The 72,089-nt window shown below is 37.8% G+C and overlaps 2 protein-coding genes and 2 pseudogenes across 2 annotated transcripts in view; 2 read left to right on the top strand and 2 right to left on the bottom strand.

Moving 5' to 3' along the window:
* Window positions 1-10,703, top strand: part of LOC132183102 (Cysteine proteinases superfamily protein) — a 15,829-nt gene extending 5,126 nt beyond the window's left edge. The window contains exons 3-10 of the mRNA XM_059596499.2: window positions 3,894-3,967; window positions 5,474-5,528; window positions 5,645-5,719; window positions 8,279-8,352; window positions 8,469-8,517; window positions 10,079-10,163; window positions 10,254-10,310; window positions 10,405-10,703. Coding sequence (XP_059452482.2) covers window positions 3,894-3,967; window positions 5,474-5,528; window positions 5,645-5,719; window positions 8,279-8,352; window positions 8,469-8,517; window positions 10,079-10,163; window positions 10,254-10,310; window positions 10,405-10,448 — 513 coding nt within the window. The 3' untranslated portion in view covers window positions 10,449-10,703. The remainder of the gene's footprint in view (window positions 1-3,893; window positions 3,968-5,473; window positions 5,529-5,644; window positions 5,720-8,278; window positions 8,353-8,468; window positions 8,518-10,078; window positions 10,164-10,253; window positions 10,311-10,404) is intronic.
* Window positions 10,704-14,270: 3,567 nt separating this feature from the next.
* Window positions 14,271-52,541, bottom strand: LOC132181926 (receptor-like protein EIX2; annotated as a pseudogene).
* Window positions 45,347-45,913, bottom strand: LOC148585854 (uncharacterized). The gene has a single exon (XM_088516334.1). It carries the CDS (start codon window positions 45,911-45,913, stop codon window positions 45,347-45,349), a length of 567 nt encoding a protein of 188 aa, XP_088372460.1.
* On the top strand, window positions 46,612-48,766 carry LOC132181925 (extracellular ribonuclease LE-like; annotated as a pseudogene).
* Window positions 52,542-72,089: the final 19,548 nt, after the last annotated feature.

Below are 72,089 nucleotides of genomic sequence, written 5' to 3'. Positions count from 1 at the left end.
AAGGTCCACTTGGTTGTTTGGAGCCCTCGGGACTTGCTCGATTCGAAACTTTCTGAAATGGACCTTTAATTCCCATCCTGTAGCAAGGTATTCCTTCATTTGGTCTTCTATTGCCTCGTATTATCATAGCACCTGCTCAACCACTAGCCATGAGTTGCTACATACAGTTACCACTTTTGCTATGAGCTCCTTAGCTATTATTTCTAGTGCGACTATGAGGCCTGTACTCAACTTCATTATTTGTGGGTTTAAATTGGAATCGTATGGCATACTCTAATTCTATTTGACGAGGCAAGTACGAGGCCTGCTTCATTAGTTTCCTTGCTAGAGGAACCATCGACATCCGCTACCCATGCTTGGGCTTCAGGGAATTATGGCTCATTCTCTTGTTCAGCGCTCTCAAACGTAAACTTGTCTAGGAAGTCAACAACTGCTTTCCCTTTAATCGCTGCTCTTGGGTGATATTCAATGTCGAATTCACTCAGTTTAACTAACCACTGCATGAGGCGCCCAGATGTGTCGAGCTTATGCAGTCCCTTCCTTAGGGGTTGGTCGGTCAAGATCCTTATTGTGTGCACTTGAAAGTAGGAACAAAGTCTTCTTGCTGAGGTGACTATGGAGAATGCTAAATTCTCTATCTTTGAATATATCTCCTTCCTCGTTTTATGTGTGTCATACTTTGGAAGCCTAGCCACACCAACTGTGGAAGCTGAGGGTTCCTTGAGTGGGATGGGTGAGTCCGGCATGGATCCATTGGAGTTGCACTAGATCCGTTCCTCTGCTGAGCATCAAGTTCCCCTTAGGACTTATGTTCTGGATACCTCGGAGCCCGAGGAGGTGCAAGGAATTTTTGTGGAACCTTCGTGGGTTTCGATTGTTGATCCTTCAAAAATTTTACTGCTTCAGTTGAGCCTCGAGGTAGCTGGGCCGCCGAGGGGTATTGAGGTGATCGATCGCCATTGCCAATTAGGATGCCAAATGTCCCGTCCTGCCAAAATCGCCATTGCACCACCAATATATCTCTTTCTATTGGAATACACTTGTTTGAAACCCTACATCTTCATCTGCCTTGGGTAAAAAATGACCAAATAACTTACTCTTAAGTTGAGTGGGAGTTACAATCCTTTCCAGGAAAAAATATTTTGATAGCAACGTGATATTTTTATTTTGTGACCATCATTGTATGGGTTATGATCTCTATCATCAAAATATTTTTATTTGGTGAACATCATATTATGATGAGCTTTAATATCAATTATCAAGGATTTTCCGATCTTTGTTATTGAGAATTTTTAGACTCTAGTTTCTATTATCGAGGATTTTTAGGCTTTGACTTTTGTTATCAAGGATTTTTGGTCGAATTATGGAGTTACTTGGTGAATATTATCTTACAAGCTCCAATTTCTATTGTTGAGGATTTTGTTTGAATTATGAAGTCATTCAATGCTAGGCTTTTAATTTTGGGAAAGTTCTCCACTCCTTGGTATTGAGCGTGTAGTTTTAGTTCTTAGTTGTTAAGCCAAACTCAGGACACCAAAGACTCATCTTGGACCCATGCATCTGAAGACATGGCCATGCGCCAAGCCTTGGTCTCACCCTAGGCACTGAAGACCGATGCTATATGCTTGGTGTTGAAGGCTGAAGCTACACTCGGTCTTGAAGACCGATGCTACATGCTCGGTATTGAAAGCCCTAGTCATGCGCAAGGACAAAAACCCTCAGCTCGGCTAGGCACTTGATGGCTGACGCTTTGCCCTTAGTATTGAAGGACAAAGACAACCTCGATTGCGAGAAAGACAAGATTGTTAATGTTTGACCAGTTGGATAGGTTGGCCATAAGAATGGGGGGCAACTGATGTGGAAACAAATAAGTCTAGGGCCCAAAGCCTAAGTCTCATTTTACAAAAAGGCTTGTTCACACAGAGTGTTTGGTACTAAGGTTCCTTTGATGGCGGCCTTTTTTGCTTGGTCGGTGGCCCTAAGTAAGATCCTTACTATGGACAACCTTAAGAAACATGTCATTGTGGTTGATAAATGTTGTATATGCAAGAGGAACGGGGAGTCCGTTGACCATCTTCTTCTCCGTTGTGAGATTGTTTGCGCCTTATAGAATGCCATTTTCAATTGTTCTAGGCTGTCTTGAGTTATGCTTAGTAGAGTAGTTGACTTGTTGGTTGTTGGTGGACTGGTGGTAGCACTCAGAGTGTTGCTGCGTGAAAGAAGGTGCATGTGGACTAGTGGTAGCACTCAGAGTGCTGCTATGTGAAAGAGGGTGCCTTTTTGCCTCTTGTGGTGCTTTTAGAGGGAAAGAAATGACAAAAGTTTTAAGAACCACGAGAAGACATTGGCGGAGCTCGAATTCTTTTTTTTTTTGGTTTTTTTTTTTACTCTTTATACTTGCACAATTGCGTTGGTAGCGTCCTAGGTGCTTAGTTTCATAATTTTCTTCTTTTATTTATTTATTTTTTTTAGCTAGGTGTTTCTTTTGTATACTCTCTATGCACCTGAGTAACTCTTTTCACTTTTAATGATATTTTGATTTCTTCTTTTTTTCTTCAAAAAAGAACCATTTGGGAACCGTAGTTGTACTTTAGGCTAGATCTTCACTATGACCAAATACATATTTCCCTTGGCCAACTACAACATTTCCTTTCTATGTAGAAGCACAATAATGTGCCGACTGTGTAACACCCCGGTCTCATATTGGAAAGATGAGAAGAAGCCCTATAGAGTTGGTGGTTTATAAAGATAGTTATGGGTGGTAAGTCCCACATTACCTAGTTATTAGGTGAAACTAGGCTTTATAATGAATTCTAGGGATGCTCTAAATTGACAAGTCCTTTTGAGGTAATAGCGCAGATGTGGCTAGCGCTTTCTCCTGGGTCGTTACAAAGAGTATCAGAACAACCTGGTACAAATGGTACTAGAGCACTGCATGACGTGACCTTGGCGAGGACGTTAGGAATTTAAGAAGGGGAATTTGTAATACCTCGGTCCCATAATGGGAAGATGAGAAGAAGCCCACATAGAATGGGTGGTTTATAAAGATAGTTATGAGTGCTAAGTTCCACATTGCCTAGTTACTAGGTGAAACTGGGCTTTATAATGAATTATAGGGAAGCTCCAAATTGACCAGTCTTTTTGGGGTAATAGTGCAAATATGGCTAGCTCTTTTCCCTAAGTCGTTACAGACTGAGATTCTTTCGCTTAGACATCTGGTTGAATTTGGGGCTGCTTTATATGCATCTATGTTCTTTAATTGTAATAAGTAGAAAGCCAGTCAGATCCCACAAATTTGTCATGTATGTGAACAGAGCATGAGTATAGAAATTACTTTTGCCAACATGGTCTTGCTGCCTCATCCATTCGACATTTGAATTCCTCCACTTAATCTTGAATCCTCGGCTTGTTTTCATACAAAATCCTCTTTTTATGAACTGCTGTAAACAAATAGGGGAGGGGAGGTGTCGGATGTAGGATGATTATGTAGAAATTATTCTATATTGGTTCATGGTACTCGCAGTACAGGATTTTCATGATAAGTTGGAATTTTTAATTAATTGAGTATATAGTTCTACGCTTCCCTTTGTCTGTGTTATCGTATATAGAAGTATGATTTCTTTGCTATTGTTTCCATGATATGAGCTAACGGTACAAAAAAGTTGGAGAGCCTGTTGATGGTGACTTTGAATGTTTTTCCCTCTCCAGTATTAACAGTACTTTAGTCTTGGTATGTTTGTTGTTTGTTTGTTTGGTATTAGGTCACTCTGTTTACGATATTAAGTGTGTCAATCTTCCTTAAAATTCTTTATGAACTTTGAGAGGCACAAAAATGATCCTGTCATTTGTCTTACTGGATAACTTTGTTACTTATGGATGGACTATGTTGGCAGCATACTCCGCGGGTTAATGGGGAGATTCCTGATGTAAATGATGCAACCTTAGACCATGAGCGGCTGTTTGAAAGGTTCTGATTCTGTCTTCAGCTCTATATGCAATTCCTTATTATTGTTTTTATTGGTAATGTGTGTTACTTGTACTTAAAAAGAAATGGTGCATTTACTTGCCATAACTTGCTATGTGAGAGTTTTTTTTTTTTTTTTTGTTCTTTTCATAAAAAAAAGTTAAGTGCTTCATTGTAAAGTTAACTAAATTAACGTGTTATATGCATGATAAATGTCAGTTGATGGCAGCACTCCATCTTAGTTTTTGGATTTTTCAGACTCTTGACACTTAAATTTGCAATCTTAGGCGAGTTAATGCACTGTCTCTTTACTTATCTGTCCCTTTCCTTTCGCTCTCTCTCTCTCTCTCTCTCTCTCTCTCTTTTCTTCTTCTTCTTTTTTTCCTCCATGAATAAATATTACTTATCAAAAGTGATGCTTGGGCAATATGAGCCACTAGATAGTGCCTTAAGGCCGTTGACCTGAGGCAAGCGCAATACGGCACTGGCTTTCTATTCCTATTCAACAACTCAACTAAGATGAGAGGTGCTCAATGCTAGTACCCCATTAAACTTATGGTTCAACACTCTGGTAACCTTTAGACAATTCGTAAGTAATTTATATAGTGCATTCTTGTCAAGTGATTTTATGTCTGTTGCTTGGGCAATATGAGCCACTAGATAGTGCCTTAAGGCCGTTGACCTGAGGCAAGTGCAATACGGCACTGGCTTTCTATTCCTATTCAACAACTCAACTAAGATGAGAGGTGCTCAATGCTAGTACCCCATTAAACTTATCGTTCAACACTCTGGTAACCTTTAGACAATTCGTAAGTAATTTATATAGTGCATTCTTGTCAAGTGATTTTATGTCTGTTGCTTTCTCATATCTGTTTAGTCTCTAACTGTACCATTTCATAAAGCTGAACAAGTAATGTTATTTTGTTCTTTGCAATAAATACACTACAGGGTGAAGTCCTTGTACTGAAAATTGATGATAATGTCGATGACTGTGATTGTATTATTGAAATTCAAAAGACACCATCAACGACAATCACATGTCAGCATCTTGCTTCACTTGGGCTTGCTCTTTTTGGTGCCTACTGCCTTGGGCAATCCAAGTACCTAGCACCTTGAGGGTGGATTTTGGTTTTTATTACCTTTTTTTTTTTCTTAAAGAAAAAATTCTTTGAACCGACTTTTGATGCAAATTTCTTGTCTTTGTGCATATTTAGCGACATTTCTTTATTGTTTTTTCTTCCCTTAATTCCTTTTGGTTAGCTTCTTATGAGATTACTATGTTGGCAAATAATACAAAATGAAGCTCATAGAGCATCTTAGCAATGTCTTAAGAAATGTGATTCAATGATTGTTGAGTTTAAATGCTGGCAAAAAGAAATGCCTACAGGCATGATTGTTGAAGAGTTGACATTAATAATTCATCATCTGGACTTCTATACTCAGTAACCTACATGTGCATGTAATGTGGTTTGTCTTTGCTGGGTGATAATGAATTTTTTTTTTTCATAGGTTGGTCACGTATGGGTTAGCTGAACTGCAAATGGAGGGTGATGGGAATTGTCAGGTTGAATGAGTCACTGTTGATTTCTTTTTCTATCAACTCATGCTTGCACCTTTCTTTGGTTATAGTTTTTGCATCTTGATGTATTTAGTAAAATATTTGTTCAAAATATTGGACAGTTTCGAGCTTTAGCAGATCAGTTGTTTCGCAATCCAGACTATCACAAGCATGTAAGAAAGCAGGTCATCAAGCAGGTATAGGTGATAAACTTCACTAATACATCACTTCTTTAGCAAATATTATGTGGACACTGTACATTATTAGTTAAGATTTGATGGATGCTCAGAAGATTGTTTTCGTGGAGCAAATATTCTTATCTATTAATGGTTCCTGTGCTTATTCTTGAGATGGTGTTGCCTATCATTGATATTGGGGGCTCTATGTTCTTATTTTGAATATATAGTGGTATTAGAGCAGATTATCAATTTGGAGGTGGGTGATGTTTTTTTTCTTTTTCTTTTTTTTGATAATTAAGAAAATTTTTATAAAATGCGTAAGGCACCCCAAGTACTTAGAGAGTATACATAGGAAAGCCAAAGCTAGCCCACCAAAGTTCCCGAACTGAGAATCCTTTTTGATAATAACGCCCAAAAGAGAACCCTCAAACCCAAAGAAACCCTAAAACCCAACTAGAGCCCAAGCCTCTAGTTCCCCAAAGAAGCCGTAGACCCGCATCATAGTCCTATCTAAACCTCGACTAGAGTCCCTGCTTCTAGCATCAAAATTAATGGAGCATTCCAAATTTTTGATATGATACAGTCATCATCAGGTTTGCAAAGGTGAGAAATGGGGGAGATTGATGCAGGAGCATCTAAGCAGCCTTCAAAGACAAGCAAGACCACTAGATAAATAGGATTAACCCACAATCTAGCGTGAGTCCTGTCCTTACTTTTGTCTTTCTTAGTCTTTGCTTTGTCTTCTTTTATGTTACTTCTAGCATATTTATGTACCTAGCCTTTTAAGAAAGTCTTGTGCCTAGTGCGTAACTTTATTGAGTTTTGATTGCTAAGATTAGAAAGATTTATGTGCAGTCGTCGGCTGAGAGTGTATGGTTGTTAGAGACATAGTATAAGTGGTATATTTTTAAGTCTTTCCAAGGATGTTTTGCTTACTTATCATAAAAAAATAAAAAAATAAAAAAATAAAAAAGAAAAAAAGATGTGGTATCTTTATTGTGGTCTCTTGAACCTGAATTTTACATTCTCGTTCAAGTCTTTTGCTATCTTTTTGCTATAACCTGATGCTATATTTTTTAATGCTTTTTAAGTTTGAAATTTGTTCTTGGCTAGAAGATCTGTTGATAATATCAAAAACCATTTGGTATTCTCTTGCATTTGACAGTGACCTTTTCAATTCATGAGGGAAGAGTTTTACTAGAGGAGATAGAAATATGGATTGGAAACTCTTTTGCGATGGGGAGGCTGGGGAATCTTGGAGTACTAGGTTAAGTTAAGGAGCTAGACTATGTTTAGGGATACCCCTTTCAAGGGTGAGATGGATGACAGGTATAGTTCTGCAACAACTGTATAGATCAGCGGGCAAGATAACTCAGCTTATAGTGCAGTAACAAAAGACTAAAAATATGAAATTCACTAATTAACTTGGGATAGATACATGCATATACACATACATACAATATATAATAGCATATACATACTGTATTGCGTGCTCATTATGATCCATGTCTTACATTATATCTTGTTTGGACTGGGATTGCCAATAGGATTTAGTCCATCCAAAGTCTTGACCCTTTTGGCTCAAGGTTGTATGCGCTTACTGTGAATTGAATTTTGACTGGGATTGAGCTTGGCCAGAGATTTTAGTGATAGTGGGTTTGTTTGGTAAAAGATATTAGAGCGTGCTTTTTGCTTTTTGGTTGTGATATGATATAAAGGTGAAATTAGTTTTGAGTGTTTTGTGTGTTAAGTTGTTTGTTAATATGCCTTTACTTTTCTTGTAAAAAGCAAAAAGCTGTCCTAAAAAGCATTGCCAAATGAGCCCCTTCTTTCTTTTTCTCAAGAGTTTCCCTACCACATTCCAATGCCGGCTTCTTAGCAAAGCTCCTTTAATCACCAAGGGTTGCGCTTGGGCTGGAAAGACTCGAGAAATATTTGGCTGGCTAGGCCTGCTAAAAACTTTGTCCATCCTGCTGAGCTCAGATGACCTCAGTGTGGCTCAGCCAGGCCTATTTTTTGGACCTCGCCTGGAGAATACTTTACATTGAATGCCTTCTTTCTGTTGATAATTCATAACTACTTTGAGAGATGCAATTCTAGCTGTTGATATGGGATGGTTAGATTCTTTCACAGGCAGTTTTACTTGTGGTATTTCATAGTTGTTGACTGTTCGATGTTTATGGAGTTTTGTCTCATGAATGTTGTTGATATGGGATGAAGACTAGATTCATAATATCAAGAAAAGTGACACCATGCCTACGTAGTCAGTTTCCATAGTGACATTTTTGGAAACCTTTTTTTGTTTGTTTATTTCGTGTGGTTTCTTGTTTCAACTTTCACTTAGTCTGTATCCTCGTTTGAGCAATCTTAATCCATGGCCAATCAAAATTTGGTTATTTTCACTATTCTTTTCAGAATAATGCAAATGTATCTGTTTTGGTAAGTAAACAATGCAATTTGTAAACAATATAGAGTAGAAATAGGCCTATCTATGTCTGTGCTTCTACACTTGTGCCAATTTGAATATTGTGCGAGGGAAGTAAACTCTGATTTAATCTGATCTAATTTCTTCTCCAGCTAAAGCATTTCAGAAAATTATATGAAAGTTATGTCCCAATGAAGTACAAAATCTACCTAAAGCAGATGAAGAAGTAAGACATCTGCACTGTGATTCCTGTTGATTTTGTTGCAGAATTATTGAGGATGCTGTCATTACCTATGAGTAAACAGTAATTCAATTTTTGTATAAATATTTGTATTCTATTAGATTAGGTGAGTGGGGAGATCATCTTACTCTACAAGCGGCTGCTGACCGAGTAAGTTCAATCTTTATCTTTGGACTACCCTGTTCTGTTGTCTTTCAGCACTATTTTTTACATCACAAATTTCTTGTTAAATTATTTCTTGTATTATGTTATAAATGAAACAAGTGTGAGTTTTGTTTCCCTTCAGGGGAAAAACAAAATGTCAATATGCTCGTCTCATTCAAAGAGCAGAAAGGAAATAGTAGGGAAAAAAAAAAAAAATTATTCTATATGATATGGACGGTAGGTTGTGCCAATAAGCCATGTGTTATCATGCAGTTGACAAAAAGTTGGTAAAAAATCCATCAACTTATGCCCTCTAAGATGATGAGAGAAAATGAAACTAGGGATTTTTATAATTAGATGTGTAGTAACTTCACCAATGAGGTATTATGTTCTCACTAATGACAACCAAACTTGGAGGAGCTGATTCGAACTGCATGTCTATAGCCTACTGTGTGCATCAATAACCACAACAACTGCAATTGTTGATGATTACAGAAGTATTGAAGCTTATTGATGTCTGTAGAACTATAGAGAATTGTGTCTCACTTGTACATATAAAGAGTCATTATTATTAAACATGGAAAGTATTGACAACTTAATTTTATAGGTGACCGTCACATGCCAAATTGGTTAGGGATACGGAGTGCGTGTGCGCGTTTGCATGTGTAGCATGGTTTTAGTCTTTAAGAGAGCTGAGGCTTAACCCAAAGTTTCAAATAAGTCCACATTGGTAAGATAGAAAATAGTGATTATGAAATTATTGAACCCAAAAGAGGTCTTAGTCAGCACTTATGCTAGTTGTGATTTCATGGCATGGTTTTAGAGAGCTGAGGTTTAACCAGTATGTCGTTATTGGCAAGATAGAAAATAGCGATTATTAAATTATTGAATACAGTGTGAATCCTGCAACTCCCAGCATCAGATTAGAGAAATTAGGGTTAAGTTAGGAAGTTTAGGCAATAGAGTTTAGGATTTTATAAGACTTATAGGGATGGTTGTGGATCTGATTTAATCTTAGTCTTCTTAAAGAGAAGGAAAAAGAGCAATAGAGAGAGAGATGTAGGAACTCAAAACAAGCTCTAAGCTGTCAATTCTGAGTAATCTGCCCAATTGTCAAACATAAAAATAACAACCCTTTTATAATGCTAAACGAAACCCAAAATGAAAACAAACCCTATGGTTAAATAAGTCTTAATTAAAATGGTTTTAATGACTATTAGGGAATTTAGAAGAGAAAAATGTAGAAAAAAGAGAGAGGCTAGTTAGATAATGATCATAGCCCTCTCCACATCCATTTACAATGTTGGCCATTGCCTTGTACTTAGCTTCTGCATTCAAACATGCACAACTGCCTGCTTCTTACTTTTCCAACTAATCAATTTTTCTTCTACAAATGTACAATCAAATTTTCATGTCATGCTTTCTTTTTCTTCTTGTGTTTCATTATTGTATTGTTTGGTCTTTATTTTCACGGATTTATTGATTTCTTAGTGGTTTTGTTCCATTCCACTTAATATTTAACACTTTCTGATGATTGATTTCTGACTTATAATGACATTCTCTCTAGTTTGGAGCCAAAATTTGTTTAGTCACCTCTTTTCGTGACACTTGTTATATTGAGATCCTTCCCAAAGACAACAATCCGACCAGAGGTAAATTTTGTGTAACCAGATTTATTTTGAACTCCTGGTGGTCTACATCTAAATTTGCCTACTTTGATGTAATTTCTTGTGTGTTTCCAGAGCTGTGGCTGAGCTTTTGGAGTGAAGTACATTATAATTCATTGTATGGAAGTGGAGGTGATGAACCCAACTATCATTTACTAGCAACTTAATATCTGCATAGATCTTTGACAAATAAGCCTGATTATTCTTTTGCTGGATCTCTTTACAGATGTTCCCACCAGGGTTGCCAGAAAAAAGCATTGGCTTTTCTAGAGTTAAAACTGTTCGTTTACTCCCCAATACTGGCCAGCGTTTACTTGATGACATTGCGCTTTTTTGTATATGAAAATGCATTATAGTTTGATCCTGCAGCTTCAGTTGTAACTCTTACTTGATAAAGAGGATGGTGGAGCCTAGTCTACCATGAAACTTTTTACATTCTTTTTATCTTTCTCTTCATTTCCTAAATAACAACTATATTAGAATTGTTATCAGCCTTGTATTTCAAGAAGCAGACACTTTTTATTATTTTTATTATTTATTTTTTATTCTCTCTCTCTCTCTCTCTCTCTCTCTCTCTATAGGGTTTTCAGAGACTAGGGGCGACGAAATGAGGGGCATGGGATATTAGGATGAATTTATAATTGTCTCAAATGAGTACAAAATGTTGAGATGTCCAATTATCATTCGCATGTAACTGTCATTGATTGATCGGTCCTAGCATCGATCGTTTGTTTGCTAGGGTTTCATAGATTGATTGATGGTCATCATCAAACAATCGGTGCACCCTAAAATCTACTAAAGTCCAAAAAATATCTCACTTTCTCCACTTAGTACTAGCCCTAATATCCTTAGATTATAATTAGAGCATACTTAATTATTGATTGGGGTACTACAGAGATAGCCACTAATCACAACGACAATAAATAAATACCAGAGCAATTTCAAAACATCATATGAAAAATAATATCACAGGTTTCGGTCCAGGATCGATCATCAAGTTGTATATAAAAATATTAAGACCAAGTTTTAAAAGGCACTAAAGCATCAAATATAAAAGATAATTGTTACTCCTCAAGATAAGTCCTCAAGTTCTCGAATGATAAATGCAATACCAATACCACACAAGCATAAGGAAGGTGAAGCCTTCCTTTCGCTCATAAGCCTGCCAGTGACTGAGCTACCAACTCAGGGTTCTCCACAAAGATTATCTTAATTACTCTAAGCTACAAATAACAATAAAACAAATGATGTTTTACAGATGAAAAAGATACAAGCGTAAATCAATGACTTACTGAGTAAGAATACACAAGGTGAACATGTTATCTTAAGGTGAGCTCAGCTGTTTAGCAAAATGTTTATAAATTACATGCAGTAATATAAAATGAAGACCTACGTTAAATGACAAGAATATCATGATGATGCATTATAGATGTAATATATGATATTTAAAGTGAACATGCCATAGTTTAACTCCATATTGTAATTCCCATGAAAATTAGATGGAAGAACGGTTCATCTGAATTTGGCTAAGTATGAAAAATGAATTTCCCTTTTACTAATATTTTCAAAACAATTTCACCGGCTTTTGTTCCTTATACATTGAATAGCCAAATGTGATTTTATGGGATTTTATTATAAAATGTACATTGATGAATCACTTGTTAATAAACTGTTATAAATCGAATTTTGTACTAAAACTGGATTTTGATATTTTGATTTAGTGGGAATTAATTTTTCTGTATTTTTATTGAATCCAAAGAGGGTGTATTTTCTTATTTACAATGTAAACTTAAAGCAAATGGACATTTAAATATTGTAAAGACATTTATTTAAATGTTTTCAATGGAAATAAGTGCTGCTGAATTGGACAGCTGCTAAACTAGGTTTATGTCTTGTTGTCCAAACAGTAGTTCTTCCATCCAAACGAGCCTCTTCCAGAGAGCCTCGTCTGCTATCTTTCCGAACGAACCTCGGACGAGGTGACAAAACGTCTCATCTACAGTCTCGTCCGAACACATTGCGGATAAAATGTCCCAGTGTTTCACAGAACGTCTTGTCTGCAACCTCGTTCGAATGAGTTACTGCTGAGCTCACTTATCCCATTCAAACGAGGGTCCCCTCGTCTAGACGAGCTGTGCTGGTATAAATACCCTGGACGCGTGAGAAAGCTCATTTCTCACTTTTTCTCCTTTTTCTTCGATTTTCTCTCTTCTCTCTTCTAGGGTTTGTACCCAAACCTTAGGTGTTGATTTGTAGGGGTTTTCCAAAGCCAAATCTAACCCCAGGAACACATTTCTTGGTGTTAGATAAACGTTTTGACCGATTAGTTTGAGGTCAATCCATAAACCCTAAGTTTTGCTTAATTTGTGTTAGATTTTTTGGGGGTTTTGTTTAATCTCTCAAATTTCTTTAGGGTTTTGTGTTTAGAGGACTTCTAAACCATTCAAGAGCAACGGGTTGCAATCTTGTGGTTCGAGCAGGTTATTAGAGAAATTCAATGCCATTGAATCAAAATTTAGTTGTGGCAGCTGACCATTGAAGCAATTATAACTCAAATTTGTTGTAGAAGAACCAATAAATCTTGACGAAAGCCATTGAAGAGGTATGGTACCACTGATTTGGTTGCGTGAAAGATACATGAAATTTATGTTGAAAGAAAGGTCCCAAAACTAGCTGGGGATGGTGTCTGAGATTCTTGCATCAGATATATCAAGCCATGAAAATTTCTTTTGTGTTTGAAGCCATTGAGGAAAAGCTGGCTCCAACTTACAAGACCTTAATTTGATGGTATCCAGATGAAATGGTGGAATCCTTCTGGTCTAAACTTTAATGAAACCGAATTGGAAAACAAGTCCAATTTGTGTAAGTTTGAAAGATTTGGCAAATGTGCTTCAGTGATGTCACCTTTTAAAGAATTTGAAGCTCAGAAAGTATTCACATACATTTGGTTAAACACTTAAACTCCAATTTAACATATTTTTGGATAGATACAACTCTCTCAACAAAGGGAATTTTGAAAGATCAGTTACCTCTCCACTTATGTTATTGTTTGACAAGTCTAATACTTGTAAATTGTGAAGATTCTCCAAAGTGTGTGGTATTGTCCCCTCGAAGTTGTTCGAAGAGAGGTCAAGAAAAATTAAAAAAAAAAAAAAAAAAAACCAGGAAAGAAAAAATAAACGGTTACATAACAATATAACAACATAATTTGCTACGGGGAAAAAAAAATAAAAATCAACCTCATGAATGGGACTTGCAATTTGCTTTCACTTCATCATATGCATACAGGCATACAGCAAAGCAATAAAGCATCCAGGCAACCTAGTAATTTAGTAAGTTTTTATTATGTCAATGTAGACATGACTTGTGTAAGAGCTTTAACTTTACCTATAACTCACCAAAAATAACACAATGCATACAATGATAACGCTCAAGCATTAACATAATTCAAAGTACACCTGATCTCTCTTTAAATTTTGTGTAATAGAAGACATTCCTAATAATGATGTTTCTGAAAGCGCAATAGAACAAAGCATATAGACCAGACCCACACGGATGTTACAAACAGGTCCTCTAGAGAATAGTAGACACTCTGTTTCCTCTTGCAGCAGCAACAACTCTTGATATTAGCACCCAAGTAAAAAGAAAACCTTTCGCCGAGAGAGACACTTGATAGAAGTACTTCTTTATTCCAAGCAAAATTTGCCATCCAGGTTGAGAGTTTTAGCCCTGTTGCCTTCGGTGGCAATCTGCTAAGTGACATGTGATTTGAAGTACTAAAAGCATCAGTACTGCTTCTTAAGCATGTGCAGCACATCAAGAAATAGTACATATTAGAGAAAATTAAAAATAAAAGCAGCATCAAGATGCCAATAAATCTGTAGGTCTATCAAATTGATGAAAGATACCAAATACATCTCATTCGTATCTAGTTTTCTTTAGTAGAGGAGAAAGATAATAGCTTCAACAAAACCCAACATTTATATTACCATTACAATTTAGAGAGTAGAATGAAACTACAAACATGAGTTATTTGAAAGAAAGGGAAATTATTGAGAACAATTCAACGTACCTTGACTAAAGGATTTCTTGTTAGCATTGAGTCTTAAAGTTTCTCATAAATTTGGCCATGCGGATAGCTATTGCTACATAGAGCCTATCTCCTATTCTATCTAAGAACTGGAAATAGGCATGCCTCCAAGAACTCTTCAATAACAATGATCCACAAACACCCCAAAATCCAAAAATAAATCTGAGTGCAATGCTAGTATAAAGCCACATATATGTTCGAGGGAGCCATGCTTACTACCAGTTTGAGGATCTCGAGTTGCTTCATCTCCTAGACACTTTTTCGGAAGAGCCAAGCCACAAAGATCTCGGTTACCAGCATATGCAGAGGCATTGTAGGTCTGGAGCTGGGTACCTGATGGGATTTTACTTGACAAGTTGTTGTTTGACAAATTCAAGTAGCTTAGGAGGCTCAAAGTAGTTAGGCTCGGGGGAATTATGCCTGAAATGTGATTTCTCGACGAGTCCATAGACTCCAATCTCTCCATGTCACCAATATTCTGAGGGATGATGCCAGTCAATAAGTTTTTAGATAGGTTCAACCCAATCAATCATGAGAGACTTGTTATTTGGAATTTCTCCTCTTAGTTTGTTGCTAGAAAGTTCGATGAGTTTTACTAGTACAAGAGTTGTACTATACTCGAGATCTTTTTCTTTGGAAGTCACCAATAAGTTGTCAATGTAGTCGTCATAGTAAAAAATGGAGCTCCCAGGAGAATCTTTATATGGATGGAAATTCTTACTTCTGAACTTTGTGGTTGAGCCGTGACAGTGAAATTATTGAGGCATTTTGGTATAGTCCCTGTAATATTGATGAGAGAGAGGTCCAAGATTTGAAGAGATATTAGATGACATAATTGCATTGGCATGCAACCCCTGAACAAGTTTGATCGGAGGCGAAGAATCATCAAATGTGGTAGGTTTGTGCCTATCCATGTTAGTATCTTTCCAGAGAGTTTGTTTTCGCCAAGATCTAGTAGCTTCAATGAAAAGCAGTTTATCAATGCTTTGGGCAGTTCTCCAGTGAAATTGTTATTCTACAAATGCAACGTTTGACGTCGATCGCTCGTAAAGCCACAAATAGAACCAGGGATTCTCTCAGAAAAATTATTGTTTCCCAAATTAAGCATGGTAAGAGTCATCTTTTCCCAACAGTTAGGGAGTTCTCAGGATAACAAGTTATTTGAAAAATCAAGGTAATTCAAAGACTCATCATCAAAATTCACGAGCCCATTTATCTCGCATATGGATGTAATTGATTCTTGGAACATATTATTGGAGAGATTTAACACGCTCCACGAAAAAGTAAGTTGTGGCAACAAACCACCGAAGTTGTTATAACTCAAATATATTTTAGAAAGAAAAAAAGTTCCTGACGAAAACATTGAAGAGGTATGGTGCCTGCAATCTGGTTGTAGGAGAGATTTAACAATCATATACGAGAAGAGAGGTCCCAAAACCAGTTAGGGATGGTGTCTGAAATTCCTACATTAGACATATCGAGCGATGTAAAATCCTTTTGTGTTTGAAGCCATTGAGGAAAAGTTGGCCCCAATTTGCAAGAACTCAATCCTATGATATTTAGACGAAATGGTGGAACCCAACCTGTACTAAACTTTAAAGATAAAGAATTACAAGAGAAGTCTAATTGAATTAAGTTGGAAAGATTAGAAAAATGTCAGTGATGTCACCTTCTAATAAATTTGAATAAAATAGTAGAATTTGGAGTGGAAAGTTTTCCCATACCTTTGGTTAAACTCCCACTAAACCTATTGTTGAATAGATACAACTCTCTCAACAAAGGGAATTTTGAAAGATTTGGTACCTCTCTACTTGTATTATTGTTTGATAAGTACAATACTTGTAAATTGTGAAGATTTTCCAAAGTTTGTGGTATTGCCCGATCAAGGTAGTTGTAAGAGAGGTCAAGATGAACAAGGGCTACCATATTCCCAAAAGCTTTTGGAATAGAACCTTCTAAATTGTCATGATTGAGGTCAGGATGAATAAGGCCATTGGTATATTTGAACAGCCAAGGGAATAGTGAGGAGTTGAGATAATTGAAGGATAGATCCAGGAATGAGAGTGGTGAAGAAGAATTAGCATTGGAAATGTTAGAGACATTTCCTCATCAACCTCTTCTCAAGATAATGATGTTGAAGATCACAACAATTCAAATGATAGATAGTTCAAATAAGAAGATAACTCTTATTATCTAGTATAGCATTTATCCTTATAACTCATAGATATAGACTAGTTTCAAATTGTATTTTGCTTCTATCTCTTTGTAACAAACTCAATTATATATACAAAGCCTTAGCCTACATTAAAGGCAAGGCAGGAAGCAATCATATTATCAGCTATTATATGGTATCAGAGCTCTAATGACTCACGTCCAATTTTTTTTTTTTTTTCCAGCTTTAGATTTGTTTTTTTTTTCCCCTTCTCTTCAATGACAGCCATACCACCCACCATAACCTCAATGACAACCACACTACCCATCACAACCCACCAAACACCACCCATACCACCCTTGGTGACCTTCACCAACTTTAGTCCAATCAAGCTCACTCAGAATGCATATCCTATATGGCTGACCCAGGTTGTTCCTCATCTCAAAGGAGGCAATCTCTATGGCTATGTTAATGGCACACACGTCTGCCCTCCATAAACAATTACTACCACAACAGATGGAGTTTCCACCACATCCTCCAATCCTGCCTCCTTGCGTTGGTATATGCATGATCAACTTATTCTTGGTGCTATAACATCTGCCCTTTCCAACAAGATGATTTCCCATGTCACATGGTGAACCACCTCCATGGAAGCATGGACCACTCTCAAGAATTTATTTTCTTCTCAGTCTAAGGCGCGGTCAATGCAAGTGCATTATCAACTGAATACTCTCAAGAAAGGCAACTTATCCATTGCAGATTATTACCAGAAATTTCAAGCTCTCACTGATACATTATCTAGTATCGGACAACAACTCACTAACGTTCAAATGCAATCCTTTCTCCTTAGGGGTCTAGGATTTGAATATGATCCCTTCGTTACCTCCGTTACTGCACGGATGGAGCCTCTATCAGTTGAAGACATTTACGGCCATCTTCTTTCACATGAAATGTGCCTAAAACAACACCACAATTCAATTGATTTATCGATTGCTGGAGCTAATGTTGTTGATCATAGCTATCACTTACGTGGTGGTCGTGGAGGACGCCACAACTGCCGTGGTTTCCAATCTGGTTCTTCATCTCGTCCGTTTCGAGGCAGGGGGTGTGGATCCTCTTACGGTGCATCTTCAAGCTGTGGTACCTCGAATAATCACTCCAAGTCACAGTCTCACCGACCAATCTGTCAAGTATGTAATAAAGTGTGTCATATTGCCTTCGACTGTTATAATCGATTCAATCAGGCATATCCAAGAGATCAGCCAAATTCCTTACATGCATACTACACTGCTCCTTCCGGTGGAATGGATCCTGCTTGGCACCCAGACTCAGGTGCTACCCACCACCTCACTTCAGAGATTGACAATCTAAATCTTACGGCTGATGAATACAAGGGGTCGGATCAAATCCAAGTCGGAAATGGTAAGGCGTTTTCAATCAAAAACATTGGAAACACCCTCATTTTCACTCCATCTCAAAATTTTGATCTTTTCAATGTTTTACATGTCCCTGCTATCACCAAAAACTTAATCCCTATTCATAAATTCACAAAAGACACTAATACGTTCTTTGAATTCCATCCTCATTACTTTTTTTTTTGAAGGATCGTAAATCCGGGAAAATCTTGCTACACAGCCCGAATAAGCTGGCCTCTATCAATTTTCCAATTCTTCAAATAAGCTCCCTGCACCTGTCCACATAGGTGAGCGAGTCTCTACTTCTCAATGGCACTGCCGGCTAGGTCCTCCTGCCTTACGTGTGGTCCGTCGTGTGCTCTCTAATTTTCATCTTCCAGTCCCCAAGAGGTAGCTCAATCGGCTGGGACCACGCCTAATGAAGCGAAGGTCACTAGTTCGAATCCCCCTCCCCCTCTTGTGCGGACATGTCAAAAATTTTCATCTTCCAGTTGCGTCAAATAAAACGATGTCTCCTTATCCCGCTTGTCTAAGCTCCAAAAGCAAGCAGCTCATCTTTCACTCTTCACAATCCATAGCCACGTGTCCTCTAGAATTAATATACACTGATGTATGTGGTCCAGCTCCAGTTCTTTCTAGATTTGGCTCCAAATATTATGTATCCTTTTTAGATGCCTTTAGCAAATATACTTGGCTTTATCCAATGTCGTGTAAGAGTGATGTTCACTCTATTCTTTTGAAATTCAAATCCAATGTGGAATGTTATTTTAACTTTACTATCAAATATGTTCAATCTGATTGGGGTGGAGAATGTCGTCCATTAAATAAAATTTTCGTTCAATTTGGCATCTCTCATCGTATTTCTTGCCCACACATACACCAAAAAAAAGGTGCAATCGAACACAAACACCAACACATTGTTGAAACTGGCCTTGCCTTTTTATCTCACGCAAAAATGCCCTCACAATTTTGGGATGATGCTTTCTCCACTGCATGCTACCTCATAAATCGCATGCCAACACCCACTCTTAAAAATTCTTCTCCATTTGAAATTCTTTTTAAATGCACTCCCGATCACACATTTCTTCGCACTTTCGGGTGTGCATGTTGGCCAAACCTTCGTCCATATAACTCTAACAAATTTCAAGCTCGCTCTATTCAATGTCTTTTTAAGGTTATAGTCCTTTACACAAAGGATACAAATGCCTAAATTTATCCACTGGCATAATTTATATTTCTAGAATCTGTCCGCTTTAATGAATCAAATTTTCCTTGTGCAATTGAATCTCCTTCAAAATTACCCACACAAAATCAAAAGGATTGGCCCTTCTCCCTAACCAAATTCCTTTCCAGTTGGCCCATCTTATCCTCCCACAAATCCATCCTTAGAATCCAACCAAAACTCTACCTCAACCACGTCAGCAAGTAACCCATCTTCACCCACTGCATCACCTTCACCCACGTTACCCACCTACTCACAATCCCCTCCAGATTCTTCCGCATCCATTGACTCACCTTTTTTCCTCTCACAATCTGCTATACCCATCGAATCACCCTCACCCACCTCTACCCAATCCAACTCTTTCCATCCAATGATCACTCGTCCCAAACACATCTCCAAACCAAAAACAATTTACCGATTGAACTGTTTGGTATCCTCTTCCTCGAGCTCTTATTGCCGAATCCACTCCTCTTTTGGTTGAACCCACTTGCTACTCATCAGTTGTCAAAGACGAAAATTGGAGGAAATCTATGAATGTGGAGTTTGATGCACTTCTCAGGAACCAAACGTGGGTACTCGTTCCGCCGTTGACAGCCAAAAACATTATTGGGTGCAAATGGGTCTTCCGATTGAAAAGGAGGCGGATGGCTCAATTGATCGCTATAAATCAAGGCTTATAGCAAAAGGTTTTCATCAGCAGCCTAGAATCGATTATGGAGAAACTTACTGTGCAGTAATTAAACCCACAACAGTACATATTGTGCTCTCTGTTGCTATTTCTGCTGGCTAGCCAATAAACCAGATTGATATTCAAAATGCATTTTTACATGGAAATTTATCTGAGGAAGTCTATATGTCCTAGCCACCTGGGTTCGTACACCCTCAATTTCCATCTCATTTGTACAAGTTACAAAGAGCATTATATGGTTTAAAACAAGCCCTCAGGGCTTGGTTCTCCAGACTTAGCGACAAATTGCTCAGTCTCGGCTTCTATGGGTCAAAATCAGACACATCTTTGTTTATTTTCAAGTGTAAAATGTATACCATGTTTGTGCTTAAATACAAAGATGATATTCTGATTACTTCTTCTAAACCTGCTGCTATATCTGAGCTACTTGAAAATCTTCACACTGAATTTGCTGCCAAAGATTTGGGAAAATTAAATTTTTTCCTAGGCATTGAAGTAATTCCCTGTTCTCGTGGTGTTTTGTTATCCCAACATCATTACATTTTAGACATTCTGAAGAGGACAAAAATGTTTAAGGCAAAACCAACAACTTCTCCCATGGCCACATCCACGCATCTCTCAGCCTTTGAAGGTAGTTTGTTTTCAAATCCAACACTATATCATAGCACAGTTGGAGCTCTCCAATATTTATGTGAACAAACTATCTCAGTTTATGTACAAACCTACAGACATCCATCGACAATGGGTCAAGCGGCTGCTTCGGTACCTCAAATACACAATTCAATTTGGTCTCCAGTTGCACAGCTCACCCTCAAATTCAATTCAGGGCTACTCAGATGCTGATTGGGCTGGCAATTGGGATGATCGTCGCTCCACCGGTGGTTGCTGTGTATTTCTTGGAAAAACTCTGGTCTCATAAAGTTGTAGAAAACAATAGACAGTTGCACAGTCTAGCACAGAGGCCGAGTACAAAGCACTCTCAAACACAACAGTTGAACTCCTATGGATACTCTCTTTATGTTCTGAACTTGGTCTGAGATTCACACAAGCCCCTACCTTGTGATGTGATGACATAGGAGCCACATATTTATCTTCGAATCGGGTTTTTCATGCACGCACTAAACACATTGAGATCGATTTTCATTTTGTACGTGACATGGTCGCTCGCAAGACACTCGCCATCAGTTTTTTGTCCAGCAAAGACTAGCTAGCAGCCATTTTCACAAAACCACTGTCCTCAATTAGATTCAGATTTCTTCATGACAAGCTCAACTTCACTCTGTTACCGCTGAGCTTGAGGGGCGTGTTAGAGACATCTCCTCATCAACCTCTTCTCAAGATAATGATGTTGAAGATCACAACAATTCAAATGATAGATAGTTCAAATAATAAGATAAGTCTTGTTATCTTGTATAGCATTTATACTTATAACTCATAAATATAGACTAGTTTCAAATTGTATTTTGCTTCTATCTCTTTGTAACAAACTCAATTATATATGCAAAGCCTTAGCCTACGTTAGAGGCAAGGCAGCAAGCAATCATATTATCAGCTAGTATAGGAAAGCACAAGAGAAATCAACATGGAGAGATGACGATAACTTAAATGTAACTCTAATAAAGAAGGGTGCATATTAAGAGAGTGAAACAATTCAACATAAGGGCCTCTCATTCGATGAAGCTGAGATAAAAACAAGTTATAATAGATGCCAATGCTGGTTTTGATGTCCCAAGTTGTACCCTGTCTACTTTAACAATGTAACAAAAGCAAAGATATAATGGTTCGCTTTCCGGTGATTTCTTAGAAGCTCCCATGCATTGCCCCAACTCCCATATCAAGTTCATCGTAGCTAGCTAAAGCCTAAAATTCAATAATTAACGTGTCTTTTTTCAAACAATAATGCATGAGAGTGAAATAGAGGGATAGAAAAAAACTTGACAATTGAGTGAAACTTGAGCGAAGATTCACAAGATGTCGTGATTGACTTGTACTTCACAAGTCATTATTGGATGCTGTTTTGTCTCTTTAAATGTAACTTCATGGACAAGTTTTTTCCTTGACCGACTATCACTTATTGGAAGCCTTAGCCTATGTATTGAAGACTTAACCATTCGGTCATTTTGATAGAGAAAGAGGGCAGCAGCTTCGTGGTGTAAAGAAAAATAAGATCAGAGGCAGTAACTTCATGTGTGAAAAGGAGTGCGGCAAGCTATTAGAGAATTAAGGGAAAATTTCTCTTTTATATTTAATTCTCTTTTATTTGAGAATGAGCTTGGGTGTATTGGGCTTTTGAGTTTGAGTGGTTTATTTGTACAATTTTTTGTACTCTACCTTTTGTTAGTGAATTTCTCCTGAATCGTCTTCGCCAGTGGATAAAGGCTTGTTAAGTCAAACCACTTAAATCTTGGTGTCTTGTGTACTAATTATTATTTTCTATTCTACTATTTTTTTTTTTTTTTGCTTTATTGGTGATCCTATAATTATTTTATCACAAGGCTTGACAATCAACTCAGGCTCTTGAAAACTACAATCGATGAGTTTGTGGAAAAATTGAACACTACACAGTTTTAGTCCATGAATGGCCCTTTTCCAACCATTTTTTTTTCTCTTTCTGGAAACAAACTATTGAACACTACAAAGTTTCTTGGGAATTATTTTAAGAAATTGTGTCAAATTAGTGAAACCAATTGTAGTTCTGGTATATAGTGTTAAAGTAATGATTAAGTTATTAAATTTACTTCTTCCTATTATCTTAAGTTTTTGGAATAACTTGTAATGTAACAATGTATCATAGCCAAAGGTCCTAGGATAGAATCTTACCTCCAATTTCAATTAAATATTCCACGTGTTAAGTCAAACCAGATGTCTACAATCAAATTGAAGCTCGAGAGACAGAAGTTGGCGAGAGAGAAGGTAGTAAAACTAAATGAGAACCATCATGCAAAGTGAAACTTAGCATCCAAAATAAGTGTTTTGCCCTGTTGCCTTAAGTGACAATCTGCTTCTTAACATGTGTGCAGCAAATAAAATAAAAATGGCGAATGTTAAAGAAAAGTGAAAATAAAAACAGCCTCGTGGTGCCAATTGCTTATAATTCATATTTAATCAGTGATTAGGATAAGTGAAGTGAACATGTCTAGCAAATTAGTGAAAGATACCAAAGGTAATCTCATTGAACATTTGTAAAAAAGATACTATGATTTTACAAACCGAAGAAATCATTTGTAAAAATATATATATGAAAGCCAAAACCCCTCCCAGAAGTGTCTTAAATTGTGACATGTGATATGAACCCATTTTGTTTAAAGGCTAAACCGATTTTTTAAGGCATAATTTTTAAACCGGTTTTTTAAGAGTGAACCGATTTTTTTCTTAAAAAACTAGTCATTAATTATATTTCAAGAGTTTTCCATATATAAATTATTTAATAAATTAAGTATTATTAATGTCCGAATCAAATAAGGAAACAAATAATATAAATCAAATTATTATGTATTAATATGTTTAGTAAATTTAATATGTATATTAATACGTTTAGGATTCTCAAAGTTTTTTTAAGAAAAAACCGGTCATTAATTAGCATAATTAATTGCGTTAATTATATTTCAATATAATCTACATGTCATTAATTAGCGTTATTAATTGCGTTAACTATATTATAATCCATGTATTATTCTTGCTAATTTTTTTTCTTTATACTATTCATTTTAAATAATATATACTTATAGGAACAAATGATTAGCATATACTATTCATTTTAAATCATATACTATTCATTTTCTTTATACTATTAATTGCGTTAACTACATACATATGATTAGCATCTTACGAGCAATTATATATTCGATGTCAAATGCTCATCTGATGAAGTGAAATTGTTTGTTGGGCTAGCCAGGAGGATTTGGATGAGGAGGAATGAAGTAGTGCACGGGGGAGTTTTTACGCACCCATCAGTGTTGCTGCGCCTGACCAAAAATGCCATCACTGACTATCAACTTGCTACTGTCACGGAAGACCCAGCCCCGATAAGCATTGTTGAACAACCCTCACGGACCGAACAACCATCACGCTGGATGGCTCCACTTGTTGGGTGGCTGAAGATGAATTGGGACGCAGCTCTCAATAACTCATGGGGCTACACGGGATTTGGGTTAGTTCTTCGGGATAGTTGGGGACATTTGGTTGCTGCAAAATGTGTCTCAAGACCGGGCGTGCTTTCTCCTTTGGGAGCAGAATTAACGGGGGCACTCATGTCTGTCCACTTCTGCAAATCCCTAGGGTTGTCGAGGGTACATTTTGAAGGGGATGCACGAGTGGCTGTGGACGCCATTAATTCAACGAACAGGGATATGAGCAGTCTGGGTCATGTGGTGGATGATATATGTGCTGAATTACATGGCATCTCTAATTGGAAGTTCACTTTTATTAGCAGGGACGGGAATAGAGCAGCTCACCTCTTATCCCGGTTTGCGGCTTTGTATGCGGTTGATAAAATATGGCGTGATGCACCGCCTGATTGGTTGAGGGAAGTTATTAGTTTGGAGCAAATTGATCTAGAAGAATAAGTGTATTAGTTTATTCTGTGTATCTGTCCCGGCTCTAATTTCGCAGAAACTAATGAGGATAATAGGGGGGTGTAGCCTTTGTGGTGGTGCTACCTATTGTCTGTCAAGGCCATTAGGGAGAAATTGGAGTAGGGGTGCAAAGGCGGTTAGTAGATTTCACTAACCGCAACCGCTAACCGCCTAACGGTTAGCGGTTAGCGGTTAACCGCTGGTTAGCGGTTAGCGAAATAGATAACCGTCCGCTAATCGCTTTTTTAAAATTGGGCTTTTTTTTTTAGCTTTTTGAGCTTTCTTTAAGGCTTTTTGGGCTTTTTTTTACCCTCATTTTTTTTTTCTTGTATTTTTAATATCTTCTAAATCCTAAATTCCTAAAGTATCTAATAATGCTTTAATTAAATTGTAGACTTGTAGTTATAAGTAATATATTGTTTAATTCAATTGAATCAATTGTGATTATCATTGTACATGAATCATATGATTAACTTGTAGACTTATGACTTATGAGTTATGTCATATTATATATGCATTATTTATTATTATATAATCATATGATTTAATGATCAAGTCATCATGTGATATAATCATATCAATTATAGTGATAATATATAAATTACTAAAATTATAATGATAATACATTAATACTTAAATTGTGTTTATAAGTAATACATTGGTCATTGTTTAATCCAATATCAATTACTTAATTTGATATTATACGAATCATATCATCATTGTACATTAATAATATGATTCACTTGAAGTCTTGAATAAAATATTTGAATTGTCATTGAATCATATGATTAAGTATTGATATTATACATTTATATTATTCATATACATATGTAGACTTATATAGACTTATAACATATATAGACTTATAAGTTTATAACATACATTGGAAATAAGTCTCTAGATATTTAATTGATGTATTAGTATGAATTGATATACTTATGAGTTATGTCATATTATATATGTATAATTTGTTATTATATAATCAAATGATTTAATGATCAATCTCATGTGATATAATCATATAGATTATAGTGATAATATATTAATACTTAAATTGTGATTTAATTATTTTTTTTTAAAAAAATTGTAATTTAATGATCAAGTGATTATATGATATAATCATATAAATTATAGTGATAATATATTAATACTCAAATTGTGATTTAATTATTTTTTAAAAAAATTGCGATTTAATGATCAAGTGATTATGTTATATGTATAAATATTTTTATAATTATAATTATAAAAATATATTATATAAAAAGGCGGTTAGCGGTTAGTAGACCCAATAACCGCTAACCGCTAGGCGGTTATAGCGGTTAGGCGGTTAGCGGTTAATGCGGTTAGGCAGTTAAGCGGTTGGCGGTTATAGCGGTTAGCGGTTAGCGGGCGGTTTTTAACCGCCCGCCTTTGCACCCCTAAATTGGAGTTTGTTGGATGGATGGCTATACCAGCATTGTACTCATTCTATGATGATTGATTAATATAAGAGCCTCTTTTTATCAACAAAAAAAAAAAATTCGATGTCCAAACCAAAGTGTAAAATCACAACGATTATCTTGGGGCTTATTTTTGCTTAGTGTCCTTTAGTTTATAAAATCATTAATTGTTCGATATAACATGCTTATTTGATATTTATCCGAGGCCTTTTCGCTTACAATATTTTTTGTTTATTTGTATGATTTACCCGAATTTTCAGATATTTTCTTAAAGTACTTTTTTATGCTTTTTTTATTTATTAATTTTTATTAATTTTTTTATGCTTTTGAAAGAAAAAGAAGGCAAAAATTTATTTGATTATTATACAAAAAATGAACTTCGAAACACCTAAGAGATAATTAAGATTGAATATAATATAGGATGATTATTTGATTGCATTGTTGACTGAAATATTTTTTATTATTTTGCTATGTACTTTTTTTAAGGCTCATAATTATATTTGTTTATAATTTGTATGAAATATAATAAGTATAACACTAATAATATTAATGATTCTTACTAACTTTCTATTAATACTTCGATAATCGCAATCTAAGTTTTCTTTTCGCTATTTTTTTTCTTTATATTTTCATTTTAAACTATACATATGGGAACAAAGATTTTAACATGTTTTAATTTATATGGATTAAACAAATTAAAGTTAAAGGCCTTATGATATATAGTAAAATTTTATGAGACTTATACATCTATACAATGTTCTCTGTATGATTGTGTGTCATTATGTTGAGTAATATATTGGTGTATAACCATTAATTAGTATGTTTTTTTTATTTAAGAGGGCATGATAGTTTTTTTTTTTTTTTTTTTTTTTTTTTACAACCTATAATGAAAAGTTCGATAGAGATGTGTTTAAATTTTGAAATTAAACTATAACAAAGAATCTCGCGCATATTTTTTTCTACACCAAAGTACTTTTTCGAATGTTCATAATTTTGAGTTTTATTTGTATTGAAATATAATTAAGTATTACACCAACAATATTAGAGATTTTTTCTAATTTTAGATTAATGTTTTGATTAAGCAAAATTCAAGTTTTCATCTTGCAATTATGAATAGTAAATTTGATAATACTTATGAAAAGTATGATTATAATATTTTTAAATTTTATAATTAAATTGTAATGAAAAATCCCGCGTATTGCGCGGGTTATATAAATACAAATCAACGTGTCCCTTAAAAAAAATGGCGAATGTTAGAGAAAAGTAAAAGTAAAAACAGCCTCATGGTGCCAATTGCTTATAATCCATATTTAATCAGTGATTAGGATAGGTGAAGTGAACATGTCTATAATTAGCAAATTCGTGAAAGATACCAAAGGTAATCTCATTGAACATTTGTAAAAAGATGCTATGATTCTACAAACAGAAGAAATATATTTAATTGTTGCAAGATCTGTGGGGAATGTAATTTAAGTTTATTAAACGGCTTTTAGGACATGATAAACAAATAATAGTTTATAATTTGTTTATGCAAACTATGACACTTTGGGCAATGGCAAATTAGTGAAAGGTGACCCATGGCGTGGTCGTGGGCCAGGTGGGTTAGGTTTTTTTTTTTTCTTTTTTGTCTTTTGTCTTTTTGAGAACTTTTAAGGATTTTCTCTTTTTAAAATCTTTTTGAAGGACAAAATTGAGAACATTGCTATCCTTTTAATAGATCGTTAAGGTGCATTAATCAAATTTAAGATTGAAAGCATTCACGGCCAGCAACTACTCTAAAACTGTTTCCCTTCTCTATATATAGGAAAAATCTAAAAAAAATCACAAAAACTCATCTACTGCAGCTTCCTTGTACCTTCCTTAATGCATTCACAATGAAAGAGCTAAATGTTATTTTTATCTAAAATAGTTCTTCGAATTTGTAAAAAAAAAACCCTTACATTGGATTAGAGAAAAAAAAAAAAAAAAAAAAGCTAGCTAAATGTAGCAGCACTTTTTAATCAAGCAATTTTACTTTTTATTGTTTGATTCACCTGTTTTTTCTTTTTCCCAAATCTTTTCCCACTTTTTAAGGGGTGATTGGTTGTTTTTGGTGTTTTTTCTGATGAAAATGGTTTTTTGAATTAAAATTAATAAAATAAAAATAAAATATTATTTTGGTAGAATAGATAGAAATATAGTTAATCGGATGTAGAGGCATTTAAAAATTCATTAGCTAAACTAGATAATAGTGAGCTTTGAGGAGCCATTTTGCATAAAAATTTGGCTCATCTATTGTGAATGCTCTTATACATTATGATTGTTACAGTTGAACTTGGGTTCAACAGTAGTAACTCACATGATTTATTATAATCATAAAAATACATTTTCTGTCCTCTCTAGGGGTGGGCAGATTAACCGATTACCGACTTTAACCGAATCGATATTAACCGTAACCGATAGTTCGGTAATCGGTTAAAAATTTTATACCGATAAGCTTATCGGTCGGTTAAAATTTTTTTATCGAAAAACCGATATGACCGATAAGCTATTTTAATTTTTAATTTTTTAGAATTTTATATTTATTATTGTAGTGGATCAATATAAAAAAAAAGCTTCAATAAGGTATTTTAGCCAAAAATATACTCTAAAATAACTAATTTTTAATAAGTTATTTTAGGCTTTAGCCCAACAAAATGTATTTGGACCTACAAAACAATTAATTTTTGGTCCAATTAACAACCAGTAAAAGTCCAATAAAAAGCCCACAAAAGCCCAAACCGATTTAACCGACCGGTTAACCGATTATCGATAATTTTCGGTTAACACTTCTTATCGGTCGGTAATCGGTTAGGATTTGGTTAACCGATAGCTTATCGGTTAACCGACCGATAAGGCTATTAACCGGTCCTAACCGATAGCTTATCGGTTAACCGACCGATAAGGCTATTAACCGGTCCTAACCGACCGATACCCAGCCCTAGTCCTCTCACACATTCCTATGCAAAATAAATGAATATAAAAGTTTTTTTTTAAAAAAATACTATTTTAATGTTATAGGGAAATATAAAGGGAAGCTATTGTGGAGTGTATTTGAATAAGGAAGCAAAAAATAGTTTTATTCTCTAAATTTAGGAAAAATGAGAAGGAAGCTGCCGTGAATGCTTTAAGCATATTGGAATGTGATGTAGTCCGACTTGGTGGGTTGCAGCGAAGAACAATAATAAGAGAACGGATAGGTAATTCTAAATCTTGAGTCTATTAATGATCTAAGAATTCTTCTTGAAAAGCTAGATACTCTCTAAGTTTTGAAAAAAATGGGAATAAACTCAACTTTGAGTATTCTCATTAATCAAAATCAATAATAAACAATAATTGATTTTCTAGAGGCTATAAGCATGTATTTATAGCCCCCAAGACTCTTAAACCTAATAAAACACGAAATATAGACTCTTAAAATCCTAACCCTAATATAATAACAAAATAAAGTCGGTTTAAGGCAATAAAATGTAAAAATAACATAACGTCTCCTGTGTGCGCTCGAGTGCAGTCACAGGGAGGATCGAGCGTAGTACTAGACACGGGTGCGCTCAATTGCAGTCACAGGGGTAACGAGCGCAGTACCAGACACGGGTGCGCTCAGTCGTGCACTTGATCGCAGAATGGGGGCTACTGTTTGGCTATCTGATCTGCATCATTCTCCCCACGTTGGAGAGAATTCATCCTCGAATTCGGCCAGTTCTTTCCACAGTCCTTGGGATGCCCAATTAACTCATTCTACTCGTTGTTCCTCAAGATCAAGATAAGACGACACCCCACAATAGATGAGATACTCTTCATCATCGACATACCTCGATGTTTGTTTGGAAAGCCCCACACACCACTTGACAATTCTTCGGATTTGCCGTACTTCTCTCGTTCCTTTGCCCTTCCACGTGCCATGAAAATATTCAAAAATGGGTCAGCCATTGTTTCCCTTGTGAACATATAATTTTTCTCGTCCGCATAAAACTCACCTTAATCATTGTTAGGAGAATTTAAAATATCTTCAACACCAAGGAAATCAACATAATCACCCTCTTCACCATTAGAATTAGGCACTTCACCTGAAAAGTCTTCATCAACCTCTTCATAATCGGCGATGTCATCCATGGGCTCTTCCTCTTCTAATTGGTCATCTTTTTCGGGGTAGATGCCGTCAAACATAGGAGAATACCCTTCTTCTTTGTACTCTCCCTCTAGGTTAGATGACAAAGGTCTTTTAATGGGATCTTCCTCATCGACATCGTCATCATAGGTTGGTGGAGAATCCCAATCCACGAACCGTTGTGAAGGATCTTCAACACCATCATACTTGAACTCTTCATTAAGGATCTCAGATTTTAGGAACTCCTCATCAACGAACTCACCTTGCCTCTCCACATATAGATTGGATAGACAGATTTGAGGTTGGTGAGTAATGGTCAAATTGGCCTGTCGTGGACTCTCCGCCTCATCCCATGTTTCCCTAAACACCTTTTTTTTTTTTTTTTTTCTTTTTTTGTAGGAATTATCTATTTTTCTTGTCATAGCCATAGACCCTTGTCTCTAATTCTGTGAATTTTGGCCCATGGTATACTTATGGGGCAAGAAGGCGACTTACATATATTTCAATAGTTTCTCCAAACTATTGATCTTTAATTTTCCTTGCCGCATCCTATTTTGCTTCAGTTATTGCCACCACACAACAACACTTCCCTGGAATGTGCGTACCACCAAAGAGACTCGTCGTTCATCGAGCATCCCTTTGAAGTTAAGAACCTCTTCAACGGCCAACACCTAATCTAGAAAATTCTTCGGGTTGTAGATCCCCGTAGAATTTCGGAATATTGTGTTCGAACTCGTTCACCCACCTATTGGCATGAGCTTGCGCATGGTGCTGACGTCCGTGCGTTTGGCTCTCCAGAAAAGGGTTTTCGGATTCATTCCCATATTGACCACACCAGTAGGATACTTGGGTAATGAGGTCTTCAATTTGACCCCTCATAGCCCTGAGTCGATCCTCCGTGTGTTGCCATTGTTTAGTGATAGATTTGCCTTCAGCCTTCGCGAATCGTGGTCTTGGTTGGCGACGACAACCGTTCGGCCCATCACTCATGTGCCGCAAGCGAATTGCCGGTTGCTCCTTACATGCTATCTCCGTGCGCACGTGCACCATGTACATGTCTGCACAACGGTCACTCCTCCCCATTCATGGAAAGTAATTGAGCTCGAATACCAACTGATGGAGCCCGACTTGTGGGTTGCAGCAAAGAATAACAATAAGAGAACGGATAGGTAAATCTAGATCTTGAGTCTATCAATGATCTAAGAATTCTTCTTGAAAAGCTAGATACTCTCTAAGTTTTGAAGGAAAAGGAGAATAAACTCAACTCTTAGTATTCTCATTAATCAAAATCAATAATAAACAATAACTGATTTTCTAGAGGCTACAAGCATTTATTTATAGTGCCCAAGACTCCTAAACCTAATAAAACATGAAATATAGACTCCCAAAATCCTAACCCTAATATAATAACACAATAAAGTCGGTTTAAGCCAATAAAATGCGAAAATAACATAACATTTCTCGTGTGCACTCAATGTGCGCTCGAGCGCAGTCACAGGGAGGATCGAGTGCAGTCCTAGACACAGGTGCGCTCGATCGCAGTCACAAGGGTAACGAGCGCAGTACCAGACACATGTGCGCTCAGTCGTGCAGTCGATCGTAGAACGGGGGCTACTGTTTGGCTATCCAATTTGCATCAGAGTGGATTATCACTTTTCCCAAATAAATCTCTACAGTTGCTCAAGTTGCGGGTGTGTTCACAAAGGGACTTTCTGCTATTCATTTCTAACAATTGTGCACCAAACTTCATGTTTATCCTATTCCCCTTCGTTTGAGGGGGCTGTTATCAAGTGTATATATTATATTTTATATATTGGAATTTTGTATTCAGTTTTGTAGATAGAACTAACTCCATGTATTAAGGAGTTCAGTTTTGACTATATTCTATTTAGGAAAATGTTAAAGGTCACAACATGAATCCAACTTATAACCAACTTCTCTCCTACGTGTCATTAAAAAAAAAAAAAAAAATTGATAGAGAGGATTTTGGGATTCTAAAAATTTGGGAAAAAAGACAATTTGTTTGGTTTAAAATTCAAAATTTTTTTACACGTAGGAGAGAAGTTGGCCATGAGTTGGGTTTGTGTTGTGTCTGTATCAAACCTCTTCTACTTATACTCAGCAAATGTCACTCAATATATACTTTCCGAGGAATGCTAGGCTTACAAACAAATTTTACTTTTACAACATCATTGGAAATGAGATAAATTCAACTTTTGAGAAACCCAATCATATTATACCACATCATATTGTAAGAGATTTTTTGTAAAATCTGTTTGTAAGCCTATCATTTTTCATATTTTCCTGATTTATAGGTCACTCAATATATATTTTCCTGATTTATTGAAGTCTTTCAGGTATGATGGACAACGAGTGAGTAGTAGTAGAAAGCTGCACGACTAATTTGAGGACTCCCAACCAACTGAAAATTGCAGGTGTCTGCTTCTCCTCCTTTTCTATATGAACCAAAAGTTTCGGTATGTATTGGCCAACAAAAGATGGAAGGCCTAAAAGCAGAGGGAATGGAGAGCCAGAACCAGCTTCCACAATCAGAGCATCAAGCAAGTTTTAAGGAACACTACCAAAAAAAAGAGGTTTGGTGATGGTTTTTTTGTGATGGTTTAGGGCTAAAACTGCAGAGATATCTCAGCCTCTTGGCAAGTATGCTTTAGATACCATAGGCCAACTTAGAGAAAGGTAGGCATATTTTTCTGCCGGAGGGGTTTTGGCTTCTGTTATTGTGGTTGCTTGTGTTTTCTGGGTTGGTGCAGTTGATGGTGTTGGGTTCCTCCATGAAGGGGATATGCTTTTGAATTTGGGTGGACTGCCTACTGCTATAAGCTTGTTTGCCTTATTGTGGTCCTGCAGTTTTCCCCACCCTATCCAATTCCATGAAAGATAGAAGCCAGTTCTCTAAGGTAACTAATAGTACTCCACATAATGATAACATCTAGATTAGATAATGTTGAGAATAAGGTTGTACATTGAATCACAAAGTATAATGTACAGAAAAAGCCTATATATAGGCTAATAATACAGACCTAGTAGAATAAGGAAAGATAAACCTAATAGACTTATAATACTAAAGAAAGTAAATAATAATAATATAATATTATTAACAGCCCCCCATAAGCTCAAGGTGGAGTGCAAGAGACCAACTTGATGTTGGACACAAGATCACGAAAACGCCCTGGAGGATGTGACTTTGTAAAGATGTCTGCGAGCTGATTACAAGATGTGACAGAATGAAGCTGTAGTGAGCCTTGAAGAAGATGATGACGAACAAAATGACAATCAATCTCAATATGTTTTGTCCGTTCATGAAAAACATCATTATGAACAATCTGAATAGCACTCTTGTTGTCACAGTATACAGGAGTAGCAGAAGAAAGAGAGACACCCATATCCTGTAACAGCCATCGTAACCAAAGAAGCTCGGTGATGTGGTATTTTTGTGACAAAAAATATCAATTATAAAAATAATCACTCGCAATAGGACGAATCTTTGTAGGATATGGCTATAGAGAGAGTGTCGAACCTCAAGGACTGTAGGGATTTTATTATCAAAATTCAAAAGATTAAAATTAACTTAATTCAAAAGAGAATTGATTTGATTTTCTTTGAAACTAAAGTGCATGAAAATAAAAGATATTTAAAATAAGAGAGAGTGTAGGGTATTGACTTCACCTCTATCCGCACAACAATGGCTAATCATAATTAATCCTAGAAATTCATTCTATGCATGTTATAAATAAACAAGAAACTACCTTATTAAAGAATAAGCATAATCTATCTTCGGTTGGCACGGATCGTCCACCTAACCACTAAGATGCGGTACGACCCGTCTTTCCTATGTATAAATTATCAAATTCTTTAACAGGATACATACAATCAATGAATAAGTGTAACCCATCTTCGGTTGGCACAGGCTGTTTACCTAAATTACACTAAACTAGGGTGTAGTACAATCCGTCTTCCCTAGGCATGGCCTATCAAATCCTATTGATCATATGTCAATTAAACCCATTGTATAACCATCACCCTCATAATCACAGAAAACAAGAATGATTTGAGATCAATAAAAGTAAAATACTTTCTAAGACAAGAGAATAATTTCACAAATATTGATTTTAGAATTTAAGAACAATTGCATTTAATAATTAAGAACATAATCAAAAAGGTAGAAATTCTCATAGTTATACAATCAACATGCATAAATTGAAATCTAGAAATTAAATACAATCAAACCATTGTGCTTGGATAGGGTTACATCAACACCCCACAAAGGGGTTTAGCCGCTCATGATCTTCTAAGTTCCAAAAATAATTTTCTGATTTCTAGCTCTAGCAAACGGTGTGTCTGTTTACAATGTTTAGAGCCCTATTTATAGGGATTAGGAGAACCCTAAAAACCCTAGAAACCCTGAGAAAACCGGAGAGCAGTCTCCCAGTCCAATTGGGAGACTGAAAACCAAATCCAAATCGGAATAGGATTCGCCCAGAATTGCATTCCTATCTTGAGAGGCGATTTTGGCATTGTGGCGCTCCGAATTAGGAAAATGCTATTTCACAATGATTTGTAGAAATTTGAGTTAGCTTTCCAGTTGGCCAAAATACCGAGACATATGCAAAATCCAAATTTGAATCCAATCCGCTTTTGACTCCAATTTGAGAAATTCCGAATTAATCCCTTCCTTTATTTGATTAAACTTAACCACAACAAATAAGTCCTATGTTATGATTGGCTACGCTTAATCATCTCAAAGTGTGCTTTTAAGCCCAAAATCAATGGAATTAATTGCATCTTTATTTATAATCTGAAAACACAAAAACAAAACAAAATCAAACAAATAACAACGCTAAGGAATTAACATATGCAAATTAAGGAGCTTGAATGTGCAACATTCGGCGCTTATCACTCGGCGGTAGTGTCAGCTAGAGCATGACATTCTGCCTCGGTGCTAGATCGAGCAACAATAGTCTGTTTCTTACTTCGCCAAGAGATAAGCGAGGTGCCAAGTAGGAAATAATAACCAGTGGTAGAGCGACGATCTGTCGGATCACTTGCCCAATCAGCATCAGTATAAGTATGTAGTTGTAGAGGAGACTGAGAGGAGAAATAAAGCCCATGAAATAATGTCCCCTTCAGGTACCGAAGAATGCAGAGGACAGCTGAGAAATGAGTGGAGCAAGGAGCAGCCATAAATTGACTCACCTGATGGACAGCATACGAGATATCAGGTTGAGTGACAGTAAGATAGACAAGACTGCCAACTAAATGCCGATATAAGGCAAAATCGTGAAGAGGCTCGCCATCATGAGGAGTGAGACGAGTATTAAGCTCAGTTGGTGTGTCGACAATCTTACTGTTTGTGAGATTGGCCCGGGAAAGCAGATCAGATATATACTTGGCCTGTGTTAAATAATAACCATCAGAAGAAGAGGAGATCTCAAGACCAAGAAAATAGTTGAGAGGGCCAAGATCTTTCATCTCAAAGCGCTGACTGAGAAACTGTTTAAGTTCCTGAATACCAGTGATATCATTTCCAGTGATAATCATGTCATCAACATATAGTAGAAGAAGTATGGTACCCCGGTCTGTGCGGCAAATAAACAAGGCTGAATCATAAGAACTGATGGAGTAGCCAAGGCGAGAGATAGTGGCGCTAAACTTAGCAAACAATGCTCGAGGTGCTTGCTTAAGTCCATATAGAGCTAGACGATGACGACAAACCATGTTTGTAGGATGAGATAATTCAGGAGGTGGCTGCATATAGATTTCTTCATTTAAATCACCATTAAGGAAGGCATTTTTGACATCCATTTGACAAAGTGACCAATGTCGAGAGGTTGCAACAGCCAACAGAGCACGTACAAAAGAGAGGCGAGCAACTGGAGCAAAAGTCTCCTCATAATCCATGCCATATTCTTGAGTAAAACCCCTGGCCACAAGTCGAGCCTTGAACCTGTCAACAGTACCATCGGAACAAGTCTTGATTTTGTAAACCCACTTACACCCAACCACAGATTTTCCAAGAGGTAAGTCAACCAGATTCCATGTATTGTTCTTGTGTAAAACATCAAGTTCCTCTTTCATCGCAGCCTGCCAAAGAGGGTTAGTGGAGGCCTCACAAAAGGAGTGAGGCTCATGCAAGGTAGCTGATAAGCGCCGAATGTTGCACATTCAAGCCCCTTAATTTGCATATGTTAATTCCTTAGCGTTGTTATTTGTTTGATTTTGTTTTGTTTTTGTGTTTTCAGGTTATAAATAAAGATGCAATTAATTCCATTGATTTTGGGCTTAAAAGCACACTTTGAGATGATTAAGCTTAGCCAATCATAACAGAGGACCTATATGTTGTGGTTAAGTTTAATCAAATAAAGGAAGGGATTAATTCGGAATTTCTCAAATTGGAGTCAAAATCGGATTGGATTCAAATTTGGAATCTGCATATGTCTCGGTATTTTGGCCATAACTTTTGGCTCAAATATCCAATTCAGGTGATTCAAGCGGCACTGGAAAGATAACTTAAATTACTACAAATCATTGTGAAATAGAATTTTCCAAATTCAGAGCTCCGCAATGCAAAAATCGTCCCTCAAGATAGGAACGCAATTTTGGGCGAATCCTATTCCGATTTTGATTTGGTTTTCAGTCTCCCAATTGGACTGGGAGACTGCTCTCCGGTTTTCTTAGGGTTTTTAGGGTTCTCCTAATCCCTATAAATAGGGCTCTAAACGTTGTAAACAGACACACTGCTTCTAGAGCAAAAATTCAGTAAAATAGTCTGTGGAGCTTAGGAGATCATGAGCGGCTAAACCCCTTTGTGGGGTGTTGATGTAACCCTATCCAAGCACAATGGTTTGATTGTATTTAATTTCTAGCTTTTTAATTTATGCATGTTGATTGTATAACTATGAGGATTGCTACAATTGATTTATGTTCTTCATATTAAATGCAATTGTTCTTAAATTTCAATATCAATACTTGTGAAATTCTTCTCTTGTCTTAGAAAGTATTTTACTTTTATTGAAATCAAATCATTCTTATTTTCTGTGATTATGAGGATGATGGTTATACAATGGGTTTAATTGACATATGATCAATAGGATTTGATAGGCCATACCTAGCGAAGACGGATTGTACTACACCCTAGTTTAGTGTAATTTAGGTAGACAGTCCGTGCCAACCGAAGATGGGTTACACTTATTCATTGATTGTATGTATCCTGTTATAGAATTTGATAATTTATACCTAGGGAAGACGGGTCGTACCGCGTCTTAGTGGTTAGGTGGACGATCCGTGCCAACCGAAGATAGATTATGCTTATTCTTTAATAAGGTAGTTTCTTGTTTATTTATAACATGCATAGAATGAATTTCTGGGATTAATTATGATTAACCATTGTTGTGCGGATAGAGGTGAAGTCAATCCCCTACACTCTCTCTCTTATTTTAAATCTCTTTTATTTTCATGCACTTTAGTTTTTAAAGAAAATCAAATCAAATATCTCTTTTAATTAAGTTGATTTTTATCTTTTAAATTTTGATAATAAAACCCCTGCAGTCCTTGAGGTTCGACACCCTCTCTATAGCCGTATCCTACAAAGATTCGTCCTATTGCGAGTGGTTATTTTTATAATTGATATTTTTGGTCACAAAAATACCACATCAATTTTTGGCGCCGTTGCCGGGGATTGCTTAACGGTTTTATTGTCAAAATTTAAGGATTGATTTTAGCTTAATAATTTATTTTTCTGGAAATTTTAATTCTATTTTGTATTTGATTTTTATTTTTTATTTTAGAATTTGCAAACAGGTCTGCAGCTGCCTTCTCTGTGACTGCGATCGAGCGCACAAACGCACTTCAATAAGGATCCAAGCCATCAGTGCTCGAGCCCTCCACTCCTGCGCTCACACCCATCTGCAGCAGTACGCTCGAGCGCACCCTGCCGTGCGATCGAGCGCACTTGCGGCATCCTGCATCCAGACCCTAAGTGCAACTAAGGCCGTTTGTGAGCTTGTTTGTTTTCTGTTGGAGCTTAATTTTTTATTTTATTTTATTTTATTTTTCTTTTCTGTTTTCTTTTAAATTTCTGTTTAGTTTATGCTCGGTCGTTGTTCTTTATCTTTTCCATTAATTTCTTGCGACCTTGAAATTGAACGCACTCTTAGACAAATTAGATCCCAAAAGAACTCTAATTTGCTAGAAGAACGTTCCACTGAGACCATGGGGGACGGTAACCACGTAGCATTGCAAGATCACTATCTTCCTACCACTTACACTACTCCCACATGTCTCCGGTTGCCAGAAATTACGGCAACCCATTATGAAATTAAGCCCAACACTATACGGAGTTTACCTTCTTTCCTAGGGCTTAGCACTGAAAATCCTTATGACTTCCTCAGTGATTTTGAAGCAATTTGTGATACCACTAAAATGAATGGATTCACTGAGGATGCCCTAAGGATGCGTCTTTTTCCTTTCTCCCTCAAGGAAAAAGCCAAACATTGGTTTCAATCCTTAACACTTAACTCTATTACTTCTTGGGCTCAATTACAGCAAGAATTTCTTAAGAAGTATTTTCCCATAGGAATGACCAGTGATACTAGGAGAGCCATTACTACCTTCTCCCAGTATGAGGGAGAGGATTTTCATGAGACTTGGGATAGACTACAGAGCCTGCTTAGATCATGTCCACACCACGTTGTCCCAAAATGGCAGCTAGTGCAGTGTTTTTATGATGGCCTGACTGAGTTCAATAGAAAAATGGTAGATGCATCATGTGGGGGGACATTCATGTTGAAAAGCGAAGATGAAGCATGGTCTATGTTTCAAAACTTGAGTAACAATTCTCTTCAGCAGGTCTCCACCAGGCGAAGGGCACCAGCACCTAAAGCACCCAAGATGGAGAGTTTGTATGAAGCCGGCCATTCCCCAAACATGGCTAACCAAGTGGTTGAAGCTATCTCCAAGAAGCTAGACCAAGTTCTGTTGATTGCTGGTTTTGCTCCTAATGCTACTCACACACACACTGAATCATGTTCATTCTGTTCCAGTCCTATGCATCAGGTAAATAACTGCCCTGTTAATGGAAATTATACTGATATTGCAAATGAGCAGGTTAATGCAGCTTTCTCTCGACCGGGTAATGATCAGTACTTCAATACCTACAACCCCGGGTGGAGAAATCATCCAAATTCCTCGTGGGAGAATTCAAATTCGGGCAACTCAGCCCCAGGGCCATACAATAAAGCTCAATCCAACAGGTAGCCTTACCAACCTCATTCCACTTACCGGCCTCCACAACAGCACTACCAGTCTCCATCAGAGTCTAATTTTGAGGATCGGATTCTAAAAGCAGTGAATGAGCTGACCAGCGAGATAAAGCAGTCAATCAAATCTCAAGAGGAAAGAGTAAACTCACATACCCACTCCATTGCCAAGCTAGAAGCTCAAGTCAGACAACTTGCCAATACCCTCAACAGGAGGGAAGAAGGAAAGCTTCCAAGTCAACCAGTGACCAACCCTAGGGGACTATACATGGTAAAAGGAAGCACATCTCAACTGGAACAAGTTCAAGCCGTCACCACATTGCGAAGTGGAAGAATGGTTGACAATCATGTGGAAGAAAAGAAGGATGAGCAAATTGAGGCCCCGCAGAATCTGCATCAGGACAAGGGTAAACAAGTAAGCATCGAGGCATCTTCATCATCTACCCCCACTCCTGAGGTACCATATGAGCCTAAGGCCCCCTTTCCAGAACGTCTCAAGGCACCCTCCCACTTTGGGAAATAAGGAGAGAAGATACAAGACATGATGGAAACCTTCAAGCAGGTTCAAATCAACATCCCACTCCTTGAGGCCATCAAGCAAATTCCAGCCTATGCAAAATTTCTCAAGGACCTGTGCACTCAAAAGAGGAAGAATCAGAAGCACATTCCCAAGAAGGTCATTCTCACCGAGCAAGTAAGCTCTCTGATTCAGCATAACACTCCTCCAAAGTTCAAAGACCCTGGAGCGCCTACAATTTCATGCGTCATCGGAAACACCAAGATTGAGAGAGCTCTCCTCGACTTAGGAGCTGGTGTTAATTTGCTTCCATACTCGGTGTATCAGAAACTGGGCCTAGGGGAATTGAAACCGACAAGTACTGTCTTGCAATTGGCTGACCGCTCGATCAAGAAACCCCGTGGGATTGTGGAAGATGTCATTATCAAGGTGGACAAGTTCTACTATCCAGTTGACTTTATAGTTCTGGACACAGAACCGGTCTTAAATCCAGAGAAGCAGATTCCAGTAATCCTTGGGCGTCCTTTCCTTGCCACAGCCAATGCATGCATCAATTGCCGGACCGGAGTAATGAAGATCTCTTTTGGGAATATGAAGATCAGATTGAACATCTTCAATGCCTTCCAGAATACGCCTGATCAGAATGCATGTTTTTTCTTGGATGACATTGGAGAAACTATTGAAGACCCACCTCCTGATCCTCCATCTAGAGCCCCATCATGGAGCAACCCACCGGAGCCAATGCCTCTCACTTCAAGTACTCCACCACCTGATGACAACCCCACAGGGGACATATTTCATTCAAAGGTTGCCGAAGTTGATTTCATTGGGGTAGAAATTTTTTTGGCAAATTCCTTAGCTACCCCAGTTTTTGAGAACTCCCATAAAGATAAGAGGTTGATCATGAAACCAGATCGGGACAAACACCCTGAACATCGTCATGGGGAGCATCAAGACCTATTAGCTGAGAGAAGCAGTTTTGGGATGTTAAGAAAAATCCTCTTCCTTGTGGAGTGCTACATGATCATAAAGAAGAAGGGATGGAAGAGATTGGTTGGACTTCTGAAGGATCGAGGTAAGATCCTTCGGGACTCAAACTTACATTGAGAAATACCTCCTAGGATCAAGTGCAAGCCCTGTGCGCTTGACCCTCCACTCCACCAGGGTATATGATCTCCATCCAGGTCTATTTTATCCATTGTTGTTTCATTCTTTGTTTATCTTTTTACAACAATGTGTGCACTTGATTGGTATTTGGTTGGAGTATCACTTTATTTTTAGGACATGTGTTTTTGCATTCAAGTTTGGGGGTATGATATGCCCCCATCTGCTCATTCAGGTATTTCTGTACTCCTGATCTTAATCTTTAGTTCTATACATACATTGGGGACAATGTATGATTTAAGTTGGGGGGTATGGAAAAACAAAACACGGTCCATTATTATTGTTATGTCATTCTTAAGCATATGGTTGAGCTTTGATTTTGGTTTGAAATTTATTGGTAGGCTTAAAGTTGTGAACACATGATCATATGACTTAGGGATTTTGAGTCTTATTACTTACTTTTGGCAACATGAGATGCTTCTTGTTTCAATTTAAATCTATCTTGAGCACACTTGCATATGTCTGTGAGGTATGAATTTTGAGACCAATTATGTTTGTTTTCAATATCTTGAATTCTGTTGGGTGACATATTGGGTGAATAACTTTGGCATGTTATAAAAAAATAAAAAATAAATAAATAAAAAATCAAGTTTGAATTTTTCACTGAGTAACCGGACCTCTTGTCTCATTAAGCAGTGAGTGTTCGCGTCAAAAAGTGAAATTTTTGGGTTGATTAATAAAATGGCTAGCTTAGCTTCGTAGCCTTTTTGACTCGAGTTAGTAAGTCCTTAGGGGTGTCTTTACACCTAGTGCCCTAAAGCCATTTGGTTTGGGAGACATTGGCCTAACACTCGATACATGGGTCAACTAGAAAGCTTAAGGGAGCTAAGCATTGCAAAGCCTACAACAAGAAAAAAGAAAAAAATGTATGCCTTGGTTGTTTCATTTGATATGAAGTCCAATAAATTCTGAGATGTTGATTCATTCATACTGGAATTATTTTGAAGCCTCATGATTATGTGTTAGTTCACTTTGCACTAATTGAAATTTATGTACCTCAATCTGCCATTGGTAAGTGATTTGACTTGTAAATTCCTTGGAATTTTGAAGATGAAGTTTATAATTTTAAGCTTGCTAATGAATAAGAACCATTATTTTTGTGAAACTTTATCTTTTTGAATGACATAATGATGACAATGTTTGTGGGTATCATTCTTGGAAAACCTTCACGAGACTTTACTCGTCCTCTAGGGAATGCCTAGGGGTTTAAAAGGCTTGTTGCATATGCTAAATGCAATCGTACATCCCACGAAAGATGGACTTATCTTTATGTTTTTCAGTTTATTTTCTGTTTTGTATTGCTAAGGGACTAGCAATATGTAAGTTTGGGGGTGTGATAAGCGCCGAATGTTGCACATTCAAGCCCCTTAATTTGCATATGTTAATTCCTTAGCGTTGTTATTTGTTTGATTTTGTTTTGTTTTTGTGTTTTCAGGTTATAAATAAAGATGCAATTAATTCCATTGATTTTGGGCTTAAAAGCACACTTTGAGATGATTAAGCTTAGCCAATCATAACAGAGGACCTATATGTTGTGGTTAAGTTTAATCAAATAAAGGAAGGGATTAATTCGGAATTTCTCAAATTGGAGTCAAAATCGGATTGGATTCAAATTTGGAATCTGCATATGTCTCGGTATTTTGGCCATAACTTTTGCCTCAAATATCCGATTGAGGTGATTCAAGCGGCACTGGAAAGATAACTTAAATTTCTACAAATCATTGTGAAATAGAATTTTCCAAATTCAGAGCTCCGCAATGCCAAAATCGTCCCTCAAGATAGGAACGCAATTTTGGGCGAATCCTATTCCGATTTTGATTTGGTTTTCAGTCTCCCAATTGGACTGGGAGACTGCTCTCCGGTTTTCTTAGGGTTTTTAGGGTTCTCCTAATCCCTATAAATAGGGCTCTAAACGTTGTAAACAGACACACTGCTTCTAGAGCAAAAATTCAGTAAAATAGTCTGTGGAGCTTAGGAGATCATGAGCGGCTAAACCCCTTTGTGGGGTGTTGATGTAACCCTATCCAAGCACAATAGTTTGATTGTATTTAATGTCTAGCTTTTTAATTTATGCATGTTGATTGTATAACTATGAGGATTGCTACAATTGATTTATGTTCTTCATATTAAATGCAATTGTTCTTAAATTTCAATATCAATACTTGTGAAATTCTTCTATTGTCTTAGAAAGTATTTTACTTTTATTGAAATCAAATCATTCTTATTTTCTGTGATTATGAGGATGATGGTTATACAATGGGTTTAATTGACATATGATCAATAGGATTTGATAGGCCATACCTAGCGAAGACGGATTGTACTACACCCTAGTTTAGTGTAATTTAGGTAGACAGTCCGTGCCAACCGAAGATGGGTTACACTTATTCATTGATTGTATGTATCCTGTTATAGAATTTGATAATTTATACCTAGGGAAGACGGGTCGTACCGCGTCTTAGTGGTTAGGTGGACGATCCGTGCCAACCGAAGATAGATTATGCTTATTCTTTAATAAGGTAGTTTCTTGTTTATTTATAACATGCATAGAATGAATTTCTGGGATTAATTACGATTAACCATTGTTGTGCGGATAGAGGTGAAGTCAATCCCCTACACTCTCTCTCTTATTTTAAATCTCTTTTATTTTCATGCACTTTAGTTTTTAAAGAAAATCAAATCAAATATCTCTTTTAATTAAGTTGATTTTTATCTTTTAAATTTTGATAATAAAACCCCTGCAGTCCTTGAGGTTCGACACCCTCTCTATGGCCGTATCCTACAAAGATTCGTCCTATTGCGAGTGGTTATTTTTATAATTGATATTTTTGGTCACAAAAATACCACATCAGTAGCTAAGGCATGAAAGCAATGAAAATCCTATAAATGGGATGGGAGAGATCTTACTCGGGTGGATCGACGAAGGTTAGGTGGTGGAATGCAGACTGGATCCACGGATGGAGCTAAACCTGGGGAGGCAGGCGAAGAACTTGAGGATGCAGGTGAAGCAGCCTTGAGGGCATCAAAACCTGGTGACGCAGGCAAAACAGCGTCGAGGGCATCAGATGACTGTAGTTCCAGCGAGAGAGATTCTGGCAAGACATTGGTGATGGGAGTAGGAGAAAGTGGAAACTCAAGAAGGGTAGTAAAGGGAGGGAATGATGACATGCTGAATTTTTCGACTTCGTGGAATAGTCGATGCTCCCAAAAAACTACCTGACGGGAGATGCGAAGACGGCGAGACATGGGATCATAACACCGGTAGCCCTTTTGTTCCACTCCATATCTAAGAAAACAACACAACCGAGAACGAGGCTCGAGTTTGGTGCGCTCATGAGGCTAGAGTAAAACAAAACAGGCAGAACCAAAGACACGGAGATGGTGATATGAAAGGATAGAGCCAAACAATCGCTATTGAGGAGTGCAATTATCAAGGATAGGGGTAGGCAACCTATTGATCGTGTAGACAGCCGTGAGAGTGGCTTCACCCCAAAACGGGGTAGGAACAGACGTGGAAATGAGAAGAGCACGGACAGTGTCTAATATGTGCCTAAGTTTACGTTCGGCTCGACCATTTTGTTGTGAGGTGCCTGGACACGATAAGTGAGGAACAGTGCCATAATGTTAGAGAATAGCTTGAAAATCATGTTGAGTATATTCTAAAGCATTATCAGAATGAAAAGCTTTGATGGGTTTTGAAAATTGGGTTTCAACCATTTTGGCAAAAGTACGATAAATGTCCAATAATTCAGAACGAAATTTCATTAAAAACACCCAAGTGTAACGAGAGAAATCATCAACAAAAATAACAAAATAACATGAGCCACTCATACTAGCAACAAGAGAAGGTCCCCAAACATCAGAATGAATTAAATCAAAAGAACCAGTAGCATGAGACTCACTATTATTAAATGGAAAAGTCGGTTGTTTACCAAGTTGACATGAACTACAATCAAAAGAATTATTGGAAACTGAACCTAACAAACCCTTTAAAGCTAAAAATTGAACGCGAGAGGTAGATGCATGACCAAGACGCGAATGCTAAAGTGCAAGAGATGGTGAGGACGAAGAGGCAGCAGCAGAGACGCCTGTGGCGGGGAGATGTAAGAATGAGAGTTCGAACATACGCCCAATTCTACGCCCGGTCCCAATGGTCTGACTCGTATGAGGATCCTGTACATGCACACCAGAAAAGTAAAAAAAAAGTCTATATCCAAGTTCACACAGTTGGCCAACAGAAAGAAGATTGAAGGATAATTCAAGCACATGAAAAACTTCAGGAACAAAAAGGGAAGGTGTATTGATAGTGCCTATATTTTTAACAGTCATAATGGAGCCATCAGCTGTGCGAATCAATGAAGAATGAGGTGAAGGTACATATGTGGTAGAGGAAGTAGGGTAAGGTGTCATGTGATTGCAACAAGCAGAGTCAAAGAGCCAAGGGGAAGAGGTACCTGGCAAAACTGAGAGGACAGAGGAAGATGCATTACCAGAACGAGATAGGATGACCTAGTTGACTATTGTCTCAAAGTCAGTTGCAGATAAGGTGACACTAGATCTTGATGCGTGGCCAGAGGGAGCAACTGAAGAGGGAGCAACTAGAGATGAAGCAGCTGGAGATGAACCACTCTTAGTATGAGCAACTGCTACTGTGGGTGCATTAGATCTTCCATTACGCCAACACTTGTCAATCGTGTGCCCTCGACGTCGACAATAGCGACAGTAATTGTTATCGCGAGACTTATGAGGGAGTCGAGGAGTACCTGACCTGTCATAATACTCTCGTTGGAATGACGAAGAGCCAGAGGATGGTGCAGCCAACACTGTATGACTAGGCTGAAAGCGCATAGTCTCCGATCTAGTCTCGACACGGACAAGTGCGAAGATGGCAGTGTCCAAAGTGGTAAGAGGAGAACGATGTAATAGTTGCACACGAACAGGCTCAAAATCATCACGCAAGGCCATCAAAAATTGGTGAAGGCGATGTTGATCTCTACGGGTAACATACATCTCAGCATTAGTGGGATCCTTCCAGATAGGATCAGAAACATCAATTTGGTTCCACAAGAATTGCATGCGGGCAAGAAAATCATTTATACTCTGACCAGATTCCTGCCTCAAATGGAAAAGCTCAAACAAAAGCTGATACTCGTGAGCACCATCTACAAAAGAATAACGAGAAGTAAGCATATCCCAAGCACCCTTTGCTTCATCAAAGCTACCAAAGAGTGCAGAAATAGATGAGATAGTGGTACGGTATTACGGAATCATGTAAGAATCTGATGATGTTTGCTATCCCAATCAATAAAACCAGTGGTAAAAGCCTCATCTTCCTCAAAAGCCCCTTTAACTGGCTTTTTGATCTCCCCAATCACATAAAACCAAAGCTTGCGGCCTTTAAGAAAATTATGTATAAATTGAGACCACACCATATAGTTTGTGCCATCCAATACAATCTGAACATGATGAAGAATCTCGTTTTATACCATCTAGAAGGCTCAAATGCAAAAATAGACTACAAAAATGAAATCAGGATGAAAAAATAGGTTAGAAAGCACCTGGTCAACTCTGGAAGTCAACACTGACGTGGCACTGATGACATGGCAAGGGCTGACTTGACATTGATGACGTGGCACAAGGCTGACGTGTCTCTGATGACATGGCACAAGGCTAACGTGGGCAGCTTATGTGGCGTTGCCAACGTGTATGTGCTGACGTGTCACATAGGATGACGTGGCGAGACTGGCGTGACACGAATTGCTGACGTGGCTATAATGACGTGGCAGTATGGTGCAATGGTGCGTGCGGTACACGTGCGAACGGTGGCGCGTGGTCTTGGCGAGTGGATCTGACACGCGAAACTTCTATGGGCGTGTGGGGGCGCGTGCAGCTTTGTATGGAGGATCTGGGGCCTGTTCTGGAGTCACCGAGTGAAGATCTATCGATCGGTGGCCTTAGAGAAGTGATCGGACCACCGTGACGGCTGGTGGCGGAACGGTAGTGGCGGAATTGCCGAAGCTTTGGGCGGCGCGTGATAGCGCGTGAAAACTCAGATGGGGCTGTGTGTGGCGGCTCTGGGATGGTTGTCTTCCGGGCTTTCAAACGGTATAGTGATCCGCTGAAAACCTTGAGGAGAAGATAGAGAACCGTGAGGAACAAGAGGAACGATTCGCCGAATAACACTAGCGGCGCCGGAAAAAAATTTGATACGGAAAAAAAAAAAAAAAAAAAAAAATTGAAGTGGTTCAGAACGTGTGCTCTGATACTATGTTAAGAATAAGGTTGTATATTGAATCACAAAGTATAATGTACAGAAAATGCCTATATATAGGCTAATAATACAGACCTAGGAGAATAAGGAAAGATAAACCTAATAGACTTAGAATACTAAAAAAAATAAATAATAATAATATAATATTATTAACAGATAATATATACAACCGCAACATCACATTTTTATGTAAGGAGGTTTTTTGACACAATGGGGAGGGGAAGATCATTTTTGGAATTCTTATTGTTGTCTACTGACTTTTACTTGGGATAGAATTGATTTTTGGGCAATGATTACAAGTCAAGTTCCTTTTCACTGTTTTTTTTTTATTTTTTTATTTTTTTTATTTTTACTGCCTCTCATTGCAGATTTTACTTGTCATCATCGGTTATGGATCATGGATCAGTCTACCTGATGTACGGACAAAGACCTTAAATCTTCCAATCAGAAAAATCAGTACAAAAATAGCAATTTATACTACGCTGAATCTTCCTCTTCGGTTGCTATTAATTAAGGACACTTTCTGTGGGCAACAACCGATTTGCTAGCAGTGTCCTCATCAGAACAGGACTTGTGATCAACACAGAAGTTGTTTTGGTTTAGGCTAGAGTTGATAATAATCGTGACAGGGTCTTTTATTGGAGTATTGGGCACCTATATAATTGTAAATCATGTGGCTAGTACACGAAGAAAGAATATTAGTTTAGGGTTAGTATTATTTTTAATAATTTTTAATATTTAATTTATGTTTTTATAGTCACATTAGGGTTAGGGTTTAGTGTTTTAGTCTATTTAAGCGTAAGTTTCAATCATCATCAAGTTGTTACGTGTACAATGTCTAGCAATTGGTTGTGTTTCACAGGGTTTCGATTTCTTCTACTTTGTACAACAGGTGAGTGGCGTTGTTTTGGTTCAATATATAGAGATTTAAACTTTTTACTGTTTCCTTTATTCTTAATTATTGATCTGAGCTCTTCAGCCTCCTCCTAACATGCATCCAAACTTGTACTTTGAGTCACCCCTCTAATGGTTTAAGTAATGCAGTGGCCAGGATCATACTGTGACACAAAACAAAGTTGCTGCTATCCAACAACTGGAAAACCCAGAAACAAATTTCGGCATCCATGGTCTTTGGCCTAATTACAAAGACGACTCATACCCGTCCAACTGCGATCCCGACACCCCTTTCAATCAATCCGAGGTACCTACCTACAATACCAGTCTTTCCATAACATGTTATATAATTATATAGCACATATGCCATGGCTGCAGACTTTGTGATGCACGACAAGGGAAATTTGGGAGACAAAAAAAAAAAAAAATACGGAGGAAGTGGTTGTTCAACCACATATGTTTTATTAACTTTGGAAAGGCAATCTCTTTTTTTTTTTTTTTAATTTTTTTAATTTTGTCCTTTCAAAATTTTACAGGAATCCAACCAGACGGGAGATCTTACAGCTTAAGTAGGATAAGTGAAGCTATAAGAGGAGCAACTGGGTATGCTCCTGGGATTGAATGCAATTTTGATGCATCGGGTAGCAGCCAGCTTAATTTACCAGATTTATCTTTGTGTTGACACGTCTGGGTCGAACCTCATCAAATGTCCGGTTCTACCAAAAGGGGGATGTTCCTCCAATTTTGGGTTCCCTTCCTTCTAGGATATAGCAAAGGAAGTGGGATGTCTCTCATCTCTTAAACATGTTTCCTTAAGTGAGTTGAAAATCATATTATAGTAAAATCATATTTGCTTTTATACCCAGATAGCAAAACACTCAAAAACAATTAGAAACTTGAATAAAGTTTAGATTGAAAGCATTGAAAACAATTGATGAGCTTCAAAAATATATTTAGATGGATGTGTGTGTATATGTATAAAGTAAAAGAAAAATATATATATATATATATTATTACTATGATGCATCCAAAAAACATTTTTTTTTCCCTATATAAAAAGGTATAATCTAAAAAGAAAACTTAAAAAAAAACTATAATTAGATAGAGGCCAGGCAAGAGTTACCGGCTATAAATTAAAGAACAAAATTCAAGTTATTACAGAAATCCAATGCCATCAAATTGGAATGTAGTTGTGACAATGAACCTTGAAGCGGTTATAACTCATTTATCGTAGAAGAACCAATAAACCTTGAAGAAAGTCATTAAAGAGGTATGGTACCGGTGATCTGGTTGTGGGAGAGAGATAAGAAATTTATGTTGAAAGAAAGGTCCCAAAACCAGTTAGGAATGGTGTCTAAGATTCATTCGTAAGATATATCAAGGCATAAAACATTCTTTTGTGTTTGAAAGCCATTGAGGAAAAGTTGGCCCCAACTCCCAAGACCTCAATTTGATGGTATCCAAATGAAATGGTTAATGGTGGAGCACAGTTTCGACTAAATTTAAAAGACATAAAATTAGAAGATGAGTCCAACTGGCGTAGGGTGAAAAAATTTGACAAATGTGCTTCAGTAACACCTTTGAAAGAATTAAAAGACACATTCAGCTAAACTCCCATCAAACTAGTTGTGAGATAGATACACCTCTCTCAAGAAAGAGAGTTCTGAATTATAATTGTTGGAATATTTTATAAATTAGGTTTATTGATATTTTCTTAATATATTATTTATCTTTATGATAGAATAATTTTATTCTCCGTTATTATATTTTCTTTTAAGGTTTATTCTCTTCCTTTATTAGTTTAGACCTACTTTAGGGTTTTTTGTTCACTACTCATTCTCTTTATAAATAAAGAGTTATGTAATATTGTTTTATATAGTGCATATACAGGATGTAGTCCATACGTCTCTCTCCGCTTTTGCGGATTAGTATCCCCTCGAATTCTTAGGAAATTCGAGGGGCTCAAATTATGGATATGGATCGTTGGATGTGATCCAACGGTCCAAAACAATCTACTAAAAAAATAATAATAAAATATTACTTTTATTTTTTAAAAAAATGTCAAAATAAAATTAATAAAAAACTTTAAAAAATTGGTAAATTTTTTTGTGGTGGCTTGCCACCCCAGGTGGTGGCCAGCCATCACTGTTAGAGGCTAGGGGTGGCACCCCCAAGGGATAAAAAAAATAATAATAATAATAAATAAATAAATAAAAATTAGGTGGTCCTTGGCCCTTAAGGGTGGCCAAACCACCCCCAAGGGCCGGGTTGGGGGTGGCCTTGCCACCCCCAAGGAACAAGGGGTGGCTTCGGCCACCCCAAACTCCCGGTCTGGGGTGGCCGAAGCCACCCCTAGCATTTAAACAGTGGTGGCCGGCCACCACCTAGGTTGGCCAGCCACCACAAAAAAATTTACTAATTTTTTATAGTTTTTTATGAATTTTATTTTAATTTTTTTAAAATAAACAAAATATTTTTTTATTATTTTTTTGTAGATTGTTCTGGACCGTTAGATCACATAATTTTTGGCCCTCGAATTCCTTAGGAATTCAAGGGGATCCCGGTCCCCGCTTCCGCGCTCTCTCTTTTATTTTTCTTTCATATTTTATATATATTTCAACAATAATATTTTTTGATAAGTTTAGTTCTCATAAATTGTGAAGATTTTTCAAAGATTGTGGTATTGTCCCCTCAAAGTTGTTGAAAGAGAGGTTAAGATGAACAAGCGCTATCATATTCCCCAAAGCTTTTGAAATAGCTAGGGCCTTCTAACTCATTAAACCGAGGTCAAGAATGACAAGGCTATTTGTATATTTGAACAGCCAGGGGAATATCGAAGAGTTGAAATAATTGGAAGAAAGATCAAGTAATGAAAGTGGTGAAGAAAAATTAGCATTGAAAAGCACAGGAGGAATCGACATGGAGAGCTGGCAACTTCATAGACGTAATTAGTCTAATGAAGAAGGGAGCATGGTGACCTTATCTGGTCAATTGGCAACCTTAATTACTAAGGTCCATACCACTCATATCTAAGTGCCTTAATTAAAGATGAGAGATAAATTAGCCGGTCAAGATTGTAGTCTTCAATCAGCCCATAATAGTTCCAGCTGAGATCAAGAGAAAGCTTGAAAATCAAGCACACAGTTTAAGGCCATGTGTGAGACAAAGAATGGCTGGGAAGGTGGTGGAATGCATCTGGCATCCAGTATAAATTTATAAGAGAAGCTGGGTGATTTTGTAAATAGAAAGTTAGAAAACAGTGAGTTTTGTTAGTTGATTAGAATTGAGCTAATTGAAATGGGCTGTTAGAAGATTGGTTAACCCATTTGCTGTATAGAATCTGCCGAAAATTCACCCACCAAAAATTGCCAACAATCAAAATCAACCACTCCTCCACCGTCGATTGCCAAAAAATCAAAACCCCAACGCGGTTGATCAACTACACAGAACCACCTAGCTAGCTCCAAAAAACAAACCCACCCATTGAAATTTCTCCAATCCACCGAATGTTTAGTTTACGTTGTTAGGAAAACAATCAAATACAAAGGACATGGAATTTCAGAAAAATAAATAAAATAAAATTTAACCATATGTTATGCAATTATTTGAGTAGTAACAGTAAAGTGAATGTCTATAAGCAAAAGCTAATTATTTTTTATATATACAATATAATATTATTAATTATTAGCTCCCTCGTAAAAAAAAACTTATTAATCCCGCCCCTACAAGAGTCGAATTCTAGCTCAGCCAGGGACGGTGGTGGTAAGAGCTGGTTTTGATGTTCCAAGTGAACCACATGGATTGTATTTATATTAATATTGTGTTACGTATAAGTGGCTAAGGATTGGTGGATGTGTCAACATGGACAGTGCAGTAATTTATTTCCATTAGGAGTCTTATCTTTATTGTTTTAGGAGTTCTTATTCTTATCGCATGAGGAGATCTTATCCTTATTACTTTAGGAGTCTTATCTTTATTGTTTTAGGAGTTCTTATCTTTATTGCTTTAGGAGTCATAAGTCAATAACTTATTCAAACCTTGTGTTTGTGGGAGTTTAAGAGCTTCTCGAATTGCTCTACCAAAGGATGTCTAGGATTCCTCGAAAATCCTACCGCTAGAATTGTTTTGCTTATTTCTCAATAATAGGGAAGCTAAGGAGAGACGATCCTGGTAATTTTCCAATTCATAAACCAGTTACGCGCTCGGAGTCCCGAAAACGTAACAAAGTGGTATCAGAGACAGCTTTCCGTAACCCATCGCTTCAAGTTATGGAGGATTGTCTATATCAATGTGTTGGTCTAGTGCATGAACTCCAAAGAAAAGTGGAAAAATTCCAAAGAAAAATGGAAGTGCATGAACTCTAAAGAAAAGTGGAAGAATGCCAAAGAAAAATGGAGTCATTTGGTAGATTTGAGAGCACTTTAGTGGAAATAAAAAATGAATGCCTACGTGAGCAGCAACAAACGATGTTGCGGGTGCAAAAGCCGCATGCCCCACACTGCCACTACCACCACGACAATGCCAAAACTCAGCCGTCATGTTCAAAAATCCAACCACACTACCATATCAATCTTTCTACTTAGTTCTCATCACGTTACATAAGCACGTAACAAATTTCTCTTAACGCCCTGACTGGAGTTTCAACACCCCAGACGATGCGAGTACGGGGCCAATTCAAGGGAGGCACGGCCGTGATACTCGTGGATACGGGTTCCACCCACAATTTCATGAGCATCGGTGTGGCAAGGCGATTAGGTCTGCCATTAAAAGCTGTTGAGTGCCTCGAAGTGGCTATGGCAAACGGGGAACGATTTCCCAGTGAAGGTCGCTGCCATGGAGTTCAGGTATGTCTCAATAAGGCTGAGTTTGTGATGGATTTTTTTTTGCTTGCAATGGAGGGCTGTGAAGTAGTGTTGGGGGCACAATGGCTTTGGGTCTTAGGACCAATTCTGTGGGATTTTTCAAAATTGAATATGAAGTTCATGTGGAAGGGAAAGGAGGTAGAGTTATGGGGACTGACCGTACCTAGGAATAGATTGGTGAATTCTAAAGGAATCGTACAGGGAATCCAAAATCAGCAATTAGGATTTATTCTGTTCTCAATAAACCTAGGCACTTCCCAAGGGGGTCTCAGCTCAGATAACCTGGACTTGAAAAAAATATTAGACAATTTTCAAAAATCTTTGAGGAGTCTCGGGGTTTGCCTCCTAGAAGACAACATGATCACCGCATTCCACTCAAACCAAAGACGGGTCTAGTAAGTGTACGCCCATATCGGTATCCTCACTACCAGAAAAATGAAATCGAGAAAATAGTTTCTGGCTTATTAGAGTCAGGGGTGATTCGGCCTAGCACAAGCCCGTATTCATCACCAGTCTTATTAGTAAAGAAACACGATGGTTCTTGGCACATGTGTGTTGATTATCGGGCCTTAAACAATATCACAATCAAGGACAAATTTCCTATTCCGGTGATCGATGAGCTTTTGGATGAATTGCATGGGGCACAATTTTTCTCTAAACTAGATTTGAGGACAGGTTACCATCAAATCAAGATGTACGCCGGAGAGGTGGAAAAGACAGCATTTCGAACTCATCAAGGGCACTATGAATTCCTTGTTATGCCATTTGGCCTCACAAATGCACCGTCAACATTCCAAACACTCATGAACGACATCTTCTCCAAATTGCTCCATAAGTTCGTTCTTGTTTTTTTTGATGACATATTAATTTATAGTGCAAATTGGAAGGACCATCTTGTACATGTAAATAGGGTGTTAGAAATATTACGAGAAAACACGTTGTTTGTAAAGATTGAGAAATGTCAGTTTGGGTTGGAAGAAGTGCAGTATCTCGGCCACCTTATTAGCCAAAAGAGGTAGCCATGGACCCAGAAAAAATAGAAGCCATGATAAATTGGCCTATCCCTAAAAACACAAAGGCTTTACGAGGGTTTCTAGGATTGACGGGGTATTACTGAAAATTTATTAGGAAGTATGGGGAAATAGCAAAGCCTCTTACTCAATTATTAAAAAAGGATGCCTTTGGGTGGTCACCATTAGCGGAGCATGCCTTTGAGGAATTGAAGAAAGCCATGACTCGAGCTCCCGTCTTAGCGTTGCCCGATTTCTCTAAGGAGTTTGTAGTGGAATGTGATGCATGTGGGAGTGGAATAGGGGCTGTGTTAATGCAGGAAAGGCGCCCTATTGCTTACTTCAGCCAAGCTTTACAAGGACGGAACCTTCAATTATCAACCTATGAAAAGGAAATGCTTGCACTAGTCACAGCGGTGCAAAAGTGGAGACCGTACTTATTGGGCAGCCATTTCATTATTCGCACCGATCACCAAAGTCTACAATACCTATGGCAGCAAGCTGTCACTACTACAACGCAGCAAAAATGGTTGGTCAAATTGCTTGGTTATGATTTTTCAATTGAGTACAAGAAGGGTGTGGAGAACGCAATAGCAGATGCACTTTCAAGGAGAGCAGAATATGGAGAGTTGGCTGCCATTTCTCACCCCCATACCACACTGGTTGGAGCCCATTCAAGAAGAAGTTGCTACAAAGCCACAATTGCAAGAGTTAGTGAAGAAGATTGAGGGGGACAAGGCAGTAGGGCCTTGGGAGTACAAAGGAGGGCTGATTTACTTCAAAAACAGAATATACCTTGATGGTAACTCTCCTCTTATATCTATGAACATCAGGGAATACCATTCTAGCACCCATGAAGGCTTCCATAAAACTATTTATAGAATAAGGTCAGTATTTTTTTGGGCTGGAATGAGGAGTCAGATTCGGAGTTTTATACAAGAATGCGATGTGTGTCAACGACACAAGGCAGCTACTACTCAACCCAATGGACTATTGCAGCCCTTACCCATTCCGGAAGCAATTTGGACTGACATCTCTATGGATTTCATAGATGGGTTGCCAACCTCCAAGGGTAAGACAACCATATTTGTGGTAGTTGATAGATTGTCAAAGTATGGTCACTTTACTCTAATTAGCCATCCTTATACAGCCCCTGCTGTGGCCCAAGTTTTTTTTGAAAATATTTTCAAGTTGCATGGAATCCCAAAAACTATTGTGTGTGATCGTGATCCAGCTTTCACCAGCTCTTTTTCGAAGGAACTTTTTCGCTTGAATGGAGTACAATTCAATTTCAGTTCTGCTTACCATCCCCAAACCGATGGTCAAACGGAAGTAGTAAATCGCACCATTGAAATGTATTTAAGGTGTTTTACAAGCTCCAAGCAAAGTGATTGGGTTCAGTGGCTGCCATGGGTGGAATTTTGTTATAATACAAGTCTATATTCAGCATTGGGGTGCACTCCTTTTCAGGTCGTCTACGGTAGAGAACCACCTACTTTGTTGTCGTATGTGCCGGGCACTTCAAAGGTAGCAGCAGTGGAACAACTCTTGGTGGATCGCGATGACATCATTAAAGAAGCCAGGGAGCATTTGAAAGAAGCACAAGCAAGAATGAAGAAAATCTATGACCAACACTACCAAGAGAGGGAGTTTAATGTGGGGGATTGGGTCTATTTGCGCCTACAACCTTATAGACAAATGTCGGTAGCAATGAGGAAACACTTGAAGTTGTCTCCTAGATTTTATGGGCCATATCAGATTCTAGAAAAAATTGGGGCTGTTTCTTACAAGCTCAATCTTCCCTCAGGTTCCAAAATACATCCTGTTTTTCATGTATCATTGTTGAAGAAGCAAGTGGGGACAACTGTTGTGGTATAAGACACGCTGCTGTATGTGGATAATGCAGAGGGAAGGGTGCTGCCAAGACCTAAAGTGTCACTGGAGTATCGCACCAGGAAGGGAATTACTGAAGTTTTAGTCCATTGGGAGGGGCTCTCTCCTGCCGATGCAACATAGGAGAATTTCAATGACATGTAGCTTCGGTTTCCATCCTTTGTCCTTGAGGACAAGGACAATTTCAAGGGGAAGGGAGTGTTATGTATAAGTGGCTAAGGGTTGGTGGGTGTGTCAACATGGACCGTGCAGTAATTTATTTCCATTAGGAGTCTTATCTTTATTGTTTTAGGCTCCGTTTACTTCGACGTAAAATGGTTTTCTTCGTAAAATATTTTCAGGAAAGTCATTTTCCCTGAAAATATTTTTTGTTGAAAACATTTTACAGCATTTACCTTGTAGACGGAATATATATATATATATATATATATATATATATATATATATATATATATATATATATATATCTTTTTTATATATTTTTTCCAATAAGGTCTCCGCCGAGACCTGCACGGGACTTGTTTGAGACTCCGCAGGGACCTGCCTTGGACCCCGTCGGAACTTGTCTGGGACCTCCCTGGGACCTACCTGGAACTTGACCGAGACCCGCCCGGGACCCACCCAAGACCCGTCCGGGACCTGCCCGGGACTCGCCCGGGACCTGCCCGAGACTTGCCCGAGACCCGCCTTGGACCTGACGGGGACTCGCCCGGGACCTAACCGAGACCCGCCCGGGACCTGCCCAGGACCCCGGCGAGACCCGCCAAAAACTTGCTCGGGACCTGCCCGGGACTTGACCGGGACCATGCTGAGACTTGATCGGGACCCGCCAGGGAACCCGCCAGGACTTGACCGGAACCCGCCTGGGACCCACCAGGACTTAACCACGACCCGCCCAGGACTTGCTCGGGACCTAACCGGGACTTGCTCGGACCTCACCGGGTCCCGGTCAAGTCCCGGGCAAGTCCCGATTAGGTCGCGGGCAAGTCCTGGGCAGGTACTGGGGGGGTCCCAGTCAAGTCCAGGGCAGGTCCCGGTCAAGTCCCGGGCGCGTCTCGTCGGGGTCCCAGGCAGGTCTCGGTCGGGTCTCGGTCAGGTCCCTGGTAGGTCCCGGTCAGGTCCAGTGCGGGTCCCGGGCAGGTCTCTGGTAGGTCCCGGGCGGGTCCAGGTCATGTCTGATAAGCGCCGAATGTTGCACATTCAAGCCCCTTAATTTGCATATGTTAATTCCTTAGCGTTGTTATTTGTTTGATTTTGTTTTGTTTTTGTGTTTTCAGGTTATAAATAAAGATGCAATTAATTCCATTCATTTTGGGCTTAAAAGCACACTTTGAGAAGACCTAGAAGATATGATTAAGCTTAACCAATCATGGTTAAGTTTAATCAAATAAAGGAAGAGATTAATTCGGAATTTCTCAAATTGGAGTCAAAATCGGATTGGATTCAATTTTGGATTCTGCATATGTCTCGGTATTTTGGCCATAACTTTCAGCTCAAATATCCGATTGAGGTGATTCAAGCGGCACTGGAAAGCTAACTAAAATTTCTACAAATCATTGTGAAATAGCATTTTCCTAATTCGGAGCGCCGCATTGCTAAAATCGCCCCGCAAGATAGGAATGCAATTCTGGGCGAATCCTATTCCGATTTGGACTTAGGTTTTCTTTATCCTAATTGGACTTGGACTTAAATCTCCGAAATTTATAGGATTACTAGGGCTTCTAGGACTCTCCTAAGCCCTATAAATAGGCCTCTAAGCATTGAGAAAAGACACACCGCTTCTAGAGCAAAATTCAGTAAATTGTCTTTGGAGCTTAGGAGATCATGAGCGGCTAAACCCCTTCGTGGGGTGTTGATGTAACCCTATCCAAGCATAATGGTTTGATTGTATTTAATTTCTAGATTTTTAATTTATGCATGTTGATTGTATAACTATGAGGATTGCTACAATTGATTTATGTTCTTCATATTAAATGCAATTGTTCTTCAATTTCAATATCAATATTTGTGAAATTCTTCTCTTGTCTTAGAAAGTATTTTACTTTTATTGAAATCAAATCATTCTTGTTTTCTGTGATTATGAGGATGATGGTTATACAATGAGTTTAATTGACATATGATCAATAGGATTTGATAGGCCATGCCTAGGGAAGACGGATTGTACTACACCCTAGTTTAGTGTAATTTAGGTAGACAGTCCGTGCCAACCAAAGATGGGTTACACTTATTCATTGATTGTATGTATCCTATTAAAGAATTTGATAATTTATACCTAGGAAAGACGGGTCGTACCGCATCTTAGTGGTTAGGTGGACGATCCGTGCCAACCGAAGATAGATTATGCTTATTCTTTAATAAGGTAGTTTCTTGTTTATTTATAACATGCATAAAATGAATTTCTGGGATTAATTATGATTAGCCATTGTTGTGCGGATAGAGGTGAAGTCAATACCCTACACTCTCTCTCTTATTTTTAATCTCTTTTATTTTCATGCACTTTAGTTTTTAAAGAAAATCAAATCAATTCTCCTTTTTAATTAAGTTAATTTTGATCTTTTGAATTTTGATAATAAAACCCCTGCAGTCCTTGAGGTTCGACACCCTCTCTATAGCCGTATCCTACAAAGATTCGTCCTATTGCGAGTGGTTATTTTTATAATTGATATTTTTGGTCACAAAAATGCCACATCAATTTTTGGCGCCGTTGCCGGGGACTGCTTAACGGTTTTATTGTCAAATTTTAGAGATTAACTTTAGCTTAATAAATTATTTTCCTGTTTTAAGTTGCTAAATTTTAATTCTGTTTTGCGTTGATTTTATTCTTTTTCAGAAACTGCAAACAGGTCCGTAAGCTGCCTTCTCTGTGACTGCGATCGAACGCACCCTACCGTGCGATCGAGCGCACTTGCGGCATCCTGCATCCAGACCCTAAGTGCACACTAAGGCCGTTTGTGAGCTTGTTTGTTTTCTGTTTTAGCTTAATTTTTTTTTTCTTCTGTTTTCTTTTAAATTTCTGTTTAGTTTATGCTAGGTCGTCGTTCTTTATCTTTTCCATTAATTTCTTGCGACCTTGAAATCGAACGCACTCTTAGACAAATTAGATCCCAAAAGAACTCTAATTTGTTAGAGGAACGTTCCACTGAGACTATGGGGGACGGTAACCACGTAGCATTGCAAGATCACTATCTTCCTACCACTTACACTACTCCCACATGTCTCCGGTTGCCAGAAATTACGGTAACCCATTATGAAATTAAGCCCAGCACTATACGGAGTTTACCTTCTTTCCTAGGGCTTAGCACTGAAAATCCTTATGACTTCCTCAGTGATTTTGAAGCAATTTGTGATACCACTAAAATGAATGGATTCACTGAGGATGCCCTAAGGATGCGTCTTTTTCCTTTCTCCCTCAAGGAAAAAGCCAAACATTGGTTTCAATCCTTAACACCTAACTCTATTACTTCTTGGGCTCAATTACAGCAAGAATTTCTTAAGAAGTATTTTCCCATAGGAATGACCAATGATACTAGGAGAGCCATCACTACCTTCTCCCAGTATGAGGGAGAGGATTTCCATGAGACTTGGGATAGACTACAGAGCCTGCTTAGATCATGTCCACACCACGCTGTCCCAAAATGGCAGCTAGTGCAGTGTTTTTATGATGGCCTGACCGAGTCCAATAGAAAAATGGTAGATGCATCATGTGGGGGGACATTCATGTTGAAAAGCGAAGATGAAGCATGGTCTATGTTTCAAAACTTGAGTAACAGTTCTCTTCAGCAGGTCTCCGCCAGACGAAGGGCACCAGCACCTAAAGCACCCAAGACGGAGAGTTTGTATGAAGCCGGCCATTCCCCAAACATGGCCAACCAAGTGGTTGAAGCTATCTCCAAGAAGCTAGACCAAGTTCTGTTGATTGCTGGTTTTGCTCCTAATGCTACTCACACACACACTGAATCATGCTCATTCTGTTCCAGTCCTATGCATCAGATAAATAACTGCCCTGTTAATGGAAATTATACTGATATTGCAAATGAGCAGGTTAATGCAGCTTTCTCTAGACCGGGTAATGATCAGTACTTCAATACCTACAACCCCGGGTGGAGAAATCATCCAAATTCCTCGTGGGAGAATTCAAATTCGGGCAACTCGGCCCCAGGGCCATACAATAAAGCTCAATCCAACAGGCAGCCTTACCAACCTCATTCCACTTACCGGCCTCCACAACAGCACTACCAGTCTCCATCAGAGTCTAATTTTGAGGATCGAATTCTAAAAGCAGTGAATGAGCTAACCCGCGAGATAAAGCAGTCAATCAAATCTCAAGAGGAAAGAGTAAACTCACATACCCACTCCATTGCCAAGCTAGAAGCTCAAGTCGGACAACTTGCCAATACCCTCAACAGGAGGGAAGAAGGAAAGCTTCCAAGTCAACCAGTGACCAACCCTAGGGGACTATACATGGTAGAAGGAAGCACATCTCAACTGGAGCAAGTTCAAGCCGTCACCACATTGCGAAGTGGAAGAATGGTTGACAATCATGTGGAAGAAAAGAAGGATGAGCAAATTGAGGCCCCGCAAAATCTGCATTAGGACAAGGGTAAACAAGTAAGCATCGAGGCATCTTCATCATCTACCCCCACTCTTGAGGTACCATATGAGCCTAAGGCCCCCTTTCCAGAACGTCTCAAGGCACCCACCCACTTTGGGAAACAAGGAGAAAAGATACAAGACATGATGGAAACCTTCAAGCAGGTTCAAATCAACATCCCACTCCTTGAGGCCATCAAGCAAATTCCAGCCTATGCAAAGTTTCTCAAAGACCTGTGCACTCAAAAGAGGAAGAATCAGAAGCACATTCCCAAGAAGGTCATTCTCACCGAGCAAGTAAGCTCTCTGATTCAGCATAACACTCCTCCGAAGTTCAAAGACCCTGGAGCGCCTACAATTTCATGCGTCATCGGAAACACCGAGATTGAGAGAGCTCTCCTCGACTTAGGAGCTGGTGTTAATTTGCTTCCATACTCGGTATATCAGAAACTGGGCCTAGGGGAATTGAAACCGACAAGTACTGTTTTGCAATTGGCTGACCGCTCGATCAAGAAACCCCGCGGGATTGTGGAGGATGTCATTATCAAGGTGGACAAGTTCTACTATCCAGTTGACTTTATAGTTCTGGACACAGAACCGGTCCCAAATCCAGAGAAGCAAATTCCTGTCATCCTTGGGCGACCTTTCCTTGCCACAGCCAATGCATGCATAAATTGCCGAACCGGAGTAATGAAGATCTCCTTTGGAAATATGAAGATCAGATTGAACATCTTCAATGCCTTCCAGAATGTGCCTGATCAGAATGCATGTTACCTCTTGGATGACATTGGAGAAACTGTTGAAGACCCACTTCCTGATCCTCCATCTAGAGCCCTATCATGGAGCAACCCACCGGAGCCAATGCCTCTCACTTCAAGTACTCCACCACCTGATGACAACCCCACAGGGGACATATTTCATTCAAAAGTTGTTGAAGTTGATTTCATTGGGGTGGAAAATTTTTTGGCAAATTCCCTGGCTACCCCAGTTTTTGAGAACTCCCATAGAGACAAGAGGTTGATCATGAAACCAGTTCAGGACAAACACCCTGAACATTGTCATGGGGAGCATCAAGACCTATTCCCTGGGAGAGGCAGTTTCGGGATGTTAAGAAGAATCCTCTTCCTTGTGGAGTGCTACATGATCATAAAGAAGAAGGGATGGAAGAGCTTGATTGGACTTCTGAAGGATCGAGGTAAGATCCTTCGGGACTCGGACTTACATTGAGAAATACCTCCTAGGATCAAGTGCAGGCCCTGTGCGCTTGACCCTCCACTCCACCAGGGCATATGATCTCCATCCAGGTTTATTTTCTCCATTGTTGTTTCATTCTTTGTTTATCTTTTTACAACAATGTGTGCACTTGATTGGTATTTGGTTGGAGTATCACTTTATTTTTAGGACATGTGTTTTTGCATTCAAGTTTGGGGGTATGATATGCCCACATCTGCTCATTCAGGTATTCCTATACTCTTGATCTTATTCTTTAGTTCTATACATACATTGAGGACAATGTATGATTCAAGTTGGGGGGTATGGAAAAACAAAACACATTCCATTATTATTGTTATGTCATTCTTAAGCATATGGTTGAGCTTTGATTTTGGTTTGAAATTCATTGATAGGCTTAAAGTTATGAACACATGATCATATGACTTAGGGATTTTAAGTCTTGTTACTTACTTTTGGCAACATGAGATGCTTCTTATTTCAATTTAAATCTATATTGAGCACACTAGCACATGTCTGTGAGGTATGAATTTTGAGACCAATTATGTTTGTTTTCAATATCTTGAATTCTGTTGGGTGACATATTGGGTGAATAACTTTGGCATGCTATAAAATAAAATAATAATAATAATTAAATAAATAAAAAAAAAAAAATCAAGTTTGAATTTTTCGCTGAGTAACCGGACCTCTTGCCTCATTAAGCAGTGAGTGTTCGCGTCAAAAAGTGAAATTTTTGGGTTGATTAATAAAATGGCTAGCTTAGCTTCGTAGCCTTTTTGACTCGAGTTAGTAAGTCCTTAGGGGTGTCTTTACACCTAATGCCCTAAAGCTATTTGGTTTGGGAGATATTGGCCTAACACTCGATACATGAGTCAACTAGAAAGCTTAAGGGAGCTACGTATTACAAAGCCTTAATAAAAATTTTTTTTTTTTTTTAAAAAAAAAAAAAAGTATGCCTTGGTTGTTTCATTTGATATGAAGTCCAATAAATTCTGAGATGTTGATTCATACATATTGGAATTATTTTGAAGCCTCATGATTATGTGTTAGTTCACTTTGCACTAATTGAAATTTGTGTATCTCAATCTGCCATTTGTAAGTGATTTGACTTGTAAATTCCTGGGAATTTTGAAAATGAAGTTTATAATTTTAATCCTGCTAATGAATGAGAACCATTATTTTTGTGATGCTTTATCCTTTTGAATAACATAATGATGACAATGTTTGTGGGTATCATTCCTGGAAAACCCTCACGAGACTTCACTCGCCCTCTAGGGAATGCCTAGGGGTTTAAAAGGCTTGTTGCATATGCTAAATGCAATCGTACATCCCACGAAAGATGGACTTATTTTTTTATTTTTCAGTTTATTTTCTGTTTTGTATTGCTAAGGGACTAGCAATATGTAAGTTTGGGGGTGTGATAAGCGCCGAATGTTGCACATTCAAGCCCCTTAATTTGCATATGTTAATTCCTTAGCGTTGTTATTTGTTTGATTTTGTTTTGTTTTTGTGTTTTCAGGTTATAAATAAAGATGCAATTAATTCCATTCATTTTGGGCTTAAAAGCACACTTTGAGAAGACCTAGAAGATATGATTAAGCTTAACCAATCATGGTTAAGTTTAATCAAATAAAGGAAGAGATTAATTCGGAATTTCTCAAATTGGAGTCAAAATCGGATTGGATTCAATTTTGGATTCTGCATATGTCTCGGTATTTTGGCCATAACTTTCAGCTCAAATATCCGATTGAGGTGATTCAAGCGGCACTGGAAAGCTAACTAAAATTTCTACAAATCATTGTGAAATAGCATTTTCCTAATTCGGAGCGCCGCATTGCTAAAATCGCCCCGCAAGATAGGAATGCAATTCTGGGCGAATCCTATTCCGATTTGGACTTAGGTTTTCTTTATCCTAATTGGACTTGGACTTAAATCTCCGAAATTTATAGGATTACTAGGGCTTCTAGGACTCTCCTAAGCCCTATAAATAGGCCTCTAAGCATTGAGAAAAGACACACCGCTTCTAGAGCAAAATTCAGTAAATTGTCTTTGGAGCTTAGGAGATCATGAGCGGCTAAACCCCTTCGTGGGGTGTTGATGTAACCCTATCCAAGCATAATGGTTTGATTGTATTTAATTTCTAGATTTTTAATTTATGCATGTTGATTGTATAACTATGAGGATTGCTACAATTGATTTATGTTCTTCATATTAAATGCAATTGTTCTTCAATTTCAATATCAATATTTGTGAAATTCTTCTCTTGTCTTAGAAAGTATTTTACTTTTATTGAAATCAAATCATTCTTGTTTTCTGTGATTATGAGGATGATGGTTATACAATGAGTTTAATTGACATATGATCAATAGGATTTGATAGGCCATGCCTAGGGAAGACGGATTGTACTACACCTTAGTTTAGTGTAATTTAGGTAGACAGTCCGTGCCAACCAAAGATGGGTTACACTTATTCATTGATTGTATGTATCCTATTAAAGAATTTGATAATTTATACCTAGGAAAGACGGGTCGTACCGCATCTTAGTGGTTAGGTGGACGATCCGTGCCAACCGAAGATAGATTATGCTTATTCTTTAATAAGGTAGTTTCTTGTTTATTTATAACATGCATAAAATGAATTTTTGGGATTAATTATGATTAGCCATTGTTGTGCGGATAGAGGTGAAGTCAATACCCTACACTCTCTCTCTTATTTTTAATCTCTTTTATTTTCATGCACTTTAGTTTTTAAAGAAAATCAAATCAATTCTCCTTTTTAATTAAGTTAATTTTGATCTTTTGAATTTTGATAATAAAACCCCTGCAGTCCTTGAGGTTCGACACCCTCTCTATAGCCGTATCCTACAAAGATTCGTCCTATTGCGAGTGGTTATTTTTATAATTGATATTTTTGGTCACAAAAATGCCACATCAATGTCCCGGTCAGGTCCCGGGCGGGTCCTACCGGGGTCCCAGGCAGGTCCCGGTCGAGTCCCGGTTAGGTCCAGGGCAGGTCCCGGGCGGGTCCCGGTTAGGTCCAAGGCAGGTCCCGGGTGGGTCCCGATCATGTCCCAGGTGGGTCTCGGTCAAGTCCCAATTAGGTCCCGGGCGGGTCCCGCAGGGTCCCAAGCAGGTCCTGGTTGGGTCCCAGTTAGGTCCCGGGCAACTCCCGAGCTGGTCCCGGTCAGGTCCCGGGCGGGTCCCGGTCAAGTCCCGGGCAGATCCCTGATGGGTCCCTGTCAAGTCCCGAGAGAGTCCCGGGTGGGTCCTAGTTAGGTCCCGGGCAGGTCCCAAGCAAGTCCCGGCTAAGTCCTGCCGGGGTCCCGGTCAAGTCCCGTGTAGGTCTCGGGCGGGTCCCGGTCAAGTCCCGGTCAGGTCCCGGACAGGTCCCGGTCATGTCCCGGCGAGGTTCTGGGCGGGTCTTGGCAAGGTCTATCGATTTAAGAATGAGATGCTCATAGTCGTAAAATGGTTTACGGTTTTCAAAATCGTAAACCATTTTTCGAAAATTAAAGAAGAATTTTCGGTCAAAAGGAAAATATTTTCCGTTGACCACTATTTTACGTCGAAGTAAACACCGTAAAATACGGAAATCATTTTCTGGAAACCATTTTACGTCGAAGTAAACGGAGACTTAGAGTTCTTATTATTTCCATTAGGAGTCTTATCTTTATTGTTTTAGGAGTTCTTATTCTTATCGCTTGAGGAGATCTTATCCTTATTGCTTCAGGAGTCTTATCTTTATTGTTTTAGGAGTTCTTATCTTTATTGCTTTAGGAGTCATAAGTCAATAATTTATTCAAACCTTGTGTTTGTGGGAGTTTAAGAGCTTCTCGAATTGCTCTTCCAAAGGAGGTCCAGGATTCCTCGAAAATCCTACCGCTATAATTGTTTTGCTTATTTTCTCAATAATAGGGAAGCTAAGGAGAGACGATCCTGGTAATTTTTCAGTTCATAAACCAGTTACGCGCTCGGAGTCTTGAAAACGTAACATATTGCTATTGATTATTCCTTAAAGCCGGAGTCCAAAAATCCCACTTTCTCCTACTTAGAACCAACCCTAATTAAATATTGGGATATTACATTTGGTACCATGCAAGAAATGGCAGTACTGGCTGATGTAGTGGTAGTGCTGGCTATATCCTTTAACAATAATGAAAAAAATTATTGCCAAGAATTTGCAAGGCCTTATCTCTCGATCACCCTTTTCGGATGGCATATGCTAAGAAATCTCTAGAGAAAGAGGCGTGTGAATTACAATTCAGAAAAACTTGTTTTTGGTAATTGATGGTTGGTTTATTGATGAATATGTTCCCTAAGAAATCCTATCAGAAGCTTAAAGAGGAAGATGACCCTATTTTCACCATGTTCTGTGTGTTACAAAAACACAATTTCTATACCATGACATGATCTTGCTACAAAACCAAATACTTGAGATTTTGTTCAACTTGACAAAGGATTCTTACTGCGACATTCCCCTACGGCTCTGTTTACTTCAACGTAAAATGGTTTTCATCAAAAAATATTTTCAGGAAAATCATTTTCCCTGAAAATGTTGTATGTCGAAAACATTTTACGGCATTTACCGCGCGCACGGAAAACCAAATTTTTTTTTTAATATTTTTTTATATATAATTTTTTCATTAAATCATATTAAACTCTAAATTACGAAAGTATCATGACCAAGTCTTAGAGGTGTCCGAACCGAGTCCTACAAGGACCCCATTGCGACTCACCCGGGACCTGCCCGGACCCCGCCTAGACCCTAACAGGACCTCGTCGAGATCAGTCCGAGACCTTGGCAGTACCTGCCCAAGACACGATAGGGACATTTTCGTAATTTAGTGTTTAATATGATTTTGCATACACACCAAATATTGAAAAATGTTTTTTCCTAAAAATGTTTTCCGACGACTAGGACCCGCCTGATTTTTCAGACATGCCAAGTACTAGAAAATGTTTTCCGCCGAAAATATTTTCCGACGAGTCTCGGGCGGGTCTGGGGCAGGTCCTGGTCCAATCCCAACGGTGTCCCGGGCAGGTACCGAGCAGGTCCCAATAAAGTCTCGGGTGGGTCCCAGTCAAGTCCTAGGCGGGTCTTGGCGGGGTCTAGGGCGGGTTTCGGTCAGGTCCCAGTCAAGTCCCAGGCAGGTCCCGACAGGATCCCGAACAAGTTCCAAGCGAGTCTTGGTCGGGTCCCAGTCAAGTCCGGGGCGGGTCCCAGTCAAGTCCTGGGCAAGTCTGGTTCCGGTCAGGTCCTGGCGGGGTCCCGGGCAAGTCCTGGGCGGGTCCGTCAATTTGAGAATGAGATGCTTAAATTCAAAAAATAGTTTACGATTATCGAAACTGTAAACGATTTTCCGAAAATTAAAGATGATTTTTCGATCGAAAGGAAAATATTTTCCGTTGACCACTATTTTACGTCGTAGTAAACACCATAAAATGCATAAATCATTTTCTGAAAACAATTTTACGTCGAAGTAAACGAAGCCTAAGTCTACTTGCCATGAATTTCTTGTATATTTTTTAAATTAAGATGATGCAGAAATATGGCGGAAGCAAAAAATGAAAAGGAACACAAAGAATTACTGGTGGTTCGGTGTTAGACACCTACGTCTACCACTTGGAATACTTCTAAGGGTTACATTGTGCTCATTAACTTGATTTGTCTACAATACAAAGGTACATATTTATAGGGTAATGTCTAAATACAATTATAGTAATCAAATCACCTTAATTTGATTACAATTTCAATATTTGATTACAATCAATCCATAAGTAGAGAATATTTCAATATCAACCTAATTATGGAATATACAAAAAATATTATATATTTTCCATATATTCTAACATATATCATCAACTATTTTTCATATAGATTGCCTCCTCTGGATCAGTGTATATATATATATAATTTATGGACGATTTGAGGGAACAAAATGAGCATATTCGAATAACCCATCGACTACTACTAGAATTCTAGAATAGTAGTCTTTCTCTTTCAACCTTGGCGATCCATCAATAAAATCCAGTAAGATATTTTCCCAAATTTGATTAGGAAATGTACAAGGTGCCAGTGCCACACCCCCAGCCCACCTTAGCATTAGACTTGTAAACAAAGGACGGCTAACGTTAACTTCCCCTTAATTAGCATAGACTTGTCAACAAATTACAGCTCGTGTACGTTTAGATTATGCATATTTTTTCTCCATCTTTTTTACAAATGTACCTATCATTGAATCTGTGAGATCTAAATCTAGATGCTATGAATTTAATATGGACATAAATTTCCTTCAAATCAGTATGCAAGAAATATTCTGTAACCTATTTAAAATAGTGCCAAGTGTCTATAAACATTTAAAATGCACATTAAATTTTTAAGGTCCTTAATATCAGTTTACTAATTTAGACTAACGTTTTAAATGTTTATAGACACTTTGTACTATTTTAAATGGATTGAAAGATATTTCTTTCAGACTGATTTGAAAGAAATTTTTGTCCATAATAAATTTACTTATCTCTTATACATAGATGAACAAAATATATAGAAAAGTTGAGAAATAAACATTTATCTTAGCGATATATGAGAAAACTACAATCATTTGCTTCCACAATCCCAATTAATATATATCTTCAAGTTGAGCCCCAACAGTGACATCCACAGCACAACATGCCACAGTCATTAATGTTGGAATAATCTTTCGAGAAATTTCAACCAAATTGCATGTTTCCCCACAATTATCAACTTAATAAAGCCTAACAGTGACATCCACGGTTTGCAGTGTTTGGAAAACATCTTATATTACGCTGTGGTAACGAAAACACCGCGCAATTTCCGGGAAGCCTCTAAACGCGGCATTATAAAATATGCATATTTGAGCACGCATTCTTCAGGAGGAGAAGGCCTTTCTCGACATGTTTGTTATTGTAAGTAGTAGCAACTTCTTGCTCTGTCTTAGCCTATTTCTTTTTTTTTTTTTTTATTTTTTTGAAGTAATACAAATGGGGAGAAGAACTAAATAGGGAATTTTTTTTACTCCTAATTCAAATGGAAGATATCGGACGGGGTTAGAGGGAATGCTTTCATACACTTCAACTATTTGGGCTTTAAAATTGTCTCTATGTTAAGAATGAATGCCCTAAATTAAAGATAAGGTTAATTACTTTTTTAGTTCTTAGGTTTTTACTCTCATAAGTTTCAATTCATATCATAGATGATACCTGACTTGTGGGTAAATACCAATTTAATACATTTATTACCATTTCGTTAACGAAACTAACGGACTGCCATGGAATGGTTTCGGCCAACCCTGCGGCCAGTTTAGGGGTTGTTTCGACCACCCATTTTTGGCCAAGAGCTTTGAGAGTCATTTAGCCACCGTAAACAGGCCGCAGGGGTGGTCGAAATCAACCCTATAGCAGTTTCTTAATTCAGCAAACGGAATGGTAATGAACAGAGACAGAGGGAGGGGGGACCGGGGTAGGCCATGGTCCCCCCCCAAAATAAGGAAGAAAAAAAAATTATAAGTAAAACAAATAATAATAATAATAATAAAGTAAAGCTTTAAGTTTAGTCATTTGGCCCTCTCCAAAAAAAAATAATAATAAAAAAATAAAAAAAATTGGCCCTATCTTTAGATTTTTTTGGCCATATCCAATAAAAACTTTTTGCCCTATTCTTAATTTTTTTGGGTCATACCCCTTAATTTTTATTTTTATTTTTGGTCCTTACTTTCAAATGAGCACCTTTTTTGGCTCTTAGGTAGTCTTTAATTCATAAAAAAATAACCAAAATAATTTTTTTTATTCATCGGGAATCGTGATTCAAGCAATTATCAACTATCTCATTCTCACATGGTATTTCTATCTTTTTTGTTTTTTTCTTGTTTTTTTACGTCAATATTAATGAAGTTGTTTCTTTCTTCTAATTTTCTCTAAATTTAGGACACAAAATTATATTTTGCTTTCTTATTTAAATACACCCTATAATATTTTATCTTATTTTTTCGTATACTATTAAAATATTATTTCTTTATAAAATACAAGTTCCTTTCTCACCTTCACATTTTTTTATAAAATTTCAACACAATTCTCAATAAAATATTAAAATGCAAAAATCAGAAGGATGAGAGAAGAGAGATTTTATATTAAAATATGAATAAAAAAACTATAGGAAAGCTAAAGTGCAAACATTGCATTTTCAATATTTAGGAAAGCAATAATTAAAGAAGCTGTTGTAGTATATGACTTGTTGTAATTTTGTTTGAAATTTTCTCTATATCTAGGAAAGGGAAAAGATTAATATAGAAAATTTGCTTGTAGTGCTCTTAGTTTCGGGGAAAACACGCAATATGAACTCGCAACTGCAAGTAAATTTCCTTGATGGGTTTATATGAACTTCTCTTCCAGGATGTTGAACGCAAGCTGGAAACTTTAGGAACCAAATTGTAAAAGTGGTGGAGCTGGTAAATAGTTACTGGTATGTGAATTTTAATGCTTACATACTTTCACCATAATTTTATTTTATTTAATTTAATTTTTGAAAATACTTTCACCTTAATTTGAGTCTGTTTCAAGTACGTTATACTACTTTTGTTTTTTTTTGGGGGAGGTGAAAAATCTCTTTCAAGCTAAGGTCACTTTGTGTACCCACTCATGTCTGGTAAAGCCCAAACCCGTGCAAAGCATTCACTCCACACAGATCACGTAAGACTCTAGCTTCGCCAATGAGCTTAGTCCCAAAGAATTGTTTGCACTCAAAGAAATTTAAACTTTCGACCTAATGGAGATACCACCAAAACCAAATCCCTTATTGCTTGAGCCTAGCCGTTGGAGTTGTTATACTGCGTCTTTGGAATGACATCGGCTTTGAACAATGATATCCCAATCGTGGAGCCAAGTTCACTTGCTGGCAACTATACAACCTCATTAATAGTGCACTTAAAAATATTTTGAGACTTCGTTCCTTGATATTTGGTTGAATGAGCTGTACAGTTTTGCATGCAATACTTGTCATTCATTTAAATGAACTATCCAAAATTGCAACAACAGATAAAAAGAAAAAGACAAAAGGTGGCCAAACTACTCAATTTCAGTCTTTAGGGTGGTCGAATTATTTCTATTGGCCTATGGGTGTTTCATCCATTTTAATAGCCACACTTGTGTATGTGTTGTGGCAATCTGGACCATTCATTTAAAATGAATAGTTTAAATTAGAGATATTAAACCCATATAAATACCTTAGGTATTACATGGGATCCTGATTGGTAAAGGTTGTTAAAAATAGTGCAGTTCCTCAATTCCTCGTGATTCATCCAATTATAAAGGATCTCATTCTTAGCCTATATATATATATATATATATATATATATATATATATATATATATGTTGGAACAAGTGGCTCATATTCTACTACTGGCTAATTGGGTGTAATTAATTTATATGGGCCTGGAGACAAATAAGTTGTGATGAGTATTTTGGGGTTTTCCAAAAAACTTACAATTAGGGTTTTTCTATAAATATATTATGTTGCAACCCTAAATCATTGAATAATAAAATATAGCTGCACCATCTCTTGTGGATGTAGGTACATTGCCGAACCACGTAAATGTATGTCTCGAGAGCTCTTGATCTCTTTCTTTTCGATTCTATATTATTCATCATTGTTGTATAGGGTAACAACAATTAGTATTAGAGCCAAGTTCTACGATGGCTGGGATTGGCACATCTTCTGCGAAATTCAATGTCATGAAGTTCGATGGAACTGGCAATTCCAGGTTATTGTAGAGACGTGTCAAGGATTTGTTGGTGTAACAAGGGATGATGAAGGAGTTATATGGGATGAAACTAGAAGGTATGCCAAACATAGATTGGAAGGAACATAAGGCTAAAGCGGTGGCTACTATTCAGCTTTGTTTGGAGGATGACGTGATATATCATGTCATGGATGAAGAATCTCCGGTGGCAGTTTGGTTGAAACTAGAAAGTCGGTATATGTCAAAGTCGTTGATGAACAAACTCTATCTAAAGCAACAGTTGTACGGCTTGAAGATGGCAGAGGGCTCGGATTTGAGCCAACACATCAACGTATTCAATCAGGTAATCGGCGATTTGAAAAGGGTTCATATGAAGTTCGAAAATGAAGATAAGGCGTTGATGCTACTGAATTCACTCCCAACTTCTCCTACGTATGAGAATTTGGAGACAACTCTGATATGGGGGAAGGAGTCGTTGGAGTTAGAGGATATTACAGGAACCCTGTTGGCTTTTCATCAAAGGAAGAAAACTAGTGAAGAAAGTTCTCAAGGAGAAGGGTTAATTGCAAAGGGTAACCAAGAGCATGGAAGAAGTAGTAACAAAGGTGGTTCGAATGGCAAGAATTCTCAGTCAAAGTCCAGGAAGAGGAAGGACATCAATTGCTATAAGTGCAGGAAGAAAAGGTGCATAAAGAGGGACTGTCCAGATCGGAAGAAGAATAAGGACGACGAGAATGAAGGTTCCTC

The sequence above is a fragment of the Corylus avellana genome, chromosome 5 (genome assembly GCF_965113065.1).
Source record: "Corylus avellana chromosome 5, dhCorAvel1.hap1.2, whole genome shotgun sequence".
Classification (NCBI taxonomy): Eukaryota; Viridiplantae; Streptophyta; class Magnoliopsida; order Fagales; family Betulaceae; genus Corylus; species Corylus avellana.
This window is presented reverse-complemented; position numbering and strand designations above follow the sequence as displayed.

Bases quoted from the DNA above. Each gene is read 5' to 3' on its own strand.
- LOC148585854 (XM_088516334.1), bottom strand. From the start codon at position 45,913: ATGCAATTCTTGTGGAACCAAATTGATGTTTCTGATCCTATCTGGAAG.